Source organism: Toxorhynchites rutilus, chromosome 2, assembly GCF_029784135.1.
Source record: "Toxorhynchites rutilus septentrionalis strain SRP chromosome 2, ASM2978413v1, whole genome shotgun sequence".
Classification (NCBI taxonomy): Eukaryota; Metazoa; Arthropoda; class Insecta; order Diptera; family Culicidae; genus Toxorhynchites; species Toxorhynchites rutilus.
Genome location: NC_073745.1, coordinates 35,169,591 through 35,241,679, shown reverse-complemented (window position 1 = coordinate 35,241,679; position 72,089 = coordinate 35,169,591).

Here is a 72,089-nt window from a genome sequence, read left to right as displayed (position 1 = left end):
CTCACGACAATAAGAAAACCCGTCTACAGAACAGAGCACATTCGGTTCGGTGGCAACAACTAGTTTCAGCGAGTGGCAAACGCTATCGCAAAACGGCAGCAGGAAGGAGAAGGAAAAAAATTGTTTATACAGACTGCTTTGGTGGCAAAACCAGCCACCGTAAAACACGGCGCTTTTCAGGGCCATTAAACCTTTCAAAGAAGACTTATTAAAAGTTTTCACAATACCAAAGCATTCTAAAGTGACATAATATGACATATAATATAAACTGATTGATCATTCAGTTTTCACAAACCCATGCATGGTTTCCGAATTAAAAGTGGCTTCAAATTACAACACATTGTATGCAGGATGGCATTGACGAATTTTCTCGGTAGCAACAACTGCTTTCTTTGGTTGATAACTGATGTTGAAAATTGACTGACGTTACATCTGCATTGTATAGAAACATAACTAAGGAGCAACATGATGAGCTATGTATTTCCTGCTGCTCTGTTCTTATTTTAAAGGACTTTAATCCTGTGTTAATTTACTGTTGGTTTTTCAGAACGCTTATAGCTCGTTTAATTCTCGACAGATCGTAGAGTTCGTCTCCAAAACCTCAGTTCTTTTGACGTAGGATTACGTCTTTCGGGAACATATTGGGGCACAAATTGAAAATCGAAAATCGAGCACATCGTGAAAATTGTCCAATTTCAAACGCTTATTGCTCAGTCATTTCATGATGGATTGATGAGATTTTTGCGTTAATCAATTTCGGCACTCCATAACAATTTTTTACATTGAATCGAATAATATATGTCATGGAACTAACTAACGAATAATTAGAAAATCTCAACCCCTATCCTAACGGAAATACACACTTCTGATTGGTCGAAATTGACGACACATGCGGTGGCTCATGTTCTTACGGTTATTGGTCAGTTATTTCCTGATGGATTTACGAGATAATTGCATCAATCGATCTGAGCACTCCATAACAATCCATCACAATTGATAAAATAATATATCATATGAAACTAACTAGCAAACAATCAAAAAATTTCCAAACGGAAATACCTCGTTTCGATTGGTCGAAATTGAATACACGGAGAAATCGTTACATCAAAGTAGAGGGAACTTTTGCTCCCACCGAAGTGTATTCCCTAACAGAGACATCAAAACCAAGCTGCCTGGGGGAAATCGGCATTGCAAATACATGAAAGTAGGGGGGCTTTTGTTTCCACCGGCATGTATTCCCTAACAGAGATTTGAAATCCAAGGTGTCTGGGGGAAATCAGCATGGAAATCAGCATGTGGTCGATAGATTAACTAACGACGCGCACAAATGGATAGTGCTTATTGTAACTAGCGTGGGCATTGCTGATTGCATACTTGCTGGCGAATTAGTAGAGAGCGATGAATGAGTGTTTTTTTTGTTCGTTCAAATAAGAATCTTTCGATGGATTAATTGAAGAATGATATTTCAATGAACTGAATAAAACCTATGTGTGATAGAATATAAATAAACTTTAAATTTGGAACTTTTATGTTGGTTGCTTCGTGAAATTTCATATCAATGACCGATATTATTGTCCAATTGAAATTCGCATTGAGGCATGTAGCATCGTGTACCGTTGGGTTTAAAGCGAAAATGCCATTTCCATTTCAAATATATTTTCTCTATAATAAAACAACACTTTTTTTCTGGTAAGAAAACTTGATAATTGTGTTCGATAGTGATGATTATCTTATATTACATCGATGAGTTTTTTCTTTATTTCATCCATACATAACACAGGAGCCATCTCATCCAGGGCCACAGAGCGCGGCTTTCATCATATCTCATTCCACTTAGGCATCTCCTATCGTGATATGCACCATCAAATGACTAATCACCATCTTTCTATCATTATCACTCGGTTATGGACATTGGTGGAGTGAACCAAGAATACCTGACAACCAGACAAACCGGCCCTTTTCAGGGCCACCAAGAGATTAACAATGTAATTCTTCAAACATATCCAAAATCAGCATGTAACAGATAACCTAACGGAATCCTACGTCAACTATGCGGTCGTGTCTCGGACACAACCCTCCTGTGACTTTTATTTTTTCATTTTTTTTATTAGGGTGCCTATTTCCATTTTAGGATGATCCGAAAAATCAACTTTTTCCATTGTTTTTCAAAAATGTCTTTGAAAATTGATTTTTTGTACCATCGGTTAACTTTGAAAAATCATAACATAACATATATGTTAAGTAAATGATATGTTATGTAAAAATCCTCAGCTTTCAAGAAATTTTTTTTAAAAATACAGCCCTTGGTCCCGAGACCATGAAAACTATAAAAAAACAAATACAATCAATAATGACAAAATCAAAACCTAGAATTTTTGCAGGTGTTACATTTTTCAAAGAAAGACTATCTAATTAGCTTTTATTTGATGTGTCAATTATCTAAATCGGCTCAGTAGTTCACAAGTTATGATTTTTTGAAAAAAAGAGAAACAGTCGATCTTTCGGACCACCCTAAAATGAAAATGGGCACCCTAATGAAAAAATAAAAAATACGGGTCTAATATTTTGCGAAAAGGAACAAAATTACCACTTTTCAAAAAAAAAATCTAAGAACCACTACATCAGGTTGGTATGGAATGGCTGTATGATAGAAGCTAGGGATTGCATTACCGTGCCAGTATTTCAATAACCGGTTATTCGGTAATGAAAATTTCATTACCGGTAATTTCGGTAAATTACTGGTAAAATAATGGGTTGTATCTAGGTCACGACCGCAGTTTTCGACGTAGAACTACGGAATTATATTATTCAATCCACTTGTTTATCACTTCGGACATTCTTTTATAATGCATCGAAATTTTGTAATATTTTTTTAGCTATTTAATTTTTTATTGCTTCAGTAGACTCGAAAGAGTCGAGTAGAGTCGAAAGCTATCAGTACTTCTCGTTTATTTGGTTCAACTCGCATAAGACTTTCTCCTTCCCACTCAGATATCGATCACAAACTATAAACCCTTTTGCTCCTATATTCCGCTTGAGATGTGATCGAACCGCACAACATGCAACAGTAAAGTTACCCTGCTGGAATTTGAAAGCATTCTATCATGAAATATACGTTTATCTAAATAAATGCAGTGTATATCTATATTCCAAAATTCTGGATACTCTTCCATACCCGCACTAGCACAAAAAATATCGTATGCTGCTCTTCTTTGTCGTAGCACATCTCGATACAGAGAGCTTCCTCTCCTTGTATCGAGCATGAATTAGGCACGAATGATCTTCGCTTGTTGTGTTATGCTAGCTCACTCGAGTCTGTGTTTACATTCTATTCTATTTTCGGTTTCCGCCTCTAGCCCTGAGAAAGGCTCTTGTGGAAAGAAACTCTACTCCTCTTTCACCCAACAAAAAAAAAACAATCCTCTCCCGCTCGACTCTCTGTGGCAACCATGTTTTTTCGATGACCACCAAACAAGACGTGGTGTGGCTTGAAATCGCGGATGGCTTATTTAAACCAAATATGTTGAAAACGGGCAGAAGCGAATGTATCAGTTGCTCGTTATTGACAGCTCTGTTCGGGATTGCACACAAATCGTCAGAACAATTGTATGGGTAAATGAGAATGCTTCCAGTTTCCCTTAATTTAAACTGTTTAGGCATTAGTGGATTGTACCGTATAGTATATCAAACGAATCTTAGAGAATTTCCGATTTCATTGGTATGCAAGGTATCAGAATTTGTTCGCTGTGAAAATAGTTATTAACGTTAACTTTATTTCACAAAAACGTGACCTGTTTTCTGATTTGGCACCCTTCCTGAAAGACCTAGTTCTACGTCAAAAACATTGAGATAAACAATTTTCTTGAAGAAACGGCTTTTATTGATAATGATTACTTTACAAGAAAACATTTTGCAATTTAGTTTGTTGGTTAAAGTAATACTTAAGTACACAAATAATGTTAATTTTGTCGTCTTTTAATCTAGATCGGATCTCATTAACGAAATTTCCTGAAGAGGAAAACGCACGTTCAGAGTCCAATGATGTTGGGCGTGCCATGTATTTGCCTCTGATGCCCTCTGTACGAAAACTTGTCTGAGGATTTTCATCAATCTGTTTATAGACATTGAGCTTGGGCTGGACGTTGATACCCTTGATTGCTGCAATCGTGGTTTAAGTTTTTTCTTGATGCTCAGCTATTCTGCAGAATCTGCATCTTCCAGTGGATTTTCCCCCTCCTGTTGTCCAGCTACTGCATCAATACCATAATTGTCAAATTTCATCAAGTCACGAACGATTTCAGATGCCTGCTTGATCAATGCAGTCCGTGACGTTTGATAGAGAAGACACCGAGGTCATCATTAATTGTGTTATGACCACGAACAGAATGATTATTCATACACCCAACATTAATTTTTAGCACATGTTTTGGCATCTAGATTTATTACATCAACCCCTTCACGTATAACGTCGAACCACACTCGTGGCGATCAGACTGTGTCAGAACGTACAACATCGAATATCACTCGTGGTGTATCGATGTGAAATGGATACATAGCTTAAAGCATATGATGATGCGGGCTGCTTCCAACGTAAAGCCGGGTTCAGACGGTGCGAGTAAGCATACGAGTCGGTCTAGTCAGTTACTGCAGTACAGCTACTCACACCGTGTGTACACATCATGCCAGTTAGTGTCATGTGTGATTCGGCGTGCGAGCTACTTCAAAGTTTTTTGAATTTACTCGCACTCGCATCCCTCAAAACGTCAAAAACAGAATTTAGCGCTCGAATCAGGGATGCCGAATCTTTACATTGTCTTTACATGTCTCTATTTTTAAGATATTTGAAAATATGCGAAGATATTTATAGACTTGAAAATTATTGGAAAAACAAATAAAACCCTCATAGTTTCTAAACGGAATCGTTGTTATTAAACGCTTTTATTTAGCTTGCCCTGTAATCTGTTCGTATGTTTGTATGTTTGTAACATGTTTGTCTGTAGCGCTGACCCACATTAATAGAAATTTGACCCCCTTCCTGTTGAACGATTGATCTGAAATTTGGAACACACCTTTATCTCTGTAGTCATTTCAAAACTGCGTATTTCATGATCTTGAAAATCCAAGGTGGCGGCCGCTACAAAATGGCGGATCCCTTTCTTCCTCAAAACCTCATCAATGTGGGTTTTCCAAAACCCCATCAATATGGGTATCAAATGAAAGGGCTTGACTAGCAGAATACGGTTATTTAAGAAAAATGCAAATTCAAGATCGCTGCCACTACAAAATGGCGGACTGCATATTTTCCAAAAACCCTATTATTATGGGTATCAAATGAAAGGGCTTGACTAGTAGAACACAGTTATTTATGAAAAATGTAAATCTATGATGGCTGCTACTATCAATTGCGGGCTGCATATTTTCCCAAATTCGATTAATATGGGTATCAGATGAAAGGGCTTGAATAGCAGATCACAGTGGATCATGAAAAATTGAAATCCAAGATGGCCGCAATCACAAAATAGCAAATTACTTTATTAAACGGTTTTATTTAGCTTGAACTGTTCGTATGTACGTTTGTATGTCTGTAGTATTGTCCCACATTAATAGAAATTTGACCAATAGGAACTGACCGAATTTATAAAATACCTTTATCTCTGCTGTCATTTTAAAACTGCTTATCTTGAAAAATCAAATTTGGCCGCCGCTATAAAATAGCTGATACCATATCATCTCAAAAAAAAGGTTGATTGAGATATGTGTATCAAACTAACGAACTTGACTTGGAGAACACACTATGTATTTTCTGCGATCCACTCAATATCGGTATCAAATGAAATATTTTGACTGATAGAATACAGTACAATGGCTTCATTGTAGAAAAATATTCTAATGAAACAGATAATGTACTAAAAACTTGAAAATAAAATAAGTAAAAAAAACTTTTTATGTTGAACGGTTTATTTGTGATTAAACATAATAATGTACTAAAAGCTAGAAAATAATTAGGCAAGTAGCAGCTAGAAGTTATCACACCTCTCCGTCATTAGTCTAGAGCTTTGATAAGACTAAAAAATTCAAAATTCACTCAAAACTTGCAAAAAAATATTGTTCTAAGAAACAGAATACATATTCGATTTGAAAAAGTAGATTTTCATTCATTATTTTAGTTTTTGAGGCGTATTTATTCCTCTTGCAAATCTACTATCATTTTCATTTCACAAATTGGTACACGAAGCTGCTGTCAAGGCGAAATAAATCAAATTTTGAAAAATCTTTTAGACTGCCATTTGTAGCACCACATACTTTCGGAACTATTTTAGCTATGGATGCTTTCGTGATTCTAAAAAAATATCGACAATAATCTGAACGATATTCCAGAAGAAAGGCACATCATTTATAGTTTCACTCATGTAGGTATAGCATCCCTCATGAGTGTACCTTGGTATTGTATTTTTGGAGCAATTAAATCCAACAGTTTTTTCATTTTTTCAGGTGTTATTCTCAACACTGCTCTGTACTCTCGGGGTCATCATCGTAGAGTTACTTCAATATTGTATTTGTTGCTCCTTTTCTTTGCATCCAATTCCTGGCCCGAATCCTTTTTTCTTTCTACTTTTTCCGGATAGTACCTTCAGTTCAAAGAAATTCGGCACAAAGTATTTTTAAACACGGCCGGCGTATGTTTCGCGATAAAATTGTGTAATGATAAATTCAACTGAAAACCTAAGACGAAAACTGCCAATGAAGATGTCAATTTCGGATCAATCATCTGACAAATTCGGACCTGATTGCTGTTTCTGACTATTTGATGGACATTTGAAAAATCGCCTGGTATTTGTGGTAAACCTGTGCCGTAGTATCTAGTTTCTTGCCAGCAGTACACATTGTGTGAACGGACAAGGCGAGTCAACCATTTGTCAAGCGAGTTCACCGGGTCAGTAGCTGCTCATTGTGAAGTCAGCTACTAGCAACGTATAAATGGGCCTTAAGTAACACGCCCAGCAGAGTATCGAAACGAATCGATGTACTCGTGTTTGAGCCGTGCTGTTGGAAATTAAATTGTACGGCAAGGGTACGGGTTACATGAGTCTAAAACTAACAAAAAATGCGCTACTCTCTAATAGTAGATCAATTTGATCAAGCGAAACAGGAGATACATTGCAAATAAGCACGTATTAAAGCTTTTCGTGTAGTTTGCCAAATACACGGCACAGACAAAGAATGATATAGTTTCTCGTTTATGTTCTTCTTTTATTCTTAGAAAACACTTTCCAACTTCACTTTATAATAAAGTGTAATGTTATCACACATTTATGGAACAGCACCAGTGGCTATGTGGATAGCGTGGTCGTGTTAAACAACCTTGGTTTTCATCTGGCCTTGGTTCGATCCCCGTTGGCATCGTATGGACTTTTTTTGTACAATCCCAAAAGAGGTGCAAAAGAAAAAAGAAAGAGATGTCTGCTCCCATATACAGTGTCGGACAAAACAATAAGACCGCAGTCTAATGAAATCTTCAATCAAGCCTTTTAACCGTCAATTTGAATTATGTTCATGCGACACCTCGTGGCGAGCACGTGTACCACTATGACAAAATGTTACACACACTTCAAGCCACTGGAAGCAATCATTTCGATTACAACGCGTCGAAAGCTGCGCAAGCATCAATAACCGCGCGACAAAAAATCTGCTTGATCTTAAATTCCAGATATAATTTGAAACAAAATGGGCCGGAGCTATCACTGCACGGAAACTCAGCGAGCAGTAATCAGACAAATGTCCAAGCAACGAGAGATTGCAGCCTTCCTTGGTAGATCAAAAACATTTGTTCTCAATGCTTTTCGCGACCCAAAAACCTCGTATTGCAACTGGACGTCCCCGGAAAACCACAAATAAGGATGATAGTCATATCAAACGGTTGTCAAATATTGAACCGTTCAAGGCAGCGTTGAAGATCAGGGATGAACTGAGCTTGCCAGTGAGTTCCAGAACAATTCAGAGACGTCGTTAGGAGTCCAATAAAAGTTCCTATGCTCACACGTAAGCATCTTCATGTTCGACTGAATATGGCCAAAGAACATCTAGACTGGATTGGACCCGAGAATGGTAAGAAATGGCGGAATATACTATGGTCTGATGAAACAAGAGTGAATTTGATTGAATCCGATGGAAAACGCTGGGTTCGCCGTCCTATGGACTCTGGTTTCAAGCCTTTGTGTACTGAACATTCAAACATGGGAGAGGAAATATTATGGTCTGGGGATGTTTTTCGTGGTGAGGGGTTGGTCCAATTTTCTGGATACAATCGATAATGGTTTGCAGATAACAAAATTGACGTTATGCCATGGCCGGCACAGTCACCTGATCTCAATCCAATCGTGAACCTATGGCAGATCGTTAAGAAGTCCATCAGTCCTGCGAAATCGAAGAATAAGGAAGAACTGTGGGCCACAACCCAGGAAGCATGGTACGCTATTCCTGTCACCACATGTCGAAGCCTTGTTGAGTCTATGCCGCGGAGAGTACGTGAAGTTATCCGGAACAATGGTTATACCAGCAAATACTAACGATTGGGATCAAAAAGAACACTTTGCCAAAGAAAGTGATAGTTGGTCCTATTTATTTGTCGCTTATTTTTGTTTATCCTTTTGTTTGCTAGAAGGGCAATTTTTTTACAACGTTCTAAACACTTTTAAACTGTATTGTTTCTTTTATGATCATAATAAACAAGTTTCCCACGATAAAAACCATTGAATTTATTGATTCTATTATGAGTATCGCAGCTTTAAATGATTTGATGAGCGTTGGTCTTATTGTTTTGTCCTTCACTGTATACAAACATTTTTAAGCTTTTGAAACAGACCATTATTTGCTCATTTGACCCTTCAGCACACGAAAAAGCATTATTTCTGCCGAAGATAAAATGTGTTCTGCCAACGCTAGTTTGGGTGTATACGCGAACAAATCTGCATATACGAAACATTTTTCTGTAATCCTTTCAATGAGGGCTTCAAGCAGCTGCTTCGTCGTCAGCTTCATAAAGGAAGCAGTTTCTCCGGCAAAGCAATTCAACAGCGACCAGAAATGGTTCGAGGGCATCTACCAATTCCTTGATCGCTGAAGCTTATCCTGTGTCTCGTATTCAGATTGAGGAGTGATTTTTGAACTATAGCTCGGAGGTCCTAGAATCGGCGCAACACTGCCAGTGGTTTTCGATTGTTTCGAATTGTTTCGATCTTATTTTGATTCTCGAGTTATATTTCAAAACGGCACAAAAGTGAATATTATTTATGGCATAAAAATGAAAATTACCGAAATCACCGGTTATCGATTGTAAGATTACCGGTAATTCGGTAATGAAAAATGACCCGGTATTACCGGTAAAACCAGTTAACAATCCCCAATAGAAGCTACACTAAATTACAATTTCCATTACCATATGATCAGTTTAAATCACGGCTGATATTTTGAAAAGGCGTGTTAAAAATGATTGATCTTCCTTTCAAAAAACTGTATCTCAAAAACCAGATGTCTGAACATCATATATTGTTTGACAAAGTTGTTGGAAAATTAATAAACTATTTTTATTGGAAAACACTTTCACGTGGCAAACTCACCAAAATGGATATAAATTTTTTTAAATTTATGAAATTTTAATTCTTTGTGAAATTGAAGCCATTTAAGAAAAGTAACATAGAAAATGGAATCTACAGGGTCTTTCAGATTAAACGTTCACGCAAAAAAATCGAATAGCTCCTTATAAAAGAATTTTTTCGCTCAGTCGATGGTAACAATGCATTCTCTCTTTCTGGACAATCATATTCGGCTACTCGTTCAGTCTGATCGGATGGTTTTCAGAGTTGTGCATGAAGAATTTTGTTCACCGTTTGAAACGCGTTATCAAAAAATGTTCTAAAATAAGCTTTATTTTCGTTTTTTAGAAATTAAAATCGGTTCACTTTTGTAGAAGTCAGATATTCAGATGTCAGTTTGTTGTTATAATCTCAAATATGGAATCGAGATCCGGCTTCGAATTAACGATTAATATTTGAATCCGCATTTCGGGTTTGAATTTCTAGGAGGATGCCCAGGATCAGAATCAGTATTTGAGTGTATGTCATCTTGATTGTGAGTCTTTATTAAGTCTGCTATTTTTATGATTTCCCTGCTCCTTGACTGAGTGCTTTGCATTGAGAAAACCATTACACTTTCGATTGGGCATATCTCTTTTTGGGAAGGTTGTCATTTTACAGCAATCTTATCGCCCCTTTATTTGCATAATGCAAATGAACGCATGTGACTTCGATTGTGCCGCCAGCTCTAAGGAGCATCCACACATGACCTAACAGCCTGCTAACGAGCACACCTGTTATTGATAATCCGCCATTAGGGCGCCAATCTAGAGCTCAACTATGCGTAAACACTGCACTCTGTATTCAACTAGAATAGTCTGGTTTGATCATCAACGTCATCATTGCACCTTGTGGCACTATGAACATTCAAACGTACATCGGTGCAACATAAACATCCTGAAGTGACCACCGTTATAACGACGCCAGCAGAAGCCATCAAAGCTGCAATGGCAATTGTTGAAGTTACAATAATTATCACTATACGCCCTGGCACGGACCGCCGGGAATCCACCTGGAATACATCACCGGTACAAATCGGAGCTACAGTGACTCTTCGTCTTCGTCGTAATGAAAATGAAAGCACGCGTGCTTTCATGTTTACCTCCACCAACGCAACCGAAGAGAAATGGGCGAGGTGAAGATATTTACATAAAAGGCAATATAATAGTACAAATAACGCTTAATATTACACGTTTCTCGCAGCGCTGCTCAGCGAATGCGGGCGAAGCATAGCATAGCCCTATCCGCATCCAGTTCGAGTGAATATGTATGGGGCTTCCCCCTTCGAGGTAAGCATGCTCTGTCTTAATGTTAATACTGCGCCCGTGGTACCTGTTTGATGTTGGCTTCGCGGGACAACATCCACAGTGACTTGACACGGCGGCAACGATGATAGATTGCGATAAGATTTGGCACTGGAGTTGGGAATGCAAGTTGCACGTAACACGCCAGGGAATTTCTGCATGACTTCCCGACCGGTTCGCGTCCGAACGGTGGAAGAAGGAACGCAGCGCGAGAAATGTAAATTGCCGTTTCGCCGATTTGTGTTTGTTTCACCGCATGAATGTATTTGCACCAGTGGATTCTGCGGCCGCTCGACTGGAAGATTTCGAAGAATGCAAACAAACATTGAGGGAAAATTGGTGAGTGGCAATATTCTTGGAATTGCACTAATTAGAGTATTGATGAAAGGTACGAACTGTAGGCAACTTGAGCCTGCGGAAAACCGCCTCGAATAAGTCATAAACTTCGTCGTTTCCCCATGCTTCCTTCTAATTAGACCCATGTTATTGAGCAAAAATGGCTCCAAAACCTCAGCCTGTCTTTACGAAATGGTAACCCGCGAACTGATGAAACAATCCCCGCGTGAAGCAGTCGCAAGCGAACAAATGGTTAGCCTTTGCTTATGCTAATCAGCGCTAGCCGTCAGTCATGCAACAGTTTTCCCACAAACGCTTATGTTGTTACAATTTTTTTACCACGTAATACCACGATCTGTGCCGAACCATAATGTGGACCACGGCGACAACGGTTGACAACGGTTGCAATTTGCTCACAAAGACTGCTCTCGTTTTTTGGGGGGTAGGTCGACAACCGCCGTCATTTTCCCACCCCCGTTAGAGGCGCTGCGTTTCGCCACCTTGCGGCGGTACGGTTATTTTCTATTCGCACGTTGAAACTTCTGACGCTTCTGACGCGGCCCAAAATGTATGCTCCACTGGAGCATACCTTGGAGATTAGCAGCGAAACGCGCGCGAGCTCCGTTTAATCAAACGCCATCGCCGGCACTTGCTGTTGCTGTCTTCGCGGCCGAGGTGTTACGAAGTTATTCGCTCGATGAATTGCTGAATGATGGGTACTGGGTAATGGGATAGCTTTTGGTATAATGGCGTTATTAGTGCATACCATTACCCAATTTGAACCGATCCAACTCAATTGAGGCGGGTTATTCGGGGTGAGTTTACAATGCGGTTGAATGACATTTAATCTGTTCGGAGAGTCGCATGCCTGGGATCGTGTTACAGCGATTAAAAACTGAAATTAGGTAGGTTTTGTAATGCAAATGAACTGCCATAGCTTTATGGGTATAAGACCGACATTTTGTTCATTTCAAATGCACTGCCTTAATTGAAAAAAATGGTCAAATCAATTCTACGCCCAATTGATTATGAATTCGAGGAAGTCTCTGATTACACTAAAGCAAATTACCAATCAATTAGATGTAAGCTTAACTATACCAATTGGCAGGATTTATTATGAAGTGTGGAAAACATTGAAGTAGCAGTGACAACTTTTTACTCGATGATCAATGAAATTTTAGAGGATGAGATACCAACAAGACGCAAAAGGTGAAATATAAACACAAAATATCCGATTTGGTTTAACCAAAACATAAAGAATCTAAAAAAATTAAAAAAAAACAGAAATACAAAACAGAAATACAAATAAGAAATACAAATCTGACGCTAATCTCGAAAAATATCTGAACATTCGCGAATAGCTCAACTCTTAACAGTTGAGTTGAGCGCTTTTGAAGATTACAACTTAAAAACAGAGTCGGACATATGTGGAGGCGATCTGGCGTAGTGGTAACATCCGTGCCTCTCACGCTAAAGGTCACGAGTTCAAATCTCACTCCCGACATTCTTCCAAAAAGTGAAGTTAAAGTGACGAACCAGCCAACTGAGTTGAAAGTCACTAATAATACAGATAAAAAAAAAGGGTCGGACATAAAGTCTAACCCGAAAAGTTTCTTTAATTGCATAAAAAATGGATGGGTTATATCTATGATACAACTGCAATGTTGACGTGGGACGTGGGACGTGGTACCTTAACTTAGCAATCATTTGTTTGTATTGATTAAATTCTTGATTGAATGAAACAATTTCCGAATTCAATTGAATTCATTATATTTGCTTTGTGTGTAAAAAGATTGAACCTATGCCATGTAAGGTCAATTCATGCATTGTGATAGATTATGTTCTTGTTACAAGTAAATTTAATGACATTTCTTTTACGTTTGATATGATGCCTAGGACAAAATATGTGAACAGAAGAATTATCAAACGATTGTTTTATTTTACATTTCCCTCTGAAGTTTGCATCTCTCAAGTGTACGTATTTCACGAACCGTGAATTTGCTTTTCCCAGGTTCCTAAGTTTAAAAGACCGTGTTAGGTAAACATATTCTAGTCTGCACAAAGGCAAGCGAGTACAAAAGTACTCGCAGTTTGCATTTATTTGCAAAGCCGTTTTCCCCAGACTCCTTCCTTCTGAAGTCTGTGTTGGGGAAACACATTTCAGTCGGAACAAAAATACTCCTGACTTGCATGAATTTGCAATGCCAATTTCCCGACGCTCCATGGATTTGAAGTCTGTGATAGGGAAATACATTTCAGTCGGAACAAAAAAACCCTTGCATGAATTTGCAATGCTTATTTCCTCCAGGCCAGTGCCACAAATTATCAAAATTTATTCACGAATGAAGAAATTAGATTTTTCCCAGTATCGGATGAATTCTCTTCTGTTGAAACTCAACACCATATCTGTCATAATGAGTATAACACAAGAGTCGAGACGCATGAGATTTGTCTGGTATATTGTACGAAAACAGCATGAACGAATTTCGAAAAGCCTGCATTCAGGCACTTCCATTACTGTCAATAATTTCAGGTGGTTATCACGAACGTTAATCGCTTGCAGTGATTTTTTATTGAAAACGTGTCACCCATTGCGCATATAAATGGTGGTGTATGTCATTTCCGGGCAATCGTGAGTAGATTCATAAAACGTAGCAAGAGTTATTCTATACATTCTATTGCCGAACTCGCCAAAAACAAGAATTTTGTGTGATGGATTGCCATCCTTTACCATTAATCGATTTTACTCTCAATTGGTGACGTTGAATTTTATGCTTTGATTTTCACTAACACGCAATGATCTTCATTTTCGACCTTACGAATACCATGACGAAAAAGAAGGTGCAAATGAAAAATGAACTTCATGGCAAGTTGATGTTGATGTTCATTCCACTGGGGTTCATTGACAGTGTTGTTTCATATTTATCGACTCTCGCTTGAGCAGTAGGTTATCAATACAAGGAAGGCAGCAATTCGCTGAATTTGAATGTCGTGAACGTGAATATTTTCAGCACTGCTCCAGGCACCTTGGTTTTGATATCTCCGTGAGGGAACACATTTCGGTAGGAACAAAAGCTCCCCTTACTTTCGTGTGTTTGCAATGCCGATTTCTCTAACACTGCTTGGTTTTGAAGTCTGTGTTAGGGAACACATTTCGGTGAAAACAAAAGTCCCCCTACTTTCATGTATTTGCAATGCCGATTTCCCCAAGGCTGCTTGGTTTAGATGGTTGTGTTGGGGAAACGGTAAATCGGGCCAATCAAAACGAGGCAGTCAGGGCGTTTAGATAACCCTTAACATTTTACAGTTATTCAATCGTTTATCTAATGAAAAATAACATTTTATTAATTGCGATAGATGCGTAAACATATTCCCTATCAATTGATGCAAACATCTTTCTGATCCAGTAAAAAATGTTCGAGTTATAAGCATTCGAAATCTTTCATTTTTTCCTGCATGTGCTGTATTTAGGTTTTCATTTTACCCCCCCCCCATATATTCCGGTTAGCCGTAGTCCCACGTCAACAAAATTAAAAAGCAATGGTTTCCCATCACGCATGCACCTTGAAGATACCGTGGGGAATGACCCAGATTAAATTTGCAGTCTCTTTGTAACATTTTTTCAAGCAGTTTATATTGAAACAGCTGAGGAGGAACGAGATCGTGACTTCTTTGCATTTCTTCCAGAATTTCCATGTGATGTTGGAGTCAGAAAACTAACTGACATTGAAATTTTTTACGCATTAAATAAGCTTGATGTTGAGGGCCAGGTCCTGACGGAATTCCACCGGTTTTTATAAACAAATTGGCATCTGAATATTAACGCATCCACTTTTATGGCTTTTCAATAAGTCATTGGGATCAGAAAGGTTCCCAAAATATGGAAAAACTCTTGTACCAATATTCAAATCCGATAATAGATCCGATGTAAGACATTTTTGTGTAGCAGCAATTATTTCATGCATTCCAAAACTCCTTGAAGCCATAATAAATCAAAAACTTTTTCAACAACTAAAGACACCAATCACGAACAAGCAACGCGGTTTTTTCAAAGGACGATCAATATCAACAAATTTGCTGGAATTTGTCACATTCACTTTGATTGCAATGGATAATGGTAATCAAGTTGAAGCTCTGTACACTGACTTTAGTAAGGCTTTCGATCGTGTTGATATACCCTTACTTCTTGAACTTAAAAAAAAATAGGGATAGAAGTCAAGCTATTGAAATGGCTAGAATCATATTTGACTGACCGCACGTAAATGGTAAGATTCAATGGGAAAATTTCAAAACCAATATTTGTTACATCCTCAAGGCTCTCATTTAGGGCCACTTTCGTTCATTTTGTTTGTTAATGACGTTTGTGTTTTTCTTAACGTTGATAAGGCACTTATCTACGCAGATGATATGAAGCTTTATGTGGAAATAAAGAATGAGGAAGACTCTCAAACATTCAAAAATGAAGTTGACATGTTTTATAATTGGTGCACTAAGAGTTTATTACAGCTCAATGTTAGGAAATGCACTTTGATGACTTTTACAAGAAGCAGAACACACTTGAACAATGATGTTAAGCTCAAGGGGGTCTTCGTAGCCTAATTGGTTGCGCGTCCGCTACTAAGCGAACGATCATGAGCTCATAACTCAGGGCCCCTCAACTGACCATCTTAGTGTGTTATTCTAGCTCCTATGTCCACGCAACAATCATCATGTGAGGGTAATCCCAGTCCCTTACCACTCATATTTTCGGTCTGTTGCATTGGTAATTGGCACTATTAGTAACGCAACAAAGGAAGCCTCATACCAACAGTCCCGCTGTGAACAGCCCAACTGTGAACATTCGAACAATAGCAATATTCTTACGCCGAAAAAAAAAGGCGACATGTGTTGTGCATCGATAGAATAGGAATTCTCTTGCACCTAAACGGCTACTGTGTTATAGATAAAAAACAAATGTTGAACGATAGATAGCGATACTCTAGCTCTCTTTAGTTTTTTTCAGTTTCAAGTAAGTAGTTTTAAGTAGTATTAAGAATGTATCGGTCTACAATTTCGATTGACGACAGTAAATTATTAAATCCACAAAACAACTGATTTTGAACTGACCCTCTCCGATTTTTTCAAATTAAAATTTGTACATAGGGTTGTTTAAGGGCGAATCCACAGTCACAGCTTTTTCTTCAAAAAAATCTCTCTCGAACTCTATAGAGCTGTCTGATTAAGGTATGGTGTTCGACAAAGTTGTCGGAAAGTCAAAGAATAAAATAAATAAAAAATAAAGCAATTACTTTTCAAATACGTTGATAATTGAATTCTAAGAAAAATATAAAACAAATATTTCTGAGAGAAGTATTTCGAGGTATGAACGATCGATCGTGAGCTCAAAACTCAGGGCCCTCATTGACCATCTTTGTGTTGTTACAGAATAACTACGTCCACGCAACAATCATCAGCGATGGAGATCGATCCACGGTCGAAATAAGATCGATTCATCCATACAACTGCTCTGCTCTGCAAGAAACATCGGACTGCTGTTCTATTGATAGCTCAACAATGATCATATCAACTCCGCTGTCCGGTCTAGCTGGACAATGGAAGAACAGAAGGAATACTCTTACGCCGAAAAATGGCAACTGTGTAATGTGCTGATTATAGATATGATAAACATGTGACATTTATACGATTAAAATTCGGCTCTGTTACAGCAAAAATGCTGATGAGCCTAAAATAAACAAATGGGATAATAATCTAACGAATTTATATCTTCGTGAGTGTAGATGTGGTGGACAAAAATATCGGGAAGAATTAAAACTTCGATTTCTTTCTGTTTTTTCAAAGATTTTGTGGACTAACACAATTTTCTGCCAACTAATTCAATAACAAATCAAAAAAAAAATTTTTGACTATTTTTTGAACCCCTACGTGGTTCACTATAGGATCTATGTTGAAAAACATATTTTTCAATTTTGTGCACGCCATTCTCGATATATTCGAGATAAAATTAAAAAAAAAATACTGAAAGTGCATCTTATATCTTAAAATTTTCACCAAAAATTGAAGTACTAAAAATATCTTGAGATATAGATTTTTTTGGGGATTTAGCGATTCAATACCACCCTAATTCATATTTAAATGTGTTCCTAGATATGTGTGATTTTTTATCTGAATTTCAACATTGTTGCGCGGTACAAAACATATAATTTAGAGTTTTGATTTTTTCTCTGAAAGTCTCAAAAATTACGCCGATCACAAATCTTAATTAGGTATTTTAACCGGAAAAGTGGGTAACCCGCATTAATTGATACTAGCTCACGAAGCTTTTTTTTGTAATTTTTTCAATTTTGGTTTGATGATATTTTAATGATCCATTTTTGTGGTTTTCTTGCGCATCCTAGTAAAGAACGTAAGTACGAAGAAACGTAGCGGATTGTTTAGAAACAAAGCCATTGATCAAAAATTTAATTTAAAAACGAAAGTTATACAGACATTCCGTAAAGAAAGTCAAGCTCATAAATTTATTATTTTTATTGAAAATTATAGACATGTTTTACCGATTTTGCCGGTAAATACAGTCAAGTGGTGTAAATGTTTTTTTTTTTGGTAAAATTATATTACTAAATATATGTCCTCTAGTTGCAAAACCGGCCAACTTCTCAGATTTGAGAAATTAGTTTTTTAGTTTTTTAGACCTTAGATACATTGTTCCACTTATTGGCAGTGAGAAACAGCCCCTAAATCGATCAATTCCATATGAAACACGCGTTTGTAAATTATGATGTGCTGCAAAACTGGCAAAATCCCATTTATTAACTACCTCATTCTGGCATGATGCTACAGAAACTCGTATTTCCTGTAATTTTTTTTTTAATGGTCAGTTTTGCAACTAGACGACACATATATTATTTGTATAATTGTATTTTTGTCAACATCAACCAAAAAATGGGAATTCGTTTTTAACCTTATGCCTGTATTAGCTTGGAATCTGCTAATGGCTCTCTCATATCAACGGTGTTAAGGAGGGACCCTTGTCTGGAAAATCGATAAAATTAAATTTTTGTTTCTTGCATTTTTGAGAAGCTTATGCCCTGAAAAATGTTGTCCTAAAAGGATTTTTCGATATTTGATTTTGTTGGAAAGTAACAGCCAAAAAAATGGATTATCTAATGACCCATTCCAGCGTACGTGACAACGGTTTGACTCACTAAGAACAGGTTTTTTTTTCTCGTTTTCATGAATAAATCACACGATTTCCAAATGGTAAACGATTATAAAGTGAAACTGAGAAAATTTCGTACAAGAATCTTCAGTTGGAGAATATTTTGCAGTTAAATTCGCTTGTTGCCAGCCCAATACTTTTGTGACATGACAACACCTGTCTTTCTGCGGGTTCCGACTTTTGAACATTAATGTTGTATTTTCAGTTCCGTTTCAAAACATACAAATACACTTTGTTCTATGATTTGTCAATGAAAGATAAACGTAGATTACTGTATACTCAGTTTTTCAAAAAACTTGCAAGAACATGAATTTGGCAGCATGCATTTTGTGACGTGACAACGCGCTCTGTGCGAATAAACAGTCTCCACGAAACGTTGTCACGTCACACAATCAATAAGTTGTATTGAATAAGAATTTCACAGTATTGTAGCAAGCTATATACTATTTTCAATGTTTTTTTATTACTCTGAATACATCTTACTTTCCTCTGAGATGTCCCCTTCCCCTTTCAAAAGTCCATACTATAGGGGAAGGTGGTCCAGAACCTACCTTCCTTTGTATCTCAGGAATGGTGCTCCCTACTGAATTTTCAAAAGTGTCAAATGAAGGGGTGTGATAATGCTGACAATTTGATGATATGGTGACTTTTTTCTGGCTCTCTTCATTCTATCGTTTTAGCGCCATTTTACATTTTCATTCCTTCAAAAGCAGAGAAGAAATATATTCGACCTGTGTGCAAATTGAGTTCTATGTTCTTTTAGATTGTGAAACATTGCCAAACAAAGCATTTTTAATTGTTTATGGTATGTTCATCAAAATAAGCTGTATAAATTGAATCTACACGGTATATCTTTATTTGGGATAAGTCGGGGTGGTCCTAAACCGACCTTCAGTTTTTATATCGTGATTGTGAACGCCATGAAGCGCCAGAGTGAACACGTTCACTCTGGCGCTTGCCATCTATGGATGTGGTTCATCGAGTGGCGCTCACTACAGGGGGAACGCATCCGCGCACATACCTGTGCAAGGGTGTTTATGTTTGCGTGTTGAAGATGACTTTGACTTTGACGTTGATCGTTGATCGTTGATCGTTGATGTTTGCGTGTGCATTTGTATGTGAACTTTCTTTGTATAACTCCACAAACGCCGCTCTAAGGCTAAGTTCTTTCCACTCAAATATTTTTCTCCCTCTCACTTAAGTCCTATATCTCACTATCAAACATTATTCTTTTTTTTTATTCATTTCCGCGCACCCATGGATATATGCCAACATTACCGTTCATGATCGTATTGTGGGATTTCATGCCATTCCCGGTCTTCTGAATCCGTTTTTAACGAACCGGAAGTCACCATCCTCGATTCCAAAATGGTATCGGAATACGATATTCGACTTCCACTGGTAATCCTACATCGTATGGTTTTCCATATTTTTTTGACGTAGAATTACGTCTTTCAGGAAGGGTGCCAAATCAGAAAACTGGTCACGTTTTTATGAAATAAAGTTAACGTCAATAACTATTTTCACTGTGAACGAATTCTCATGATTAGCATACCATTCGAATCGGAAATTCTCTATGATTTGTTTGATATGCTATACATTACAATTCACTAATCTCTAAACGGTTTAAATTCATGAAAACTGGAAGAACTTCCTTTTTTCCCATACATTTGTTCTGCCGATTTGTGTGCTAACTCTACCCGTATTTCGAATGCTTATAACTCGAACATTTTGTAACAGATCGGAAAGATGTTTGCATCAATTGATAGGAAATATTTCTACGCGTCTCTCACAATTCATAAAATGTTGTTTTTCGTGAGATAAACAATTGAGTAACTGTAAAATGTCGAGCGTTATCTAAACGCCCTAACTGCCGTGTTTTGATTGGCCGGATTTACGATTTCCCCAACACAGACTTCAAAATCGATGTACCTGTGGCAATCCGCTTTGCGAATATACATGCAAGTCGGGGGTATTTTTTCCCACTGAGCTGTGTTTCCCTAACACGGACTTCAAAATTAATGTGCCTGGGGGAATTCGCTTTGCAAATACATGCAAGTCGGGAGTATTTTTGGTTTTGAGTACTTTTGAACTTGCTTGTCGCTGTGCACACCGGAATATATTTCCATAAAACGTACTTTTAAACTGGGAAAATCGTCGTTCCAGAAACTAGAGGTAAATGAATTTTCGCGGTTCGAGAACTACGTAAACATGAGATGTGCAATAATTTTAGAGGGAAATGTAAAATACAATGATCGTTTGACAATTCTTCCGTTCACATATTTTTGTAGTCCTAGGTAGTCATATCGAACTTAAAAGGACGTTCATCAAATTTATTTGTAACGAAGAACATAATCTATTACAAAAATTTCGATGCATTCTAAAATAATACTAGAAGTGGTAAACAAGTGGATTGCATAATATAATTGCGTAGTTCTACGTCGAAAATATGCGGTCGTGTCCTAGATACAACCCCTTACAATTTTTAGCATTCAATACTACCATCAGCAAACCGGAAGTTGAAATAAGATTATATATTATATTATGGGGTCTACGTTCATATATTGTTGATACAACATAGGAGAAAGATTATTGTTTTGAAACGGAACTGTAATTTGTTATATTAATCATCAATGTTCAACAGTTCGAAACAGCAAAAAGTCAGATGTTGCCACGTCACAAAAGTATTTGACTGAAATACCTGTTTTTCAAATGCTTGTTCCTCATAAATTACAAAATAAAACGTAGGTCTACCCACGGCTCTTCAAACAAGCATTTAATCACTCATTCAATGGTATATAGACATTGAAGTTTGGATAAGCATGGGCAGAGCTATCTCAAGAAACATAAAGGTATTGTCCTAAAGTTTCAAAATATCCAATGGAATTCGTTATGCAACAACCCGTTGCTTCAGAACCGTTACCACCAGCGAGGTACCGATTTTCAGCATCCAGCTGCCAACAGCGTAATGATCATTATTCGTACACTCAAAAAAATGGAAAATATACCTTTAACGATAAACAAAATACTCGAACAATTTATTCGTAACATTTGAAAAATTTTCACGAAAACTAATTATTTTCCAACAGGGGTCCCCTTAAATCATGTTGAACAACTGTCATATTCAAGTCAACTATAAACATAATTAAAATTATTAATTCGAACAGGAACGAGCTCAATGCTGAATCAGGATGTTAGTGAAGAAAGTTAAATATTACTATTGTTCCTGGAAGTACCTGGAAAACGTTAATTGAACACATGAAATACAGCTTTCACATTATTTGAAATCTATTATCTGATCGGTATCATTGTCCCGAAGATACGGTCTGAAGTCTAAATTTTTTTCAAGATTGAAACGTTACTTGATTCAGTTTCATCAATATACTGTGGGCTCCCAACTCCTCTGGCTCAGTTTTACATAAATTTTCATTTTCCCTTCTGTAAGCTCATGATTCATAAATTTGGTTTCAAAGAATTGTTATTCGTGAAATTCATGGTTGCCAACAACCGCGACGAAGCCAATAGCCGTTGGTTATGAAACAGAATGAAGACAGTGATGATGATGGCTACGATGATAAGACTGGCGAGGACAACCTTCATGGTTTTAGTGTTAGAACGTGGATCCTACCCGAAGACAAGCTGACGGTGCATTTTCTTCTCTGCACCAAAATCCGCATCAAAAGGTTGAGTTTAGTGCAGAGGGGCGGTTTTGATTATTATTTCGAACGTTTCTCGAGTATGATGTTCGCTTTTTATCTCCACTGCATATGTGGAGATCTTGTGGGGCAATCTTTAGCGTTCGGTGCAGCGAACGAATGCTTGCGAGGTGTTGTGTCTTGCATATTTATTAAGCTGCTTCAAGGAGGATCCATTCCAAGACATGGCTAGAAGTCCTCAAGGAGTGGTAATTTAGAAGCGATGTGTCATGCACCGCGATTGATAATGAATGTGTTTTGTGTTCTACCGGCGGACGGACGGAATGTAAATTTGATACATTTTGCAGAATGTAATTCGTGATCGCTACTCGGTGCTGTTGAATTTTTTCATACCAGAAAAGTTCCGAACGACTGAGAGGCAATTGAGCAATTTCCAATCATTCGTGATAAGTTGACAAACGTTCGCGATTTCTGGTGACGTTTTGAGCGAAATACAAACCACTTATTATTGACGGCTAGCCCACATAACGTTTCAATTAGCCCACTGACCAAGTGAGCGATTTGAACTCGGTCGTGTTGTACCTTTTAAGGTGGGCACAGATGCCGGCCTTCGTTAACGGTTGACACAAGATTTTTCCGGGCTGATATCGGTTTGTAAACGTCAGTTTCGTGAGCCACAAGCGGACAGGTTGATTGTGGCTGCGTTATGCAAAAATATGAGTTCTGTACACCAATGCTGTGAGATTTGGTCCGAAGAATGGCATCGGCGCCTTGCAACGCATTTTGCATTTACCGGCTGCAGCGATGGATTCTTGTTGAATATTGATCAAAAAGTCCTCGGGATGCAATATAGTTGTGTCTGAGTACGCCTACAGTAAGAAGCTACCAGATCATTCCAGAATGCAAATAATATCGCTCAGAACAAACAATAACTCTCCTCGCTCAAATGGACTGAAAACTCGTCGAAAAAAGGCTCCCTCTTGCGGTGATGAATATTTCATGGAATCTCGGCCCGACTTCTCCGCGATTCCGTGACGGTTTTTTCCCTCCCACTCAAGCTGTGGGCCTGTTATCCTCATCCAAAATTCATTCGATTTCGGTTGAAAGATATGCATTCAACAGCTTCCGCTGGATGGTTTCTGCTTGAGGATATCGGTACCATGACAGGTGGGGTTTGCCACGGATACCGCCAATATTGGGGCGAATCCTGGCGCATCGTTTCCTTCGATCAAATCCTTCTCCCCTCCGTAAACACCTGAACGGGTATGGGTAGGAAACCGATTCAGGAGTGAATGTTCACTCTCGAAAAGGAGAAAAAAAAAGCAATCAGCATCCACATTACCATGATACTTATTATGGTCTAACGGAGGAACATGATAACTAGCTTCAATTCTGCAAATGATGATTGCTGAATTGGTGAATATTACTGGTTAGTTATGGCTGCGCCGAACCTACGAGTACATTACTCGATCCTGTGAGTTCGAGCACTCGCCAGCGGGACATTACCACGCACCGCTTCAGCCTGATGAGGTCCGACGTTTATGGCGGCGATTGGCTTTGGGAAATGAGCGATAGTATTCGTTTTACGAGCGCTCACTCGAGCAGTAATGACCTGCCAGAGTGTACCGTCTTCGAATCGGAGGTGCGAGTCAGTTGGATCGAACCGGTGCTTTCGCTCCCTTTCTAATGCTTATTTTTATTGTTATGGGCGGCAATTTCCTTTCGCGATTATTGGGTGGGAATGGCGCTCTCAAAAACCCGAAGGGATGCTGCACTCTCACCGAGCAATATATCATCCGGAAGTGGCACATCAAAATCACAACAGAAGAACATCCACGATGTAATGAAAAACTCCCGTCAAATATACTCAGGACTCACTTCTGCCTGTTTATTGTCTTTATTTTGTTTGCAAGTATTCTTTTCCGATATCATTTTCCCCCAATGAATCAACAAAGAAAAAAGTTTATCAAAACCCACCCAAGTAGATCTCCGCGTCGTTGTCGTATGCAAATGCGACTCGTAAAAGTTCGATGAAGAATCCGCACAAGATGATGACACAGGAAAAGGAGCAATTCGAATGCGGATTCCATACGCTATTATCGTATAATACCGACGCAGGCAGAGATAGCGCCGAGATTCGGAACCAATTTTGTCCCCGCAAATCTGACGCCCATGTGGAAGTTGAAAATGAAATAATAACAAGCGTATGTTTACGATTTCCTACTCGAAAGAAAGAGAGTATCATTTGCCAATCCTCATTTCTAGAAGAAGGGAAAAATCAAGTGACGGTGGTCCTGAGAAGAAAAAGGAAACAAACGAGATTTCCGTGAGATTTCCGTGAGCTTTCCAGTCTCGCAGCATCTGCTGTTTGGGGTGAGGTTAGGCAGAATCGTTTGGATTTGTTTTTGGGTTGAGAGGAACCAAGGAGAAGCGAGGTTCAGGAGCAATAGAATCAGGCTGAAGAGCAAATATTATTTACGTTTCGAGAACGGGGTCATCTTATTTGCAGTACTTTCATTCGTTTTACTGCCCCCGACTGGAGGCCGTTTCGAGGGTTTAGGTCAGTTTAGTAATTTGCTGGATAATTGAATGAAAACGTTATCTCATAATACAGTTATTGCATTGTATGACGATCTGGGAGCACAAATATTCATAAAACGCAATGGGCAAAAGTAGATGGGTGTGTTCTGCCATTTGAATGAGTTTCTCTGTGTAATCAAAGGGTTTCAAATAATTCATTTAAATTTATCCAAATACTATAGTTACTCCAGACGAAGATCGAAACTTACGGGATAGACCAGAGCATAGCGGTTCTGATTTGAATGAAGTTCTGCACAAATTGAAATTTTATTTTTTTGACTCAAGAGAAATTTTATTAAGGGTATTCTAGTGTAGAGACACGAATCTCGGACGTTTTTTCGAGCTCCGTAAAAATAAAACAAAGAATATTTTAAGTATCTATTATATCATTATTTGTTTATCTATCTTTCAGAAATAATAATAAAATTGAACGGGAAAAAATATGCATAATTAGAATAGTTACAAGCAGATGAAGTAAGGGGCTGCCCACATACCACGTGTACAGAAAAAGCATGATTTTAGACACCTCCCTCCCCCTCCGTGAACAAGCGTGGACATTTCTTATACCCCTCCCCCTGTTGTCCACGTGGACATTCCTACAGTTTTTGGAAAAAAAATCAAGAAAATTCTCTTTTTTCGTTTTATTCTACTTTCTAATCCATGTTTTATTCATATGATTCATATTATATATGGATTCGCTGGCCCTATGACCAGTTAAAAAGCAGAATTTCGTAAACAATCGCCGCCATATTCAAATGGAAGGATTGCTGTGGGGGGAATTCGATGTAATTTGAAATGTTATGAAAATTGAGATTATTTTCGCATGACAAAACATTGATTAAATTACAGAAAAATAATTTCTTCAAATTAAATTTCATACCAGTTGTCGCACTCAGTGCGAAACTTCCATTGGAATCTTTTTGTTCATCCAATTTCATGATCAACGCGAATCAAACAATTTATTGAAGTTCCCCTCGATTTTATTTGACATTTAACATGTCGGACTAGTTAAAACACGAATGTCGATAACTGGTCTTTCTTTTTCGCATAGTTAATGAATGTTTACTGTATAAGTCTCAGGTCTAGAAAAGAACGCTTCAGCTAACCCCGATGTAATCCAGTTTCTTCAAAATTTTTACTGCCAGCCTGGTTAGCACATTTAGGACCGCGCGTTTTGAGGCAAACTTGAACGCTTCATTTGTTCAGATTCCACGAATGAGATCGTTTCCTTCGATGTGGATGAGATGAAGGCGAGCCATCGGTAGGCCTTGTTAGATTCTTGGCAAACCAAGGATTTAACCTTCAAGTGTAGAAAACACGGATTATATGCACATTGAGATGCGTTTCGGAATCCGATTAGATTTGAAATTAGCACAATGTCGCATTCTTTAATCTGATTGAGTCAAATCCCATCGGGTTGTACGAATGTTGCAACCTTGGATTGCAGAATGCAAAAGTTGATCTCGTTCGGATTGCGATATGTTAAATCCGATCGGGATCCGGAATATGGGTTAATAGGTAGTCCATACATTGAAGCGCTTTTCATACCCATGCTTCATCAGGTGCTCATGAACGATGGTTTTAGAGCACTGTAGCTAATCTAAATACTAATACATGTGGCGTGTACCGAGGATCAATCCTGATAAGTGTCTCGATTTGATTGTCATCTGTAGCATCATGAACTTTTCATACAACCTAATAGAATTATATTATAAAAATTGCCAGATATCAATAAAAAAAACATCATTGCATGAAATAGATCTCCAGAGATACGGTCCGTGCACCTATGCAGTGGCGTAGCGTGACTGGGTGACACATGACCTGAGACGGATGTCTTGGTTGTCATCTCTCCAATCAACCCTTGTAATCAAGTTTTTTTTTGTGTGTTTTTAACACTGTAGGTAGCGTTTCTTGGAAGATTTCATTATGATTTTCACTAGTCCAATGATTGGTATCGTCCACGTGATTTCAGGGGCATTCAAATACCTACGGAATATTGGTATCTCTAACAAAAACTCACTTTCTGAAACTTCGTCGTATTAATTTTCCAGTTGCAGAATCGACGTTTTTAGTTCACTATCAGATGTTAATAACATGCGCCGAACTTGAATTGCTTCAAAAATTCCGGCTACTTTTTTGTGGTGCTCGAAGATTACAATCGTCACAAAACCTCAGAGCCCCATAGAGAGATAGTGAGTTCTCGTCAAGTGGATCTTGAAGAAGACGCGGAAAACGACAGTTGTTGAAGGAGGTCGTTACCCAAATCAGCAGTCTAATTTCCCATCTAAACAAAAATTGTTTTACATAGACCATACCATTTTCAATATTGACGTGTGGGACAATTTCAAATATTCGATAATTGTGCGATACAACCAGGAGTACTGTCGAACATAATCCCATATTGTTTCGATGATCTATGTATTATACATAACTATTTCCTACTTTACATGACCCATAAGGATTTCAATGAACTCGTTTTGCATCTCTAGAGAGAGATTAGATACTTGCGATATTTGATATTTTGTGGTTTGTCTTCCATTTTTCCAAACATCGGATATGTTCTTTCAATCTACACTACACCACTGTAAATATAGAAGATTTTTTTTGTACGTTCCAATTTTCGAAAAACCTGTAGAGATTTCGAAAAATAGAAACGAAGCAGTTTTGTCATCAAGAGCGGAAGCTGAATAGAAACCCGCACTTAAGTCGTGATTTTCAATACTACAAATATTCCAACATTTTTCGTGTCTTTGGGAGTATTTGTTCTGATGGAACCCATGGGCCTCTATTACCGATCGGAATAAATTATTCGATCCAAGTTCATGTGCGTTTCTTTCAGAATATACATTTCAGAGAAGTTCAGTTTTTCGAAAAAATATGGATGTTTGACCAGGCAGCACTCTCAGGAAACTTAGTATTTTTATTGATGAATACAGAATTCTCAGGGTGGGCGTATAGTTTTAACAATCTTGTAAATACAGAACAGACCTCATTCAATTTTGACTATAAACATGAATGTTTTATATAGAAAATATTTACTGATTCCACGTGGACATTATCTAAACCCCTTCCCCCCTGGCCGTGGACAAGCGTGGACATTTCCGTAACCCCTACCCCCCCTAAAGTTATCCACGTGGTATGTGGACAGCCCCTAAGGGGATTCAAAAAAAAAAGTTGTGCCATGGCGTACACGTACGAGCCCTTCTGGTCGTCTGAAACAAAAAAATCGAATAGATTCTGAATCAATAAAGATGTCGCTATTGCAAGAACCTCGTACAAGTAAAAAAAATTTTTTTGACAAAATTCAGTTCGAAGTTTGAATAGAAAAATGCGGATTCAAAGGTTTTTTTACGTTTATCATTTTTTTTAGAAATAATTAAATTAAAAAGAAAATTATTGATTCATGCGATAGAGAAATGCAGATTGTATTCATATAAATTCGAAATAAATCGGTTCAGTAGAACTTGAGATATCGTGTACGCCAGCTCGGAAAAAAACTAATTCCGAGAAAAACACGTTTGAAGTTCATTGCGATAAGTCCTTTCTAGAGTATATTCTTGAATGCCTAAACTATAGAAATATGAAGGATTTTTTTTCAAATTTCTAGACTAGAATACTGCCTTAAAGCGAAGGTCTGTGGATCCGCACACCCAAGTCTAGATTCTTTGAAAGCTTTCATCGCCAAGACGTTGAGGTCAACATAAGAGGACTAAGTTTTAGAGGGGTGCGGTGTGTCGCCTGGAGAGAGTAACTGGAAATGGATTTGGACATAAAGAATGATTATTTCAGAATTGACTAAAATACATCCCTGAGTAAATAAAAAGATTTCAATCATAAAAACGAAATAAAGTGAAATTAAACCTCATGGATGAATTTTCACATTCTTTTGGAACACACTGTATGGCAACAATTGGAAATTCACTATACAATATGAGCTGAGAATGAGAATTTTTTCAATCACATATAAAAAAAATATTGGGGGGTCTCCGTAGCCACAATGGTTGCGCGTTCGCTTAGTAAGCGATCGATCGTGAGTTCAAAACTCAGGGCCCTCATTGACCATCTTTGTGTTGTTACAGAATTACTACGTCCACGCAACAATCATCAGCGATGGAGATCGATCCACGGTCGAAATAAGATCGATTCATCCATACAACTGCTCTGCTCTGCGAGAAACAACGGGCTGCTGTTCTATAAATAACTCAACAATGATCAATCAACTGTCTCCGCTGTCCGGTGGTCTAGCTGGATAATGGAAGAACGGAAAAGAATACTCTTACGCCTAAATGGCTACTGTGTGAATGTACCATATGTAATGGTATAAAAGGAATACTGGCGAATGGCAACTGTGTGTAATGTGCTAATTATAGATATGATAACCATGTGACATGTACACGATTAAAATTCGGCTCTTTTACAGCAAAAATGCTAATGAGCCTCAAATAAAATAAATGGGATAAAAAAAATTATTTTTTTTTTAATCGATTTCTTTATTTTTTATTAATAACATATGTATTTTCTTCAAAAAAATGTCAGTGAATGTTGGAGTAAGGGCCGTGGTCTGCTGTTCGACGCAACTTTGTCGCGATGCTCTCACAAGAACGTTGTACGGCACTTACGTCCATTTTCCGGATACAATTCCGTATTCTTGTAGTCAGTTGATTCGTGTCCTTGGCCCTCCAATTGTTTTTATACACTAGGGCACTGAGTGAGCCAAAGAAATCCTCTATTGGGTGGCACTGGGGCAAGTTTGTTGGGTTACGATCTTTCGGCACGAACGGTATCTTTTTCTCCTCAAGATACGCCAGCGTCTTCTTGGCGTAATGGGAAGACGCCTTGTCCGGCCAGGAGACGTACTTCCCATCCGCGTGATGCTCGTTCAGGAACGGCAGCAGGATTTTATCGAGGCACTCTTCTCTTTGTTGGTTGATTGCCAGACCGCTCGGCTTAAACCAAGGCTTTGAAATGCCCCGATCGGAAATGGCGATGTACAACATAACCTTTTTTTCCAAACTTGTGCTTGAACTTGTATTTCACTTCAGGCAGTGTGGATGACTTGTCGCTGGAGTAGTAATTATCATTTCCTGGAATATGCGTTTTGGACAGCGGAAAATAGCTCTCGTCGTCCAGAACGAAAGACGTCCCGCGGTATTTTTTGGTCATCCACCGACACTGTGATTTAACCGTCTCAATCTGCTCCTCCGTGTACTCCGGCGACCTCGTCTTCTTCCTGCAGACGATTCCTTTCATCTTGAGGGTCCGATGGATCAATACGTGGGAGCAGCCATATTTCCGACCGGCGTCACGCAGGCTGGTTGCGTCCTTGTTGTCAAACAGCTTCTTTAACGATGTCTTCCTCTGCTTCGTCATTATCGTCACCGGACGACCACTTCCGACCTTCCGCTCTACGTTCAGGGAACCCAGGATACGATATACCGTACTGACAGGTACATTTTCTTCCTTAAAATGTGCCACCGTGAACTTTTTTCCTTGCTGGAAATGCGTTTCGTAGAACCGTACAATGCGTTCGCGGAGCACGTGCTGTTTCGACGCCATCTTTGCTTTGACTAAATTCAAACTAGCAAAATCAAACACGACTACTGTTTCTAGGGAGCCAATAGAGCAATTTTCTTGGAGAAAGAAAATTTTACGCTCTTTATTTGAGTTACTGAAAGGTATTGAAAAATTCTCATTTTTTATTTAACACCCGTTATGATTCAAATTGATGAAAATTCATTCCCATTCCCATTTCCCCATACATATGTTCTGTCCATTCGTGTGCTTTCCTGATCGGAGCTGTCAACAACGGGCAACTTATGCAGCCGATAGAATAGAAACAATGAAGAGGGATAGCGAAAAGAGAATATTTGCGTACTAAAATCCACCCTTGCATAGTAAGTAAACTGTCGCTAGCCTATAAGTATTGCATCTCCTTTGAGGAACATTCTCAGAACCTTTATGTGCCCGAAACAACAAAGGTCGCTTTTTCCGCTCTTATTCTAGCCACCAGTGTTTGGCATTGTGTTTGTTGCCTGTTTTCGTTGCGCGAAACTTAGAACTTTTTTATTTCTTGTGCATGTGAATAGCACACCTTCGATACTTTTAGTTGCCATCCGTATTTTTACTCTCGTACGCATCGGCTCTGTTCTGATGCAACAAGCTCCTAGTTTTGTTGACGGTTTTGACAGAGAGCCGAGAAACGATTTTTCATAAACGGTCATTCTCGCGATGTTTCATTTTTATCGTTGCAATTGTGTGCATCTGTTAGACGCGTGTTAGATGCTTTTTGAATGGCGATGCACGGAAGACGCCTTTCGTTATATACTCAGATATAAAGAAACAAATTGTGACAGATGAGCAATTAGTGTCTTGTTCTCGCAGAATCGTTGCGTCTCGAAATGATTCTACAAAACCACGCAAGCCATTTCAGGGTTCCCAGAAGTTTTTACTAAGGAGTTATTTATGAAATTTCGACGTATTCGCAAATAATATCCGAAATTATAAACCAACAAATTAAAAAAAAAATGCGTCTCCTTTGTCCTTTGTCCTAAGCGGTCGTGTCTCGGATACAATCCCTCGATTTTTTTTCGTTTTGGGTGGGATAAACTGCTGATTTTCATAACGACATCCAACAACTGGAGGATAAACCTGTATTGAATAATATGTTATATAACTTGCTTTGTGAGAAGCATTTGAACTTTTCTCACGGAGATTCGGCAGTAAGTCGGGTCTCTTACATGGGCCTCCCCCAGGGCTCATGTTTAAGCCCCCTTTTGTACAACTTCTATGTAAGCGACATCGACAATTGCCTTACACAAAATTGCAGCCTAAGACAACTTGCAGATGATGGAGTAGTGTCTGTCGTAGGATCAAACGAATCCGACCTGCAAGGATCCTTACAAGATACTTTGAACAATTTTTCAACCTGGGCCATTGGGCTAGGGATCGAATTCTCCACGGAGAAAACAGAGATGGTGGTTTTTTCTAGGAAGCATAGACCAGCAAAACCAAAGCTTCAACTTTTAGGTAAACCGATCACTCATGCTATGTCATTCAAGTATCTTGGGGTCTGGTTCGACTCCAAAGGTACTTGGGGGCCCATATTAGGTATCTGAGTAAAAAATGCCAACAAAGAATAAATTTTCTCCGTACAATTACCGGCACCTGGTGGGGAGCCCATCCCGAAGATCTTATAATGTTGTATAGAACAACTATTCTCTCAGTGATGGAGTATGGCAGTTTCTGTTTTCAATCAGCGGCCAAAACACACTTAATTAAACTCGAGCGAATTCAGTATCTTTGTCTCCGTATTGCGTTGGGATGTATGCCCTCAACGCATACCATGAGTCTCGAGGTTTTGGCAGGCCTACTCCCACTAAAAGATCGCTTCAATTTATTATCTCTTCGGTTCTTCATCCGGTGTAAGGTCATGAACCCATTGGTGATCGGAAATTTTGAGCGGCTGATCGAGCTAAATTTTCACTCCGGATTCATGAGTTCATATCATGAATTCATCTCCATGCAGTTCAATTCTCACTCCCGACATTCTTCCAAAAATGGAAGTGACGAACCAGCTAAATGAGCTGAAAATCAATACAGATAAAAAAAAAAAAAAAAAAAAAATCTCCATTCAGGTTGATCCTTCTTCGTATATTCCCAACCGTGTTTGTTTCCCTGACTACATCAATTCCTCTGTGCATTTTGATCTGTCCATGAAGCAAGATATCCATGGATATTCAGATCATCATGATCATCATGATCGAGGATCGCTCCAACGATCTTCGATGAAAAATATAGGGGTATCAATTGTGATAATATGTACTTTACTGATGGGTCCACTATAAATGAGTCCACAGGATGTGGAGTGTTCAACGAAAAGGGCTGACTCGTTAGCAAAAGTAGGTGCGATTGAAGACGATATTTATCAGCGTCAAATCGCCTTCAATGAATTTTACTCTTTAGTCCGTAAAAATACCATCGCTAACTGGCAACGCAACTGGAACGAAGATGAATTGGGCCGGTGGCTTCACTCGATTATCCCTAAGGTTAGCCTCAAACCATGGTTCAAAAGTCTGGACTTGAGTCGGGACTTTATTCGCACCTTCTCCCGACTCATGTCCAATCACTGTTCGTTAGACGCGCTACTCTTTCGTTTCAATCTGGCCGGCAGCAATATCTGCGTTTGTGGCCGAGGTTACCACGACATCGAACACGTTGTTTGGTCGTGTGAGGTGTATCTTGTTGCCAGATCGAATTTAGAGAACTCCCTTCGGGCTAGAGGAAGGCAGCCCAATGTGCCGGTGAGAGATGTGTTGGCTCGGTTAGACCTTGATTACATGTCCCAAATATATGTTTTCCTTAAATCTATCGATGTTCGTGTGTGATTATCCTTATATCCTTATACCCTCCATTTCTTCCTTTGTGAGTAATTGGTCCGCTTGCTATAAACAGGAGAATGAAATGTAAATTCACAACAGATGTACGAATAGATTTAAGAATTGAGTGTGTGTGATTATCAACATTGTAATAATTTCCTTATACCCCATCCTTTTCCTGAGAAAAATATGTCACCCTTTTAATCTCGAGTCCACCGCGAGTAATCGGTTTCCCACATTACTAACCATAGATTTAAGAAAATTGTTCATTTATATAGTTTTAAAAATATATTTAAGATTTCGGCTCCTTTAAACTTATGTAACTGAGCCTGTAAAAATAAAAGAATTTATAAAAAAAACTGGAAGATAAGGGTTAGTTTTTTTTTATGCTGGAAAACATAGCCAACAATCGTTCCAATAGGCTGTTGTTGCGTAATGCAAAAACTCGAGATGCTTCAGAGATGAAAGAGAGTTGAAGCAAAATTGTTGCATCCAAAATCTAATACGAGTTATTCCAACAAAAACTGCGCAGTTCAATCAAAACCCAATCGGAACCAAATTTTGATATTTTTCCTTGACAATGCAATAACGAATCCTTTATTTCGACATCTCTACATTTGATATCCCTCAAAACTAAGTGGCGATTTAAAAATGAGGTGTTGAATTGTGCATAATTCAGGGTTTAATTATGAAGTAAATATCGGCCGCAAATTTACATCATCAAAAGTAATCGTCCGCTCTCCAAAAATGCTTCATTACTGAGTTTTATCTCATTTTGCAGCAGCGAAATCCAATCCCTCTAACGCTGGTGTTCTCGTTCTCCCTTTACCAACCTTCCGCTTTCTGTTAATTAAATGGCGATTCCAGGAAAATTAAAAACACAACACCGATGCTAACGCCATTAAAACTTCGTGCAGCTTTTCAATGATCATTACACCGTGATTATTTCTACGAAAATCGGATCAATTACCGAATTCTGTCATTCTGTGTTATGACGCTTTCTTCATCATGTAGATTCACCCGCCAAAGAGTTGCGCAGTCACTGCAAGGCAAAGTACCCCGACACTCCGATCGACGTATTTTAGGCACGTAACATACGCGCCGCTTCGGATGGCCATTACAGCATAGCGAGCACGTACCCTGGCCCGATGCCCTGGCGGAGTGACACAATCCGCGCGCGGAGGCTTCAGGAACCTACTTTGGGGGGGGGGGGCACGTGGTTCAACCGCACCGTGGGCCAAGGGCTACGAGGAGCGCCCCTCGATTGCGCAACATCTGCTGTAAATCACTGGCAGCAATATTGTGAAATTTTCACTTTTACTAATCCACACAAATTGGAACGGGACGTGACGGTTTGGGGGGTTTGTTTGCATTTGAGCTTTTTTGGTTTGCTGTTCGTTCCGAGGAAAATGAAAGCTTTTGAAAAACAAGAGAGAGAAAACAAAACGGAGACAACAATCAATCAGCGCCGAAAGGGGGGATCGTCTCTAATTGGATAAATTTCGCGAGAGTAATCATAATTAGAACCCGCTCACCGTTTGTGTTGTTGTTCTTGTTGTTAAAATTCCGCGCTTCTGGCCCTATTGAGAGCAAATTGGATTAAAAGTTATGTTTCGTGGAAGCGGGAACTCCCCCGGCCTTTTCGGCAAAGACTTAACACAAGGGTTATCGTTTTTCCGAGGGGATAACCATTGTTGTTTAATCAGTCATCAAGAGCTTCAGCTTCTGCTTGAGGGGGTAGAGTCCAATTTGTGTGAATTGTTATCTTCTATTTGTTGGTGAAGTTTGGGAGGTTCTGTTTTCTTTAGCTTGGAGCGTGATGGGATTAATCATGTTTGGCGGACTAATTGTTGAAGAGATTCTGAGAATTCCTTCGATTGGATTGTAAGCTTATCGATCATTTTGATGTGCTAGTACATGAACAAACCAGTGTTACTTCACAGATGATAATCAAACCATTTGGAACAAATACCTGAACAATTTGCTGCCAAAAAATTCCACATGTGACCACTAGGAGTATTATTATTATTATTACTGTTTATTCTGCAACTTTAGGCAATGCCTTTTCAAATGTTACAATGCATTTCACACGGTAGAACTAGTGGCACATACCTTGAACTTTTTTTTATAATTTCTCTAATCTAACAAATTTTTAATTTATTTTCCACGAAAGTGCTCGAACAACCCTCTCCTAAATGCTGAATCTGATCTTTCTAACGTTAAATCATTCGGTAGTGAATTCCAAATTGCAACGCCTCTGACATAGAATGAATTACCATATTTCAACAAGTGGTACCGCGGAATTTCAAACTTCCGACAGCGAACGCTTCTCAATGGTCTCAATTTACTGAACAAATATTTTATTAGTTTTTTATTAGTTGAAATATCAGTAAGCAACATCTAAGCTTCCCAAAGCTTTGGAACGCGCATCCAAGTAATTTTGACTGCAAATGTGAAACATGCGAAAACTATTTACCGTTCTGAATCATATTTCGGACACTTTGTTCTAATATCTTGAAATGCTCAATGTACTGATGATATAACTATAAAATTCATATCACAATTGCTTCTTTAGAGTAATCCCTTGGTTTCACTATCATTTCATATGAGAACTAAATTTGAATTATAACGTAATCGGCAAAAATCTGACAACACTAATCATTATCGTTCGTGTTTGACGTTTGCTTAGCGTGAGCACGTAGAATTTACCCCTTCATCAATATATAAATTTCTCCCGTGTTTAATCAGTTCTCATCATCGTTATCAGATTACTGTGATTGCTTGGTAAGTGTTTCGAAGTTGACTATGAAAAATAATCAAGTGTAATGTAATTTTCGTTAAAAAAAATTACAACATAGACTGTCCGAAATTTAAATCGTACTTTTTCTCTACGATTCATATTTCGGACAGTTGTAATTGGTGATACTACAATGTGAATTTTCAGGTTTATTGTGGATGCAAAGCGTAGACTCATATAACGCACCAACATGTTTTGAAATCTTGTATAAATAATACACATGTTTCTCAGCTTCAGACCAACAGATATATGAGGGAAGTTCAATAAATAAGTGGACAATGTGCAACTGGATGAACCTCTAACAGAATAAACCTTGAATCCTCCCTATGTTGCCGTGTATCTTGGTAATTCATTGGCAACTCATGGTAAAAGTAAGCCTCACGTTACTGCTGCAGTGGCCACAAGCGAATCCTGGGATATGTTGTATAAAGAAGTAGAACCTGCGAAGAAGCTGATTGAAATGACGAAGCGCCAAAAAACTTGAGGAAAAGAAAAGGAAAACTGAGTTGAAACGGGGAGAAAAAGAAATCCAAACATTAGCTAAGCTGAGAAAGCACAGCAACTTAAAGAACTGAAGAAGACAAAAAAAGCTGCAAATTCAAGAATTAAGAAAGAGAAATTGGTACAAAAGGATGATGACAAAATAAATGTAACTATGTAACAAAAATTTAGAATCAAGATTCATGCTCTGATGCCTTCAATTATTTTATTACTTTGAACAACGAATAACCTGAATTCAAATATATAATTATCATTGAAGCAATGCAAGCCTTACGGTATTTTAAACCATGAATCTACAAAAAAAACATCAATAAACGTCTAGCATTTTGGGCAAATATCATAAAAGAGGTTGTTGAAAATTATTTCAACCCAAATAAAAAAACAATTGGTTAAAGTTCTATTACAATTTAACCAACCGTTAATGGTTGTAGACAATTTTTAAGACTTTTGTGTGTGCATGGAAGGTTGCAGCACACTTTTAGACAAGCCGACAAGTCGTTGTTATTTTCGGATGTTCGACCATTTTATAGTATTAATAATTGTACAGAAATCTAAATTGTGCTTAAAACCACAAGAAACCGTTATGCACACAGAGTGTCCGAAATTTGAATTCAATCTGTCCGAAAATCGATTTGTTTTCATAAATAGTGTCCGAAGTTTGATTCTCATTCGCTTCATTCGAAATGCATTTTATTCGACGATTTTTTATGTTTTCAATCAAACAGGTAAAGTAGAAACCCTAAAGGAATATTGAACTAATTTATTAAAAATATCAACCAAACAATACCTGTGCATAAAGCTTAGATCTGTTTTCTGCATCATAAAGTAGTGCGGGGCGAAGGCGTGCATTGGCCTTTTTGAAGCAAACGAGCATAAAATTTCGAAAACAGTGTATTCGTTTGATACAGAGTTATGACTTAAACAGAGTTTTGCGATGTTTTGATCTACTTTTTTCTGTTTTGGCGATGACGATTGACTTGCCATAAATAACTGGAAAGTTCTAAACTTCACTGTCACGGAAACCTTCATTCTATAGTAGATGATAGCGCGTATTCGTTTTCGTGAAAAAATTTAAGATCTTTTTTTAAAAATTCGATTAGTTCAAAAAGTGCTTGTGGGGCAAAGGTGCGCAGTGGCTGTGGGGCAAAAGTACGCACCAGAGTTTTGCTCTGAAAACAAATTATAAAATGTTTTCAACAAAATTTTTAACGGGACTTACAAGAAGAAAAATGAATAAATGCACTCCAGAAATGCTCAAATGGCCCGACAGAGGCTTCGGGAGGGAGTCTCGAAGCGTCGGATTGCGGCAGACCCCGTTATTTCTGAATCAGCTCTGAGGAGGAGGCTCATATCAGTGAGTGATTTATGTTTTGAATCTTCATTTATTGACATTTCTACTTCTGCTGGTATGTGCCAGCGACCACCTAGGGCGGTTCAGACAAGTATTTACGAGTGATCAGTCTGAGGATCCAGCGTACCACTGCAGAGCACTGGACAAAGCTTTCTACGATATGACTCTCAAAGATTTACGTCGTCTGGTGTTTGGTTTTGCGGAAGCCAACAACCACCAGCACGAATTCAACCAAGTTGCAAAACTGGCAGGAAGAGATTGGGATTCTAGCTTCATGAGGAACCAACGTCTGTCTCTTCGAACCGCACAACAGCGCAACGATGCAACAGTGCTCCAAGGCAAAGCGTCGGAATCCTCAAAACCGAAATCCAAGTTGAGGAAGAAAAATAAACAATTGCTGAAAAATAATTCAAAATTAATTTCAAATGAAAAATGTTTTTATTTTCACCATGCATTCAATTCAATAACGGTTATGTTTATGTTTTCAGCATTTATTTTTGTTACATGTTACCTCAGAAGTACAATTCAATAAGTGCGCACTTTTGCCCCGTACGGTGCGCACCTTTGCCCCCACTATGGGGCAAAAGTACCCATTTGCCTTTTTTGTATTAAAATAGGTTTTTGTCTAACTACAAACGAAATTCTTGTACTACGTTTCGAAGGTAATATATATAGTTACAATTTGGTAAGCAACCTGAATTTTATTTGCTTTTATTTCAAGAGTTATTGGATGACAACAGTTAGGTGCGCGCCTTTGCACCGCACAACTCTGTGCCTTAGCGTCCGAAATATGATTCAGAACGGTAGATTGAACACGAAACGTACTCATGGTCGGTGTTAAGCCAGAGCGAACCAAGTCGCAAAATTGAAAATTTCGAGTTATTGATTGCATTAGGTCAAACATTTTGTAAGCTACATTCCACATTTCTCAGATTTGGAAAATCTCGCGTACATCAGGAATAACTTATAGAAAATGTTTTGAACGCCAAATGAAAACTCCTTATCGCGCCAAACTTTAAACTAGTTTTACTCGAAATCATGAAAATGTCACATGGTCCGGTCTGACTTAACACCGACCACATGAATTAAAAGCTACTTTTAGTTAGTTGTTCGCAACTGATGAAGAATGTATCAAAATGAGATCGCACGACATAAAATGAGGAAGGATAAACGATTTAAACAATTTTAGTTTAATATCAAGACTTAAAAACTTAAATTAAGCTGCAATGAGCGTAGTTTTCCATACACTTTTCCACATTGTTCGAGAATAAAGTTGTTCCATTCCATATTTTCCTGGATTTTGCAGCTCAAACTGGTAACAGAGCTAACAAATGGCCATAATGAGTCATTCAGCCTTAAACACGGTCTGTCAACATTATTTCTAGCATCCCCTATGCACATTGCGTACGACTTTTTAGCATTGATTTACAATCTATTTCTTAATGATCAGACAGAAATACGAGCTAAATCCTCATTCACTTCAAAACGATTACATTTGTATTTTGTATAGTACATTTATTATATAGTTGCACGTCATCTGCATAGAGGTGAACCATTTAATATTTTGAAGTGATCGGAAGGTCGTTTATGTAGAACGAAAACAAAATTGGCCTCAAAACCGAACCTTGAGGCTCTTCTGATCTAATCGGAAGAAAATTACAAAAACTGGAATTATTCCACACAGTTTGAAAACGATTACTTAAGTATGAACTTATTAATTCGACTCCCAGAGCTTGAGCTTGAGCTTGAGCTTGGGTACACTGTACAATTCGAAGTTGCTCTCCGTGATTGACCTGAACCAACCAAATTGCACAAAGAACACACAGAATGACGCTTGGGACTAGCAAATCATTCTCGTTGTGCAATTTTCGGTGATTCGAGCTTTAAATGGTCAATAACGACGCCGGTCACGTCCTTACAGTCACCAGGGGAAGGGAAGGAATGTTAGTATGATATTCGCCGCCCGAAGGCCAGAAGGGTCGCCTCTATAGCGTGGTTCCCTTGCGTTTATCATGGAAGGGATAGTTGTTAGTGGGAATGGTTAAGAAAAATCAGGATTCACTGCGGTAAGTGTTGTGATTATGTAAACGCGAACTATTGACTGCTTGACGAAACAAAAACTTCATGTGTCACAACGCGTAGCAGAGATTATCTTTAGGTTACCTGAGAAGGAAAGTCTAAACAATTTATTGGACCAGCTATTGCTATTTGATTATTTAACGCATCTTTTTAGTCGAAATTTCATCGCAGAAAAATAACTTTGGGAAACCTGAGAAGGTAACCGAGAGAACTCCTCCAAGGCCAATCGACTCGGCGATATGTTTCGCTGTTCATCACGCCTACTTCGGGCCTGATCACGAACATCACTCCACGGCGAAAACGAGATGAAGTGTACGAAACCTTGCATATAAATCTTCTCGCTCTCACCGTGAAGTGACGCTCGTAATCAGGCTCTCTGTATCGCAACTTTAATTTGGTTATTTTTGGAAAACCTGAGAAGGTCACCGAAAAAAACCTCTCTAGTAACAATCGAGCCCTCCCGGTCACCCCATCAGGCCCCTTGCAATGACATCACTCGCCGTCACGATTAGGAATCTAATCGCGACGGCGGAGGGCCTTCTGCGGGAAACCCGAGATTGCAACCAAGAGAACCTCTGTAACCAATCGACCCACCATATTCCCCGTTATATTGAACCATATGATTTGTGATTTGAAACTTAATAAAGGGTTGAAGAATTAATTAATTAATAAATCGAAGAATTACATAAGGCAAAAGTCTGAATAATATAAGCCTTGATCCTAACATCCAAAAACTGAAATCACTCGCAACACACAGTAAGCATCAAACCTACACTACTTTGGACGAATAACACAGGGCCTGATCAATATGCAAACATATTCAACTTTATACTACGCGTTTGTTCTGCCGTTGCTAACCAGTACCTGATTATGATATCTGAAATGAAATACGATGTTCGAAATGCGACATTCAATATCTGATTTCCAGAATTCAAAGTTATGAATTCTTGAATGAGACAAATGAACTGATGAATTAATGAAACTACTTCACATGTTACCTGTAGATGTGTGAAAAAAAATGCAAATTCAATATGTATGTGTATGAGAGAGGGGTGCTATCGTTAGACAGAAAACTTATCTGCTATCCTAGGTCTTCACATGTCAGCGATTCCTTTTGTGGTGAGTGATACATTCACTGCGGCACTAAAAATTCGCATTGCGATACCCACAATCGAGAACGCGACAATTGAGAGCACTGTGCGTAACCGAGAGCGAAACTATTGAAAGCTCATTGGGAATCCGAGAGCGCGACGGCTGAAAGCACTATACGAAATCAAAAGCACACCGACTAAGAGTAAATTGCGAAACGGAGAGCACGACACTTGGGAGCGGCGAAGAGTGAAAAAAAATTAGGAGCATAACGATCGGAGACAAATGCAAGCTAAAAAAAATGGCTTCACCCGATTTGATGCGTTACTGTGCATACTTATTTCCACAATCACTCCAACGAATTCAACCAAATTCCACTGGTTTTCAGCTTAGCTTAATAAATAGAACACTTTCATTGGTTTCACGATTTATAAAACACTTAAACGACAGAAGAAGCTAGCACACCGTTATTAATTCGACTCCCAAAAAACCCAAACTAGTTTTCTAGTTTTCTGCATAAAATACTATGGCGATATAGTAACAAACGCCTTCGTCCATAATCAACCCTATATCATCGAATATTTTGAGTATAGCAGTTTTGGAGCTATGTTTAGGGCGGTATCCTGATTAACATTCGTTCAAAAGTCTATTTTCATGAGTATATAAACATGTTTGACCTTTGATAATGCGCTCAAATGCTTTCGAAAGCACACACAAAATGCTGATGGGACGAAGGTTATCGATGGAATTTAAAGTACTTTTCTTTCTAATTGGGATTATTTTTTAATATTTCCATGCAGTTGGGAACTTTCGTGTAGCGATGATTGAATTAAATATGAAAGTAGCTTGTCTTACGACTAATGGCAGAATTATCTTCAAAAATCGAGGAGAAACGTACCAATAGCATTAGACGAGAATTCAGACAGAGCATTAAAAACTTCAACATCTACATTGAACCTAAACATTACATTGAAACTAAACTGATTTTCATGAAGTCTGGTCTGTCAAACTATCAAGATGATAGTTTCCGGCAGAATATTTATTAATCTCATTAGTGTTAAAATTATTGGCTGTGTATGTGGAGGACCTTCTTATTCCCATATCACCCAAAAGTTCCACAAAACCTTAGGAGGAAGTGCAGGATTTAATAGATTTGCATAAAATTGCTACTTAGATTTACGAATGAGAAAAGTCACATGATTGCGAAGCCTTTTGTAAAGTTCATGATGAACGTGCTTATGTGATGTTTTCCACTGCCTGAACGCTAGATCACGATCGACTATTGCCCTACCAATAGCACTGTTGAACCATGGATTCGTTCTAGTGTTGGATGCTCTGAATGTTATCATAGGTACATATTGATCAAACAAACTAGTAACAACAGAGTTAAAATAATCAACTAGAACGTCAGTATCAAATGACGAATAAAAACAATCCCAATCGAATTCATTTAAGGACGTTCTAAGACCATCAACATCTATGCGATTATAGTCACGATAACTAACATTATTACATTCAGTTACGGTACTGTAATCCAGTGATGCAAATATGAGATCATGGTTTGATACAACCGAAATTTGTATTTGATTGAATCTAAGAACTCGAGAAACACTATTGGATAAAATTAGGTCAAGTTGAGAAGAACCATTGTTATAGAAATAAGTAGGCTCACGACCCAAGATTTCCATCTGATGGCTGAATAAAACATCCATGAACCGTGTCGTTGAAAATAATACAGAGTTTAACAAATTTGCGAGCCATATTTCTGCAACAATATATCCAAAGTGATCGAGGCGTCAACACCCGGAGGGTTATAAAAAGCAGCTAATAGAATTTTCGTCCCTTCGATTAACAATTCTATCATCGAAAAATCAGTGATTCTATCGGTATCGGATTCTACCTGTATAAAGTTCAAAATACTTACATATATTGAATGTATCGAATTTTACGATTTTCCCCAATTTATCGCAGTCATTAATCAAAATTTTCCCCTTTCGTTTATTTATTTCAGTCAACAAACCTAAGAGGAGACGATAATTGGATTTGCTGAAACAAGAAGGTAAGCAAAGCTTTCGCGAGAGTGTAGCGAAATCACGAAGACGAAAGGATCGTGGCTCATGTTTGCTTCAATTATCCATCGTGTCACTTGCTTGGAATGACGCCTTCCAAAGCACCGTGGTCGCGATTGCCGCAAATTTATCGCTGTTTGCTCAGCTGCAGCTGCGGAGAAGAACCATTTTTCTTCCGAACGAGAAAGCGCATCTTTCTTCGTTTCGCCCCCGCAAGGCGCCACTAGTTTGATTGTACACTGAAAACTTAGTTTCTTACATTGCTATGATTGGTTTCGTAGCAAAATTATCGAAACTAAATTTTTCTCAGTGTCTCAATTTTCTGGTCGGTCGTGAAAAACTGCATCTTGACGGATGCAGCCGATGGCACCACAAAACACTGACGGTACCGAAGACCGCGCTCACCAAACAAAAAAAAAATTTCGGACTGGAAGGGCACATCGCATGGATAATTTGCGTGCACTTGACTAATTGTCCAGAAGATTAAGGCAAATTATCAAGAGATTTGCACGCTAATCGCCCTCTTCGAGCGGGGGTGTGTGTGTGTGTGTGCGTGCTGGGCGCCAGAAAATAGTGTGTGCCCCGGGTGGTGGAGGATGGATAGATTTAATCGCGTGGGAGTCCGCGTCCGCTTCCAACTGTTGCTCGATCGGAGCGATTTTCGTGTGCGCATGGTTTTTGCTCAGATTTGTGGCGTAATCGGTTGATGATATCTCAATTCTCCACCGTCTTGCGGATGCGAAAGGGTTTTTTTTCTTTCTTGTGCGAAAATGTTTAGCCCGAAGCGAGCGCGAAGGTTTGCTAACGGCCGCTGATCGGGTCATGTTGATACAGTCGGCGGGAAAAAGTTGGGTAATTGTGGGGAGGCGAACCATAAGTCACATTGAAATGTACATGATTTATTTTGATGCTTCTCCGTGGCAGGCGTGTATAATTTGGTTCTCTGACGAATCGGGGCCAGACGCGAGCGACGGATCTCCTTCGCGGAGGCAGGTGAGGTATCACATCAAGGTACTTTATAATTGCGGTAAATATTTGCCATGGGAATCATTGCAAACTCATTCAATGTTTGCTCACTTCTGAGCTTCCGAGGGAAGTTGTGCATAACAAGAAAGGGTTGTGTGAGCAAAGACCCCAGTATTATATTTACTAATGATTTTTTTTGCGTCTCGTCGACGGTTGCGGATTTTAAAATTTTCTCTAATTTGGGGGTTTCTTAGAAGCATTGAAATCAGAAAATGGTAGGAATACAATTCGAGCGAGAGTAAGCGAGAATTCGAGTCTTCTTGCTGCTACGAATAAAATTGTCTGTACGTTAAATTCATATTTGAATCCAGCATTAGAATCCGTCAAATAATCGTTGAAGCTTAGCAACACGAAAAGTCGCAAAATATAAAAAAAATCAAATGCTAAGTTATTGTCCGTATAAAATAAGTAATCATATGCAACGAACCTAGAATACCAAGTTCGTATTCGGTTTGGCCGTTTTTATCTAAAATTTAAGTGATGATGATCCTTGACCTTCTTTGTTTTGAAGATATATGTCCCCGACGGGGAATTGATGATGATTCCCCACTATTCCCATACAAAAGTCGGAGCTGAACTAATTATCTTGTGGAAAAAGAAAGCTGTAAGAAAAAAAAACAGACTAAATATCGGATTGGATATCACATATATACATTCTTGATTGAATTAACAAGCTAAGGGGGTATTCTAGTGTAGAGACACGAATTTCTGACGTTTTTTCGAGCTCCGTGAAAATAAACCAAAGAATATCTTTACTATCTATTATTTCATTATTTGTTCATCTATCTTTTAACAACAAAACAAAAATTGAACAGAGAAAAACCATTCATAACTAGAATAGTTAAGAGCTGATGAAGTGAGATGGTTCAAAACAAAAGTTGTGTCCTGGCGCACACGATTCCAGTCCTTCTGGTAATCTGAGACAAACAAAAAATCTAACAGATTCTGAATCAGTAAAGATGCCGCTATCGCATGAACCTCGGACAAGTCAAAAACATTTTTTTTGACAAAATGGTGTCTGTCTGAAAAACAAAATGCGGTTTAAAACGTTTTTTCTTACGTTTACCGATTTTTAAAAAAAAATTAAATTAAAAAAAAAACAGTATTTTTTAGAGTTTCATGCGCTAGAGAGATTCCTGCAGATTGTACCCATATAAATTTGAACTGAATCGGGTCAGTAGAACTTGAGATATCGTGTACGCCAGTTTGAAAAAAACTAGTTTCGAGAAAAACGCGTTTGAAGTTCATTGTTATGGCCGTACCAGGTTAAATACCGCATCACTAAAATGGCTCTAACTCGGTAAATAATAGGATTTTCGATAAGTCCTCTTAAGGGTATATTTTTGTATGCCTAAACTACACAAAAATGAATGATAAAAAATTTGATTTTTTTCAAATTTCTAGACTAGAATTCTCCCTTAAGGCATAATCTGAACGTGGCATGTCGGAAGGATTCCCCACTGGGAAGAGCTCCGAACTGATCGGAATATGAATCCAATATACATTCGAATCAAATATTCAATATACTGTATATTATATACAATATACAAGAGAATTCCCGCTTTACTCCTTGATAATGGTCTGCTAGGGAGATCGCTTTTGAGTGCTGACAATTGAATGAACCCTAGCCTAATTCTTGTCGATTGTTCAGGTTCTTTACTTATCTCGAGGCATATGAGGCATTAAAGAGTGGTGGAAATATTTTGTTGTACAGCTAAAGTTGTGTGTTCTGTTTATTTTCCACAAATTTGAAGTTGAAAAATGGAAGTAATCATTACTCCTTATTTTAATTACATCAAACATTCAGAGAACCTTGGCTAGTAGGTAAAAAAAATAACTCAACAGCGTTAGACTTATTTGAAAGCGATGGAATTGGCCGAGTACCTATCGGTAGATGCTTAGATCCTCGTTATAGCCAAATATTATAAAGACAGAATAATTTAGAGGGTTGGGGTTCCGGGGTGAGACTCACAATGTCTTGTAATTAGCGTAGCGCTTCCCAAGTCTCCAAGAAAAGCAACAAGTGTCTGGAATTAGCTCATCTAAGCATATGTGCCTAGCCCTGGTGGTTCTCGGGACGTAAAACAACAGTATCATGAAGATCCTAATGCATAATAGTGGGATTGGCTTTACAAATCGCACCATCAAACCTAGCAACGAACGATACGCAATACAATTCGACCCGCAATGTGGTGAATCAGGACATGCCAAAAAGAGAAAAAAAAAACTATTCGGGCTGCTGGGAGCCACGCCAAATCAGGACTCTCCGATTTTTTAAAACACTAGCTGACCCGGCAAACTTTGTCCCGCCCAAAATTTGTTTTTTTGTTATCAATACCTTCAAACATTCACGTTTTCTTACTATGAGCAAGTTCATGGGTCCAATCGCAGATCTGTTCATTGATTGATCTTCTAATCGACCTCATTGTATTTACCTTTTACTATAAACTTCCTAGTATTTCTAACAAAACTCATCATTATAATCATCATTCTCCGTTTAATGGAATAAATGTTTTATACAAAAAATACGATAGAATAAAGACAGTCCTGAATCGGACAATTCCTTCCTCGAGTTCTGCTCTCATCAACACATTCGACGATAATTTTTTATTGGTATAGATAGACGAAGATATAGTAGTACGTTTCATCGTGCGTAGAACATATGGTAATTAAATTTTCCGAATTTTCCCTTTTTCCTTCAGTTTTCCGAAAATTTTCAATTGTCATGTTTGGTTGGAATATTTTTAGTTGAAATATGTGTAATATTTTCATGGGACCCCCTCTCCATTCAAGAGGAGGGACGGGTGTCGTACCATCATAGAAACATTTCTCATACCCAAAAACCCTCACATCCCAAATTGCGTAGGGGAGCCCCCTTCAGAGAGAGGGTAGCAGTGTCTATTCACCATGGAAACGTTTCGTGTCCCCTAGAATATTCGCATGACAATTTGGCTCCATTTTCTTGATTAGTTTTCGAATTATGCAGAAATTTGTCTTTCATTTGTATGGCAGCTCTCCCTTAGAGAGAGGAGTGGATAGTCTAACCACCGTCAAAACATTTAATGCACCCTAATACCTTCACATGCCAAATTTGGTTCCATTTACTTGATTAATTCTCGACATTTATTGCATCTTAAAACCTCCACATGCCAAATTTGGTTTGGTTTGCTTGATTAATTTTCGAGTAATGCAGAAATTTGTTTTTCAATTGTATGGCAGACCCCCTTAGAGAGGGGGGAGGGATGTCTTACCACCATAGAAACAATTATTGCATCCTTAAACCTCCATATGCCAAATTTGGTTTCGTTTGCTTGATTAATTTTCGAATAATGCAGAAATTTGTGTTTCATTTGTATGGCAGCCACCCTTTAGAGAAAGGGAGGAGTGTCTAACCACCATAGAACCATTTATTGCATCCTAAAACCTCCACATGCCAAATTTTGTTTGGTTTGCTTGATTAATTCTCGAGTAATGCAGAAATTTGTGTTTCATATATTCTAGCGGCAGCATAGGTTGCCCGTTATGGACAGCTCTGTTCGGGAAAGCACACAAACGGACAGAACAAATGTATGGGGAAATGGGAATGCTTCCAATTTTCACCAATTTAAACCATATACAGAGTATGGCATTGTAATGTATAGCTTATCAAACAAATCTTAGAAAATTTCCGATTCGATTGGTATTCATATCGTTAAAATCCGTTCGCAGCAAAAATAGTTATTAACGTTAACTTTATTTCATAAAAACGTGACCTGTTCTCTGATTTGGCACCCTTAATGTAAGACGTAGTCCTACGTCAAAAAAAATTCAACAAAATTGTCGTATAGCGGTGCCTTTTTATCGTAGGACTAAATGTGTTTATACAATATAATCTATATTGTATAACGCAAGCATCTTGTTAAAATACTAGAAAATGTATAAAGTACACCGTGGCAAATTGAAACGATTTTTTTGAAGTTCAACTTAAAAGTAATCTTGAAAAAAACAAAATCACTGAATTTAAATCTATCTGCAGCATATACAAAGTACGCGGATAACTTTCGATGAAAAATATATCCACACTGAATGTTCGGAAAAATATCAATTTCCGAAATTTTGAATTTTTATATGTGTTGTTTCAATAGTTTTGCTTCTCGAACTATCTAATGGGTGTTCAATAAAAAAATGAGAATTTCTTCAGTGATACAGCAAAATAATTTAAAAAAATATTTCAAGCTACTCAGTATTTTTATTGAAAACATAACGGTTGTTCTTTAAAAAAAGTCAGTCAATGTTGGCAAAGGGGCCGTGCTTAGCCGTACGGCGCAACATGGTGGAGATGCTCTTACAAAAGTGATGGACGACGCTGACATCCATCTTTCGGTTACAATCCTGGATCCTCATGATCAGCTGCATGGTGTCGGAGGGAGCCGAAACAATCCTCGATCGGACGGCACTGGGCCAAGTTGGACGGGTTCCGTTCCTTGGGTACGTACGGCATCTGTTTTTTTTTCAAGATATGCCAACGTTTTCTTGGCGTAATGGGAAGACGCCTTGTCCGGCCAGCAGACGTACTTCCTATCAGAATGATGCTCCTCTAAGAACGGAACTAGAATCTTCTCCAGGCACTCCTCCTGGTACACCTTCCGGTTGATTGTAAGTCCGCTCGGCTTTGAAACTCCTTTGTCGGAGATTGCAATAATCTGCATAACTTTCTCCTCAAGTTTATGCTTGTATTTGTACTTCACCTCGGGGGGTGTGGACACCTTGTCGCTGGTATAGTACCGGTCATTGCCGGGAATGTGGGAATTTGACAGCGGAAAATAACTCTCTTCGTCTTCTTCATCCACCGGCACTAAGATTTCACAATCGCTATCTGCTCGTCCGTCTACTTTGGGCACCTAGTCTTCCTCCGACAGGAATGGGAGCAGCAACATTTTTGGCCGGCGTCACGCAAACTCGTACGGTCCGTGTTGTCGAACAGCTTTTTCAGAGCTTCCTTATTCTTTTTCGTCATGATCTTCGTCGGACGGTCACTACCGGTCTTCAGCTCGACGTTCCAGGATGCCAGGATTTGGTAAACAGTGCTCATCGGCACATTTTCGTCCCGAAAGTGGTCTACTGTAAACTTTTTTCCTTGACTATCACGCGTTTCGAAGAACCGTACAACGCGCTCACGAAGTGCTTGTTGTTTCGACGCCATCTTTGATCGAACTGACAGCACCCGAGCGAAAAGAAACGAGCAACCCGTTTATAGGGAGCCCAGAGAGCAATTCTCTCAGTGAGAAATAAAAAATTACGTCCTCTACTTTTTTAAAGAAAGGTATTGAAATAATTCTCATTTTTTTTTATTAAACACCCGTTACAACTGATTTATGAAGCACTTGATTGAAGGAATTGCATAAAAAGAATTGGAAAAAGGGGTTTTGGTACAGGGATGTGATATACGTAAAATGGACACTACATTTCAACTTACCCCGCCTTTCAACTTGCCTGGTGTACCAAACTGCTGCTGAACATCACGAATAAGATTCCGACCATGCATAGAAATTTTACGAACATTGTTTTCATCATATAAAAATGGTTATATCTCAATAATGATTAGTCCAAGGATAAAACGTTATATTTAGTTCTTTTTCATGAATTTTTCAAAACTCGTATCTTCATTTTGGAGAATCAAACACTACCATTCTTTGTGTGGACACCGACTGGATGACATCGTTGCTGGACAAGCTGAACAACGAGGACAGTTGCTGGACAGTTGGAGTAGGAGATGCGACCTTAACAATAACATTTGCGCTTCTTAGAAAGACATATATTATATTAGTCACTCGAACTTCAATGCAATGTATTGCTGTCATAATGTTGATGACAAATTGGCTGTTTTCAATGATTCACTCCTTGCAGTGATTCAGAGACATGCACAAATTACGAAAAAACTAATTCATGATCCTTGTGCCCCGTGGATCAATTCCCAAATTCGACGATTGTTTAAGAACAGATCTGAAGCTTATGAATGTTGGAAGCAAGATAAAGAAAATGAAACAAAATGGAACACTTTTGCTCGATTGAGAAATATAACAAACCGTCATATCCGTTTATCTAAGCGAGAATTTTTCACTTCTCAACTGAATGCAAACCTTCCAGCAAATAAACTATGGCACAATATAAAGCGACTTGGCCTCAAACGAACTCCAACTGGATCCCCTGGAATTGACGTTTCAGCAACGAGTTTGAATAACTTTTTCATCTCTCATTATGTTCCGCGTACTCTTACCGAGTTTCCTTTAGAAAATAGTTTTACTACAAATTTTTCTTTCCAAGGTATTACCACAGATGAGGTTCTTACTGAAATTACGTCTGCTTCATGTAACTCGGTTGGAAATGATGAAATTCCACTAAAATATTAAAGATGTCTCTCTCAGTAACGCTACCGTACATTACTGATATTTTCAATTGTTGTGTCACGACATCAACTTTCCCAAGCATGTGGAAAATTGCTAGAGTAGTTCCGATTGGAAAGGTTGATAATCCTGTAAACGAGTCAGAGTACCGACCAATTAGCATACTGCCAGCCATCTCTAAAATTTTTGAAAAGATTCTTTCAAACCAGTTGAACGAATATTTAAATAGGAATGAACTACTTTGTCGCTTTCAATCAGGCTATCGTAAAAACTGCAGCACTACGACCGCCTTGATAAAAATTGATAACGATATTCGACGCGCACTGGACAAAAAGATGTTAAATGTATTAGTACTGCTTGATTTCAGTAAAGCGTTTGATTCTATAAATCATCTGTTACTTTACAAAAAACTTGCACGCTGTTTTATGCTGCATGGATCTGCTGTTGCATTGATTTCAAGCTATTTGTCGAACCGCTCTCAATATGTTGACTTCAACGGTACAAAATCTGATATTGTCCAGGTTGAAAGTGGCGTACCTCAAGGGTCGATCCTCTACTATTTTCCATGTTCATAAATGACCTGCCTAACCGTATGAACTATTGCATGGTTCACCTGTATGCCGATGACTGCCAGTTATACCTATCAGGTAAGCTGAATGACTTAACGAACATTGTAAACATGATCAACATTGATATTGAAAATATTATTTCTTGGAGCAATAACAATGGACTAATCCTCAATGCTTGTAAGACTCAAGCTATAATTTTTAAATCAAGACACATGGATGTACATGGAGCTCCGTCTGTCAAAATGGATACCAAGAACATAAGTTACTCGGAAGTTGTGAAAAACCTAGGCATCTTAATGGACAGTAGCCTAAACTGGAAAGCTCAGACTAATGCAGTGTGTCAAAAAGTGTACTATGCGATGCAGACCTTGGTGGCTCTCAAACAATTTACCCCTCAGCATATCAAATTGAAGCTTGTTCGAGCATTAATCATTCCACTATTTGATTATGGAGATGTACTTTATGCCAAATCAATGAGCGAAAATTTTCGCAAATTGCAATTGGCTTTTAATTCAGTTACCAGATTTGTGTATGGACTCAATAGATTTGACCATATCTCTGAATTTTCAAAATCAATCCTCAACTGTAGCTACAGCGAATATTTGAATTTCCGAATGACTGCACTATGACTTTTAAAATGCTAAGAAATGCCCCAAAATACTTGGAAAACCTTTTCGTTGCGTCATCACTTCCACGAACTCATAATTTGCTACTCCCAAGATGTGAAACAAATATTTTGAGAGTTTCTTTTGAGCATCGAGCAATAAGGCTATGGAACAGCCTTCCACGAACGATCAAATCAACAACATCATTCCATAAATTCAGAAGAGCGTGTAAAATGCATTTATGTGAATAGATTCTTTATAGATAGCGGTAGTAATACATACTTTGAGAACCATTATTAGGTTACTTGTATTATGAATTTTATAGAAATAAATAAATAAAATAAAATAAATATATGGGGAACATAAAACTAGGGTCGCGAGTAGCTAAGATATCGCGAACTGGCATGCGTGAGTGTACCTCTAAATCGGCCTTGAGCCTCTAAATCGGCAACCAATTTAATTTTTTCATTGCAAAATTCATTACATGGCCAAACAACGTGCTCGATGTCATGATATCCTTGACCACAATTGCATAAATTGTTAGTAGCAAGACCTATGCGGAAGAGATGCGCATTTAGCGCGGAATGATTGGACATCAATCAGGACATAGTTCTAATAAAATTTCTGTCAAGATCTAACCCTTTAAACCAGGCCTTTGTTGAAACTTTGGGTATGATAGAGTATAGTCATCTCCCAAGCTCATCTCTGTTCCATTGGTTTTGCCAACTGGTGAGTGACTGCTGTCGGGAAATGGAGAAGAGTTCCCGATACGCTATTTGTCTTTCAAAAACTGTGCCCTGCATACTACCCATCTTTGCGAGTGTATCCGCTTCTCTCATTCTTTCGTCTGTTGTTTCAAGGATTGAATGGCTTGTATACTGCTAAGACTATCCGAGAAAATAAAATAGTGATCAGATGGTAGGGACTCAATGGTCTTTATTGCATGATATATTGCAGCCAGTTCGGCAACATACACTGAACAAGGGTCTTCAAGTTTATGAAAGCTAGTGTAATGTTCATTAAAGATACCAAAACCAGTGGATCCGTTGATTCTTGAACCATCAGTGAAAAACATTCTTGAAGAATTGATATGGTTATATTTTGAAGCGAAAATATTAAGTATTAACGATGATCGAAGATGATCTGAAATGTCTTGAGTTTCGTCTTTCATAGAATGATCGAAATCAACGGAAGATCTGCAAAAGTTCGGAAAGCTAACATTATTGAAGATGTCTGCTGAAGATTTTATTTCTTGAGAAATGTAATGAGAGTACAGATCCATGGGTCTCGACCGTTGGTTTAAGAAGCTTCTTACAATTTTCAATTACTAATGGGTTCATGATTTCGCTTCGGATTAAGAAGCGATAAAACAGTTCCCAAAACCGAACCTGCAATGGTAAAACACCTACCAGGACCTCAAGGCTCATGATGTGTGTTGATTGCATGCACCCTAAGGCTAAACGCAAGTAACGATACTGTATCCTCTCCAGTTTAATGATGTGGATTTTAGCAGCAGAACGGAAACAAAACGAACCATACTCCATGACTGACAGTATTGTAGTTTTGTACAGCCGTATTAGGTCTTCTGGATGAGCACCCCTCCATGTTCCACTGTCCGGAGAAAATTTGTTCTCTGTTGACATTTTTTATTCAGATACGCAATATGTTTTCTAGGGGACATGTTTTGAGTTATTAATCTATTACTCTTTTTAATATAACATTCAATTTTTGAGTAATATTTTCTAACAGTGTATTCGAAATGTCATATTTTTTCTAAATAGTTCGTTGATCTGCAACAATTTTGTCCGGCATCATATTTCGATCAGACATCAGGAATTCGAGTAATGACTTTTTGAAAAAAAGGCTCCATGAATCTGGATGCGGTCTTATAAAAATCAGTCGTAATTAAAATTGCTCATCTAATAATGAAAATTTCTATTGAAAGTAACTGTCAACATCTGTAAAAAGTTTTTAAAAAATGGAGAGGAGAGGCGGCTGGATGATTTGGCGTGGAATTGTTCAATACAAAGAAGCTTCGAAAAAAATGTGATTTTCGTTTCCGATTTTTTTCGTGTTCAGCGTGAATGTTGGTATAGGGTGTTTTTGGTTAAAGCCTTATGTTTCATGAATAATCGGAAAATGATTGCTCTACATTTATTAATTATAAATTTACATTTATTACATTTATTAAGATAAAAAGGGATTTTTTAATATCACTACGTTTTGTATCAACCCACATGTCTTCAAATGTAAATGTAAATGTAAATTAAAGCTTTCTTTGTAAATTATTTTTTTTCTCAGTGTTTTTTTTTGGTTCCCAGAATAAATCGCTGCAGAAAACGACTGCAACAGAAACAACCACTTAGATAAAGTGTAGTAGGATGCACAGGGATGTGTAGTAGGCTAACAATATTGTGGCGCGATATTGAATTCCAAAAAAAAAATAACCGGGCAAACATAGGATCGTATCCTATGTTTCAAACTAACCGGGCAATCAGTGGAACCCAGGTTTGCGTGCTAGACACCGTCGCTTCCGACGGCGGGCTGGCGGTGGACTCGTATCGCGTCATCTTGGCGGCTTGAGCCGCCTCGAGTCCTTATCCTTGTTTAATGGGGATTTCGTCCACATTGAGCTCAGAATAAATTTCGAAAAACGAAAACGAGAGAATAAATTTATAATAGAAATGTGAGGTATTTATACAAATGGTGTTTTTTTCCCACACCGCAATATTTCTAGCCTACAACACTTTTTCTAAACGGTTGTTTCTGTTGAAGTTGTTTACGATCACGATTTTATTCACGTTTACACATCAATACTCTATAACTCTTTTAAGGTGAAGGTGGAAGCTAGCCATTGTAGTAGTATAGGTAAAACCACGTGTAAAATTGGGGTAATAGTGTTTGTGAGAGAAGAGCAAAGCACATGTAAATAGATCAATTCACTTATCAGACTGTGTGGCGCTTCATTGACACGAGTCTTTGAATACATTTGAAAAAAAATAACAATTCAATACTGAAGTTAAATGTATGAACGATATGTTCCGATGAACCATGCCAATTGCAAACATAAATATATAGAAGGGGTATTTTTTGCATATGAAGTAAAATTCTGATTATACGCGAGCGTAACATGTGCAAATTTATAACACATGCGAATTGGGGCTCTTTTGATATTAACAAGTTCTACCGCATAGTAACTCGATGCTGATAATTCCTCAATATTTTCCTTCGTTGGTCGTATTGTTTTCACATATTCACGTTGGAGAACCTTAACCCTTCTCTTCGTTGGCTGAGACATTTTGATTGAATGTAATACTTTTCCGTTTATTGTTTTTGAAAGCATAGGCAGCCGTGGCAGTGTTCCGAGCTCTGCAATACAATTTTCTTACCCAATATTAAAGTTGCTAAAACATACATTATAAACCCATTAAACGTAAAAAATAATTATTGTATTGATATCAACACTATTTTATTCTATTGATTTTCATGACATGAAAGGCTATAACTCAGGAATAACATTTTATTGAGTGGTTTTGATAGCTGTTTCGATGATGTTGTCTGGCATCAGTGTCGAAAAAATAACGATGCTTTCACCAATACAAACAAAACCATTGCCGAAGATTGAAAAATGAAAATTTAACTTTCAGAGCACTTGCTCGAGTTTTCCGACGTTTTTCACTACACAGTGCGACAGCAGATGAAAATTTAATATCTTATGAGTAATCGATTAGATTTTGGTTGATATTACTTCATGGGAAGTGTGCGAAAACGATCATTTTCTTCACATAGTTTCGCGCAATTATTGATTTTCGGGCGAGGGGTGAGGGACGGAGATGAAAGAAATGAGCGCCATTGTGGCAGCCATTTGTGGCTAGCTTCCACCTTCACCTGAAGGCTCTGTTCTCACTGGAGCGGGGCGTCAGCGTGGATTGAGCGGGGCGTGTGACGTTTACGTTTCATCCTGTGTGTTCTTACCGATGTGTTCACACTAGGATGACGAGCCTTGAGCGAGGTTTTGGCGTGTTGCTTGCGTGCAAACGAAAACATTTCACGCGGGCGATATTTGTACTTATTTGCTATTCTCTTGGATATGTTTCTATGTAGTAGTGACATAATTTATAACTTTGAGTGTATCGTGCAGTAATACATTTGACAACATGAAACGAGGACGCCAATTGCATGTTCGGACACCCTTCTTGTTTGACTCAAACAGCAATTAAAAATACGCTTTTCATTGTCGAGCTTATGACCCGGAGTCGTTCACCGGTGATGAAATATTACAAAACTAAACCAAATGTCATTCTTTCATACACGCACACACACATTGACAATTCTCATAAAACACGCCGAAGACACGCCGCGAGCACGGTGCAATGAGAGTGAATTAAAATATAATGACGGAAAGTAAACACGCCACGCTCAAGCCACGTTGACGCCCCGCTGCAGTGGGAACAAGGCCTTAAGACACTCGGTACGACTCATAGTTTTTGAGATATAAATTATCAAAGATTTCTCCTACTAAAATCGATACGCCCTTTTCATAAGCTACACTTGAGTCGAAAAATTCCCAATTGCTGTGGAAAACTCATATTCCCTCCAACCTTAACGGAATACAATGAATTCCAATCAAAAATGCATGTTTTTGAAATCTGCATATTTAGGACAATTTCATTTGGAATCGCACTTATATAATCAAGTCTGTATATAATCGAATCCGACCTGCAATAATGATGCGAATTCAGATTTATCCAACTAACTGTGAAAATTGTGTCATTATTTATATCTATTGGTACCAATCAGTACTAATATTGGTAATGCATTTATTGACCGTTGATAGAACCTGTGACTTATCATAATAGTTCTCCCGATTAAATTAGTACGCAAAATCAGAATCAGTCTGATAAAAATTAATTTAAAATTACAACGGCATCCACACAATTATTATTGAGGAAAAAGCGAAGAAAGTCACTCTTTCAGTCGAAGAAAATGCTAACCAGTGAGAAAAGCATCAATAAACAAAAGAAAATCAATCCAAAGGCAAACAAAACGATAAAATCAACAACAAACGAACAAACACAACATAACTCCTCAGTGCGATGCGAATTGCAACACTCTTTCATCGCTCGGTCGCCTTTCATGCGGCGGTGATCTCCTGCTGTCACTCGCCCGAGGCCCGGCCCCCCTGCAGCTGAGAGCCTCGGCCTCGGCGCGACCGATCGTTCCATGCAAGCTGCAACCCATGACAATGACATTGGGGTTCTTATGGGTGCTCCTTTTCTCTACCACCCCCTCGCGAACCCACGCAACCAACTCTTTCTTTCGCTCGGTGCTCTCCGGCTGACGGCAACCGGTGAGTGAAGGCACGCGAAGGGGTCTACGAATAAGCCCCGATGCCGGCTGCTGGTGACTGAGTCAACATTCGCCATCGCGCGCCCGCGGAAAATGGCTCTCACGGGACCACTTACCCGCCCACATGCTGTGTGGCCGTTGGTCGCGGACTCACGCTACATAGACTGGTCCGGGTTTCATGTTGGCTCCGGAAGAGGGGGTGGTGCGAAGGGTCGTGATTTGGGAATTATCTTTCAACGATTTATAGTTATCGGATGATAACATTACAGTGAAATTATTTTTGTTGGCACGCTCTAACGACACACATTGGTCGCCGGTTCCGAGAGGGATGGGGAATGAGTGAAAGACCGAGACTTGGCGAACAATGACAGTGAATGGCAATGTCAATGTTTGGATAAAAATTATTATTTTTAATCAGGAAAGGCTGGTCTAGTGGCGGCGGTGGCGGCCGCAACAAACATTGTTGCCGGGCGGTGAAAGGACTGCATCTGGGGACAAATAAAACTGAAAGCTTTTGCTGTGATTGAGTTTGCTCCGATGCAGTTGTCGGCAGCTTCTGGAGTGTTTGCCCAAGAGTGAATTTTCCGGACAGTAGGCTAAGATTGTTGCATTTTCTCTGGTTTGTTATTCCGTCGTCAAGTTCGATTGGGTGAAGAAGCAAAATTTGAAGCTGCACGACGAAAATCTTATTTGAAAAGAAAAAAAAGTTAAATTAACCAAGCTATTCGAGTTCAATATCGCAGTGGTAGGACATTCACATTCCTTGCGTTTTGATTTTTTTTATGCAAAACAGTTTTCCAGAGAGAAACGAAAATGTGTGATCCCTGCAATGTTCCTTGTGATTTCATCTGCGGGCCAGCGATTTGTCCTTGCGGACCTTGTGGACCTTGTGGACCCTGTGTACCTTGTGGACCTAGTGGACCTTGTGGACCTTGCGGCCCTAGTGGACCTAGTGGACCTTGTGGACCTTGTGGACCTTGTGGTCCTTGTGGTCCTTGCAGACCTGCAAGTTGGTGTGAGTGCTCCGCTTGTCAGTACAGCTGCTACGGATCGTTTTAGCAAGTATTCTGGTTTGTTGAATAATGGTGAAATGCCCGAATAAAAAAGATCTCTTCCGAATAGAAATATCGATTCCCTATCCATATTAAATTAATATGAAAACCAGAGCAGAGAACCTCTGCTCAACAGATGACGTGTATCATAATCAAGCTGAACTTTCTCTCTCACATCAGTCGTAAATCTAATCAAATCACTCATAAAGAACCATTTTGTCGGGCGTAGACGCCTATCCTGTAATGCTTCCACACTGATGTCACTCTTTTCTCCGATGCGTTCACCGCCCCCGTCACGATCACGGGAGTCAACTCCCGGCAGGGCCGTTAACGGGAGCAATTCCCGTAAATTATGCGATTACAAAAACGAAACATTCCTCCGGTACGGAAGAGAAGTACGAGCGCAGCAGCTAAGATGCTTGGAATCGTCCGACCATAACTCATAGCCGGCTCATTTAGCAGCGCGTTCCGAGGATAAATGGTCCGACGGTTGTTTTTTCGCGATGGGACATTATTCAATTCCTGGTACTTATTCGCTCGTACCTTCTTTCTTTTTTCGTTGCTCCGGTGCGCCACATATGATAGCGAGCAGATTGTCCGCGACTTATTGCTTCGCGTAAGAGCAATCCGACGTTTCGTAGACAGTAGCTATTATTTATTTCCGATGTCAATATTTATTGCGGAATCCCCCCTCCGGCCATAAATTGTCGCGTGCCGTGTAATCGTTTGTTTTTTTTTTCGTTCTCGTGATTTTTATTCTTCAATACCGCTTCGCGGGGTAACTTTTTCTCTTTCACGTAAAGGTAGAGAGGTAGCTACGTAAGCTCACTCGCATACGATGGGTACAACGTCGCGTGAATCAGCGATCCAATTATGGGCGATGAAATATGACCGAAGATGGTACCGTCGATGGTACTCTTTGCTCGTGGAAATCATGTTTCGGGCGTGGAGTTGGTGGGGCTTCAGCGAATGCTTGCCCAATGTATGCTTCGAGGGATTATCGGTGTCCTTCCTGATGAGACGCAGTCAGTAATGCACGGATGTTGTTGAGGTTTTTAACAAATTATTACTCTTATGTGCAATCGTCGAAAGGGACCTCTTGGGGGGGGGGGGGGGTTTGAAGCATGTGAAGAAGCCGAATGCACGATCACCCGTCTGGATACGAAGAAATAAACATGCAGTTGTTGAATGAGAATTAATTGCAAGTTAATTAATTATTAACTGATTGAATCACAAGTTATGGGTAGCGGTTAAACGCGATAATGCACAGGAAATCGTTGAGTTGAGGCATCTGGCATCCGAGATCTGCTGGTAATGTATTTATGGTGATACTAACCACTTTCCCCACACACTACATGATCTTCGCCTTTTCAACATAATAATTTTTTGGTCATTTTAACTGCAACTTTGTTGAGTATCCAATACCGAAAAATAACCTTTGACTGTGGGTGTTTTGAGCTGGTTAATTCGCGTGTTTCAGAACATGCTGAATTAATTTTCCTCACGAAAATTATCCGAAAATATTAGGAACAGGAATTTTTACCACGATGTGTATCGTTGTTATTTTATTTACAATTGGTGTCCAATGGCAAATATATTCTTCTGTTCAATAGATCTTTGCAAATGTATTGAGAGTGTAGTCAAATTAGAAAATGACTACGTGTATTTCTATCGTTTGCAACTTCTTTAACACGAACAGTTGTCATTCACAGAAGAAAACATATTTTTAAACTTGAAACAATGGTCTTCGCAGAATTGTTCACGTCGAAGACATATGAGGGGCTTAGAATGAAAGGGGTGTAAGTGATTTGATCGATTTCTCTACATCGACTCTCTCTTTGGGTCATAACTTAGCTGCAAATACATTCCCAGCTGTATTCACCAACGTGGAAAATAGGTCAGAACCTCATCTATCGGATTCTATAGCAAACTTAAATTGGAAAGTTTTTGCAGTTGAGTTATTAACTAAATAAAAAGTTGATGAAGAGAAAACGATCGAGTCACTTACACCCCTTGCATTCTGAGCCCCTCATATACGATTTGATATTTGCCGCGATTAGATTTCTGCGAGAGACTTTAGTTCTCACGCACATTGTGGTACAGGTCGGAGGACTCGATTATATATAGTCGACCATTTTTTTTCAACAATTATTTTCAAATCCTATACATAATCGAATCTCAAGAAAACAATTTTTTCATTAATGTATGAACGTCAAACATTAATAGAAAAATTGCTTTTTTTGTGATTCGATTATGTATTGGATTCGAAAACTAACGTTGAAATTGCGATAATATATAATCGAGTCCGACATACCTTATGTGGTAGAAACAGATTTAACTTTTTTTTTATTTTAAAAATTTACAAAACACTTTATTGAACTCAGATTTTTCGAAAATCTATTTATATTTGATTATTTTAATGGGTACCATCGTACCATCGAGTCTTCTTATAGATGAAAACTCACTCGAGGTAAGTATAGTTCTATGCTACATAATGGTTTTTGGTTAGAAAATTTTGGTTTGAAAAATTTCCACGATACTAGAATATTTAGCATGTATTTCCCCTGAATTAACTAGACTTTGCACCTCAAAACTGCAAAAAAAAACCCTTTAATGTTGAAGAATTCTAATAAAATCATCAAAATTAACAGCAGATGAACTGAATGACAATGGATGTCTGAGGGCCCATTAACTGATTTCTGGTAAAAAGTAACCATAGTTTGAAGCATCTGTTTTCTACTAAATCGTGCAGTGCAAAAGGACATTGCCTTTTTCACATTTTTATTCTTTCATTGAAGCTAAAAATATGGTACAAGCTTACAAAAATACGCGACGACCGAAAATGATCGAGAAAACGGTACTGTCCCGTTCAAAACGGTACGTGATTTTTGGCGTAGGATTACGTCTTCCGAGAACATACTGGGGTACAAATTGAAAATCGAAAATCGAGCACATCGTGAAAATTGTCCAATTTCAAACGCTTATTGCTCAGTCATTTCATGATGAATTGATGAAATTTTTGCGTCAATCGATTCCGGCACTCCATAACAATTTTTTATATTAAAGAAAATAATATATGGCATGAAACTAACTATTTAACAATTGAAAAATCTCAACCCCTATCCTAACGGAAATACCCACTTCTGATTGGTCGAAATTGACGACACATGCGGCTGGTCCCTAACAGAGACATCAAAACCAAGCTACCTGGGGGAAATCGGCATTGCAAATACATGAAAGTAGGGGAACTTTTCTTTCTACCGAGATGTGTTCCCTAACAGAGACATTTTTTTTTTTATCTGTATTATAGTGACTTTCAACTCATTTGGCTGGTTCGTCACTTTTACTTCCATTTTTGGAAGAATGTCGGGAGTGAGAATTGAACTCGTGACCTTCAGCGTGAGAGGCATGGATGTTACCACTACGCCGGATCGCCTCCACAAACAGAGACATCTAAACCAAGGTGCCTAGGGGAAATCGTCATTGCAAATATATGCAAGTCGGGAGCATTTTTATATTGCAAATAGTGTGAGTGATACGATTAATTCTAGCAAATGAAATTTAAATTTGGGACTTTAATGTTGGTTTCTTCGTCAAATTTCATATCAATGATCGGTCGTGTATTGTGAAAAATTTAGGACAAGTGTATGTGTAAAATTGTATATGGTAGTAGTTGTGTTAAAAATGACTTGATATATGAAAGATTTATTTCAATTTTCATAAATAAAAACAAATGTGTGTTCCTGCTCGAGAACTGGTTGTTTAGCATAAGATCTCTGTTTTGTTGTGTTCATTTTCACCCAAGGAAAATTTATACGGCGAGAAAAACGAAAAAGTGAAGAAATATTAGAAAAAGTGATTACCCATATGCTCTACATATAGTATTAGGTGCTGTTAGTCCAATTAAAATTCGCATTTGGGTTGTAAGTTATACAGAAAGTAAAAGTTATAAAATAAATTACCTTTTCCATTTCCAATCTGTTTTCTCTATATTAAAGTAACATGTTTTTACTGATGAGAAAAATTGATAATTGTGTTCGGTATTAGAGATTATCTTATATTACACTAGCTAACCCGGCAAACTTCGTCCCGCCCATTTACTTGATTAATTCTCGAGTAATGCAGAAATTTGTGTTTTATTTGTATGGCAGCCACCCCTAAGAGAGGAGGGAGGGGTATCTAACCACCATAGAAACATTCATTGCACCCTAAAGTTTCCATATGCCTAATTTGGTTTAATTTGCTTGATTAATGCTCGGGTAATGCAAAAATTTGTGTTCCAAAGAAAGAAAGAGAGGGGGAAGGAGTATCTTATCACCATAGAAACATTTATTGCATCCTAAAACCTCCACATGCCAAATTTGGTTTCATTTGCTTGATTAATTCTCGAGCAATGCAGAAATTTGTGTTTCATTTGTATGGCAGCCCCCCCTTTGAGTGGGGGAAGGACTGTCTAACCATCATAGAAACATTTATTGCACCCTAAAACTTTCACATGCCAACGTTGGTTTCGTTTGCTTGGTTAATTTCCGAGTAATGCAGAAACTTGTGTTTCATTTGTATGGCAGCCCCCCCTTAGAGAGGGGGGAGGGGTCTCAAAATATCACGAAAACCTTCCTCGGTTCCAAAAACCCCTACATACCAATTTTCATGTCGATCGGTTCAGTAGTTTCCGAGTCTATAAGAATCAGACAGACAGACAGACAGACATCACTCCATTTTTATATATATAGATTTGTGAGTTTTTTTTTTCTTTATTTCATCCATACATAACATAGGAGACATCTCGTCTTGGATCACAGCGGGCGGTTTTCATCATATCGCGTTCCACTTCGGTATATTTTATCTGATACGCACCATCCAACGACTGTTTACCATTCTTCTGTCATCATCACTCGGTGAACACTGGTAGAGTGAACAAACAATATCCAACAACCAAACAAAACGGCCCTTCACAGGGTCAAAGAGTTTAACGATGGAATTCTTCAAACATATCCAAAATCAACAGATAGCCTAACGGAATCCTACGTCAACTATGCGCTCGTGTCTCAGAAACAACCCTCCTGTGACTTTTTTTTTATCGTCTATTGTTTTATTGTCTACTAGCTTACCCGGTTAGCTGCGTTCCTCCCATAATTGATATTTTGATTTTAATCATTTCGAACACTCAAGTTCCCACAGAAATTATTTTTTATGTACGTGATCTATACTCGCGGGTATATTATTTCTCTTTTGACATATAAACCTTACGCAGACTAAAACGCACTGTTTAGATCCGTTGCTCCGTTCTTGAGTTAAATCATTTACATTTATATAGATTGCAGATGAATTGGGTTTTGGTGATGAAACTTACGAATAAGTAGCCCATTATGAGATGGCGCACTTTCGATATGAAAAATCCTCATTCTATTTCTCAGGACCACTTTCAATATGTTCATGACACAGCAACGGTTGTTTCTCGAATAATCATCTTCGAGACGAAAATTAATGGAATCCCGCTGTTCAGTTCTTTTTATTGATTGTAAGAATCGTCGCGATGCAAAATTTGATATAAACCGATCATACATTACAATTTTCAAATCAAATCTCATAACAATTGAATCGATATCCGCGATACGACCGCTCGGATATTGTATTTGTAATGTTTCATTTGTGTTAGATATGAATTTTGTGGTGTTTATCATATTAAATCGTATTGTTATGCAGTTGGCGAGGCGATGCTTACAGAGCAGATAAGACCCTCGCTAAAAGTTTCCCTCGAAGCCAGTTTATTTTTTTATTTTTTTTTTCAATTTTGAGTAAACAAAAAAAGAGTATATTCGAAATCTACTTTGAGATTCGGGCTTGGCTAAGTATTATACTGTTGCACGAATTTTACCTCTTACGGTCGGAATTATTTTTACTTCAAAAAACAGTGATGTATAACTTCGCGACATTATATGCATAACTTGTGTGACTATGACTTGTGAGATTATGAAACATGAATGCGATTCATTTAATTTTATGTAAACTTCAGATAAATGTTTACTAAACAATGTGCTTCAACGTGTTGTAGTCATCTAAAAACTATATAATATAATTCGTGTTATACCTCTTGAAACAGTATAAAAATGCAGTTCAGGTGCTCGCATGTATCACCAAAACAATTAGTTTAGCGTCTTCCTGCTTTAATCTTTCTGTTCGAACGTACAGAACAATTCACTTTGTGCAATACATAGAGTTTTCCATTAAGCATTTCCTCAAGCATGAGTGACAACTTTTGTTTTTACTGAGTTCCGTTATGTATTATTCATAGGAGCACCGTTTGGATTCGTGAACAGATTCACTAGACATCAAAATTATGTTTGAAAAAAGGTGAATTGATGTATTGTTGCATAAAGTACAACATTAGTATACTTCCTTGCTGTTGTGGCTGAGAGCAGACAAACAACCGCAAAGGATTAAAGCGTAAATCAGGTTTTTGTTTATTCCTAGCATGTTTGATGGATCTTGCATATTCTGTTTAGTAACATAATCATTGTTTGAAACAATAATTCTTGTTCGTTCAGATATCTTCACTGTTATGCAGAATATCTTTAGGTATGCTCAGTAATCTGCAACCCGGAATCCAGAACATGACTTATGAAAAAGTATGTAGAAGTAATTGCATCCATGAACTGATTACATGAATCATACAGGATATGATACAAAATTCGGTCATAATTGAGAACAATTCCATGAAGCTTCCAAAATTACTGAAAGACAAACGCAAATGCATTTCAAAATTACGAAACAGCTCTACTCAAGTTTTATGAGGGCTCCATCAAGTCCAGTCACAAAACCTCAATAAATTATCCGATCACCTAAAAATCCTGAACAAAACTTTGTACATTGATTTATAGGTACCTAGGAAAAATATACCAATACTGTCATTCTATGCATAGTTGTCCCATAGTGCTTTTTGACAATTTTCACTTTTCTTCATAAAACGATGTTGTTATGCATAATCTTCCGGAAAAATTCAAAAAAAACCTATTGTTTGTTCTCAGCATTTGAAAAAAACAACATCAAACTCTATTGTCCCATTCTAGGCATAATTGTCCCACAATGTATTTTTTGTCGATCCATAATTAATGAATCGGTTAAAATACAATAATCTTATGTGCATTATTGGTATGATTGTACAAACTGCTAGGACTGATTTTGAAAGAACAGGGGTCATTAGGGTGCCAATGAAAATGGTCATCTCTGATTTCAAAAAGTTACCCCATAAAAAATGTTCACCACCTCGAAGAAACACCCTGTGCCAAATATCAGCCCAATTGGACTTAAGGGAGAGTGGCGCAAAGCGGTTAAAGTTTGAGTTTTTTGAAAATCGAAAAATCACCCAAAAATTTTTGATCCCAAATGTATTAAAATTGCATGAAATGTCAAGATTCAGTGTCATCTCGAAAAATTTTGTTTGTCAAAAATCGACACTTTTTTTTGGAATACGAGACGAAACGTATGGTTTTAGGTACCAATAAAAATAGTTATCTCGATTTTTATCTCGGAACTTGCTGCGAAATGTTGATTTACACGATAATATACCCTATGCAAAATATTAGCTCATTCGAACTTCATTTATTAGTGTCACAGACATTAAAATTTGAGTTTTTTTTTTTTGAAAAACGAAAAATCACCGAAAATTGGGATTTAAAAAAAAATTGTTGGTGCCAAATGTCTTAAAATTGCATAAATCTTCGATATTTACTGTTATCTCGAAAAAAAAATAAAAAAAAAAATTGTTGGCACCGGTTCCGTCTGAAAAGTCGACTTTTGACAACAAAATTGTTTTTGAGATAACTGTGAATCTCGACGTGTCATGCAATTTAAAGACATTTGGCACAGAAAAAAAAATTTGAAAACTCCGATTTCCGGTGATTTTTCGGTTTTTAAAAAACTTAAATTTTAACGTCTGCAACACTAATAAATGAAGTCCGAATGAGCTAATATTTTGCATAGGGTATATTATCGTGCAAATCAACATTTCGCAGCAAGTTGCGAAAGAAAAATCGAGATAACTATTTTTATTGGTACCCAAAACCATACGTTTCGTCTCGTATTCTAAAAAAAAACCTTGACTGCGTTGCGCCACTCTCCCTTAAGTCCGATTGAGCTGATATTGTGAATAGGGTGTTTTTCGAGGTGGTGAACATTCTTTATGGGGTAGCTTTTAGAAACTCGAGATGACCATTTTCATTGTAATCCTAATGTAAGTGCTGTCGCAACGGTCCAATCGGCTATAGAGCCATCTATACTTGGCTCCAGATTGTGGATGATAAAATCGGGAATGATGTAATGGTTGTATTCTAAATATTGTACATATTCCCGAGAAAATTCCCTACTTCAGGATTCGTCTTAGAGTGTGTCTCGTGTGACCCAGATGGGTTCTTCAGAATCATAATTATTGTAGCTTGAACTCAATTTGCAGCTTCGTGCCATACCAACCGCGGTTTATTACACATTATTCATCACTTCGTCCTCACATTAGTGCCATTCGATCAATTCTATTAATGCGATTGTAATCCCTTACTGTTTGCTGTTCCAACACGCCAATTTGCGTAATTAGTTTACAAAGCGAAACCGGGCGATTCCGAGTCCCGAGTGAGTGAGTGAGTGTCAGTGTATGCTGGTATCGATAGCAAGCCTTATCCGCGGAAGTACCCCCTCATTTGCGACATCTACCAACTCTCGAAGATGACAGTTCACCGCGCCCGGTAAGCATCCAATCGGATTTGTGTGTGAAATTAATTATGGATTAATCCAATTACGCGACGGCGTCGCTTGGAGGGTCATTGTGGCTCCGAGCTGAGCCGCGGCTATCGTTTACAACAAACACGCCACTTCAGGGCACCCCTTGTGGTGGAATGCTGATTTCAGTTCTGAACAATGATATGTGTCCGAACGTCATGGTTATTGGCCATCGCAATGTCTAGATGATGGCTTCAAGTGCTCATTTCATCATAAATAGTGCATAAACACGTGCGTCCGCAGAACGGGAGCAGCAGTGCTTTTGTAGACACCCTTGAGTTGAGTTTACGGCAGATTAATTGAACCATTAGTCGCCGACTATTTCTCGTAGACAGGCGGAGAGGTCGAGATGGTCTTAAAAATACGAAAATTATGACCAACGAAGTAACAAAACCTCAACGGCACTAAACCCCACCGGTCAAGTACCGAAAGTGAACCTGCGATTGACCTTACCTTCGAACTACCGGGGCGCTCCTGCGCTCATCATAAGCTACGTTTGGAGCGTAGTTTCGCCAAGGGAGCATCGAAACGGGGGTTATACGTCCCCAACTGTGCGTGGATGAATCTTGCGCTACATCGCCTGCCGGATTGTGAACGGAGCGGGTAGAATTGAATTGAGTACAATTAATTGCATATCCGCATAACCGCCTCGACATCTCATTCGAAAAGAACGCTGATTCTAGCGCCATTGCGCACGACAATTATGCAAATTTACTTCTTCAATGGTGTAGTGTAATTGTTGGTTTTGGCCGATTAAAAAATTGTAGAGTTTTATAATTATTAGTACAGGTTAATGTCTATTCGATAGAGCTGCGAAACAAGTCAGATACCACCGTGTGAGCTCTACCGGAGCGGCAGTGAACCGATGATTTATGCAAGTCGATGCTAACCGTCCCCGTGTGTTATCGGCTTACAGCGCTCAGAGTCCGATGTCCCGCATCCGGACCGCTTCACCTGGTCACGCCGAAAGCCTGTCTTTGGACAGTCAATTCACCCGGAAGACAGTCGGCGACTAAGCGGCTTAATTGAATTGTGTTTGTGTGTTCTATTGGCAGGTTCATTGGAGTTGACGTGTTTCGCTGGGAAGAAGGGTCAGAGTGGTGACTACCGAGAAGGCACATACGAGAGGTGATAACACATGGGTCCACTGGTGATCACTCCTCGGGCGATTAAACGCGTTTAGTCGGTCGGAAGGGACGTTTATCGGATAAAGCGCTCGATAATTACTTACCGTTGCGGTTGATTTAGTGCTGCGAATAATTAAATCACTGGCCAGAAATTTCCCCGCAGTGGACGTAAATTTCTTTCGGTTCATGATAATAGGCGCCAACATGTTATAACAATACTGAAAGCTTCACTGGTGATAATATTTTGTGAATTTATTCAGATTTGATGTCAATTATAAAACTGCTTCCAGACGATTTTGTCAGGGAAACACGTTGACCAGAATGACATACACTCGAATGTAACAAACTCCCGAAAGCAACATTCATCCGAATGGACACATACCCGAATGTAACAAATACCGAAATGCAACATTCACCCATATGCAACATCTACCCGAATGTAACGTTTACCCGAATCAAGAAGGACAATTCCGACAAACCAGATTATGAGATTCGTTGAATCTCCTCTCGATAAATAAGATTAAATCAAAACAACATGAGAGAGCAACAAAAATTCGAAGTAAAGTGGGAAAATTTGAAAATGATGCTGAAGTCTTCGCTGTGTCATTTTTAGAAATAAGTGTAAGCACAATTGACATGCCGTCTTATCAATCATCAAAGATCGACTCGCAGTTTTTAACGATATAGTATTTCCGTGAAAAGTGGTAGTTTTGTTCTTTTCGCAAAACATTAGATACGTATTTTTTATTTATTCATTAGAGTGCCTATTCCCATTTTAGAGCAATTCTAAAAATCATCTTGTCTCCCTTTTTTTAAAAAATACATTTTTTCAAAAAAAATCATAGCTTCTGAACTATACTACCGATTCAAATAATACACATATTAAATTAAATCTAATTAGCTAGTCTTCCTAGAAAAAATATCGCACTCGCAAAACATTTGAATATTGTTTTGACGTAGGACTACGTCTTTCATTTCTATATAGGGGGGTCACTCTACGAAAAATGTAACGTTTATTAAGAGTTTTCAATTGCATATTACGCAGAATCTAACTAACAATATATATTATAATATATACCATTAGACGGTAAATTTATCCAGCATTTTTTTCGCCTAAGACATCAAAAGTGGAAATAATAAAACAAGTGAGCAATTTAACAAATAAAAGATATATGTTTTGCGAGCGTATGCATAGGTAAATCATGTATTATGTATTCTTTCTTTCAACTTCGTTCACATGAATGTTGTATGCAATACAAAATTGTTTGTAATAATTCGTTCTATCAAACAAGTAACCTAGACTGTTTTGGAATGTAAACATGTTGAAGTAAAAAAAGGTCTGTAAATGTAAATGTAAACATGCAATATTTCATCAAAGCAATGAGAAAGGTGTCACCCATACAGTGATCGTTCGTCAATTGGACCGGAAAATCAATACAATTCTCGAATTTTACTTGCTAACTGAACTGCGACAGTATGGCTAATTGTAAAGCGGAAAATGATATCAATACTTATTGAGATCAGCATTACATCCCATCACAAAAATGAAACGGAATGAAATAATAATTATCTTCATGACTCATATTCACAATTCACAATGACTCAATTCCTTCTATGATAGATTGAGCAGTAAACCAATACGACTTGATTGAGATAGTCTGCAAACGAACATTACTTCGCCGAACAAGCTACTGCTCCCGATGTCTTAGAATAATAATAAGTAGGGGAAATGGGGGTAAGACGGACATGTTGAGAAGAACTTCAATTTAATTTTTTTGGAAACTTATGATTTCCAAAACTTGAAAGCAGTTTCTTACAGTTCAATATACTGGTTTTTGAAAGAATTGGTCAAATGTTTTATATAAAATGTGTTTTTCCATGTTTTTTTACTGAAATAAAAACAAGCCGAAAAGTAGAACATTTTTATCAGTGCGGGTATAATGGAATTGTAGTGGGAGGAATATGGACAGGATTTCGCTCTTTCTCAGTGTTTGTGTGTCTGGTAACTGAAATAGGACAAAAAGAGAAAGCAATATAAAAAAGAGTAGAATATTATTCCCTTCACTTTCCATCATGCATTGGATGTGATTATGGATGTGACTGTCCATTTCAACCAGTTCAAGTATTTCAATAAATTACATTTAGCACTTACGGATGAATTTACTTTTCCGTACATACCTAATATCGCTTCTCTGTCAATTCACAAACCGAAATATAACCATCACCATAACCATAACCATCAATTTTGCAATTAAACCACTCAAAATGCTTAATATCGGAGCCGGAAAAAAATACATCCACACGCGGAATCATGTTTGATTTTCGGTTTTTGCTTCCCTATTCCACTTTTGATTAGTATTCATTATCATATGATGGTTTAAATATTATAGAATAGCATGTAGAGTGGGTTCTCATCAACAAATATTTGAAATTCATAATGCAACTGTACAAATCAACCACCTGTCCATTATACCCCCACAGTTCGTTTTACCCGCGGTTCCCCTAATAACAAGAACAAGACAATGGAAATAAATCACAATACCATAGCTATCCATTGAAAATATAGCAACTTTGATGGTTATGAGTACATATAACATACGACCCTTTTCAGGGTTAGTATTTGGAGTTTGAAAAGAGTTAAAATAACAGATTTCTGAACAATGAAAAGAATTACATTACATTACTTCTCCTTTTGTTGTTTCTTTCTTTTTTTTCTGTATTATAGTGGCTTTCAACGCTTCTGGCTTGTTCGTCACTTTTACCTTCCATTTTGGAAGAATGTCGGGAGTGAGAATTGAACTCGTGATCTTGAGCGTGAGAAGTATGGATGTTACCTCCACGCCAAATCGGCTCCATTTTGTAGTTTCTGATTCTATTTGTTTTTTTTTTTTTGAAATTGGTTAATAATCATGAAAAAAATTGGTTCTAAAGTAGAACAAAAGTTTATTGTATGTATTAATCTTAAATGTTAATGGAAATCACTTTTAATATTATTTTTATTGAATTTTCATGAATATTCTTTTTCATATATAGAGGGGCTAGTTGGTCACACAAATTGCTCGTTTAAGAGCAACGCATATAAAAATTTCAGGTATGCCGCGTTTCATTACGCATGCTATAACAAATATAGAATGCATATGTTTTACTGCTAAACCCATTGTATTTGAAACGAGTTAACTTGATACCAACCACCGCAAAAACCACTTGTAATATAATTGTCACATTTATATTTTTTGCTGTAAAATGTTCATTAAATATTATAAACGCTACCATTGAATATCAGAACTCACAATAACGCATCCAGTAATGTAGCATACCTGGAGGTTATTTCAATATACTTTGGGGCGAACGGTACAAATGTCATCAAAACAAATGCAAGCAATAAACTGGCCGCAGGGATGCCAGGTGATTTTTTTCAAACGCCTTCTCATGGTACGAGAAAATGGCTTCATATGTCTTCACCATAATATCGGAGGAAAGTTCTTCACACAAAAACGGATCTGTGACAACTCTATTTGTTTATTTCGGCTTTGATGTTTTGGTTGTAACTCAAACCACATCCATGAAACTAATTGTAAAGAGTGTGTTACATCAAATTGCATCACGGAAAAAACGCTGTAGAAATTCGCCCAGTAGACCGATCCTTTTGAAAATTTTAGACAGTAAAATAAAAACTATTAAACAACTTTTGGCATTTTCTTTTTATTCATACTTCGAGCCCAAGCCCGTATGCTCGCACCTTCCTCTTTACCCCGTCCATAAGGTTCTGTACAACGTCAGGTTGTAGTTTTTTTTTTGAACAGAAATCCATTTTCTCTTGAAGTCCGCCTCCGATTTGACAACTTTTGGGTTCTTCCGGAGGGCCTGCTTCATAATCGCCCAATATTTCTCTATTGGGCGAAGCTCCGGCGCGTTGGGCGGGTTCATTTCCTTTGGCACGAAGGTGACCCCGTTGGCTTCGTACCACTCCAACACGTCCTTTGAATAGTGGCACGAAGCGAGATCCGGCCAGAAGATGGTCGGGCCCTCGTGCTGCTTCAATAGTGGTAGTAAGCGCTTCTGTAGGCACTCCTTAAGGTAAACCTGCCCGTTTACCGTGCCGGTCATCACGAAGGGGGCGCTCCGCTTTCCGCAAGAGCAGATCGCTTGCCACACCATGTACTTTTTGGCAAACTTGGATAGTTTCTGCTTGCGAATCTCCTCCGGAACGCTGAATTTGTC